Below are 52,543 nucleotides of genomic sequence, written 5' to 3' on the forward strand. Positions count from 1 at the left end.
TCCGTGTAGGGGACCCACTACCCTGGGGGGAGTAGGGAGGAGGCTCCCGTTCTTGACTAAAGCCTCTTTAACCCCAGGGTATGTTGCGGGGGGTCTTGCAATGCCTCTCCCTTCGTCCTCACCCCACCTCCTACTAACACCAGGATTTGTGGCTTGAGGTCCTTCTTCCGTGGGAGGCTTCTGACAGGCCCAGGGGGGCCCCTCACCAGGAGGGGTACCTCATCTGTCTACCCCTGCAGGGCAGGGGCTGTGGGTAACAGGCGGATAGGGGAGGCGGGATGGGGCAGAAGGAGGGGAGCAAGTGTGCCTGTCTGTGGTGGGTCACAGATGCTGAGGGTCACCTGCCACTCTTCCCAGTTGGGAAACGGAATCTGTTTAGTCTGGGCAGGCCCTGTGGTCAGCTTGGGCCCAACAGACAGAAGTGACCCGTGTCAGCGCCCCCAGCTGTGTCTTGACACAAAATTGGCTACCTCTTGCACTCCTGGAGTGTTCTCTCTTCAAGCCAACCCTGCACGGTGAGCAGCCCAAGCAACCCAGGGAATTCTGCGGAGGAAGACCCCAGTGGGCAGGGTGGCCCTCAGCATGCACCCCTGCCAGCCCCCGTGAACTGCCTGGCCCAGGCCCGCCCGCTGGTCTCACATCAGCTAATCCCAGCAGCCCAGTCTCAGCACACAGACGGTGGCTGATTTAAGACAATAAGTTTTGTGGGGCGGGGGGATGGATCCACTATGAAGGATTTCTTTCCACCTGCAGGGCATCCCATCTTTTGGGGGAGCCCACTGCCCCACTCCAGGTGGCCACAGCACCCCTACTCCCCACCTGTTCCTCTTCCCTTCCCGGCACCAGCACCGGCTGGCTCCTGCTCCATCTTCCAAGCATTGGCTTCTGGGATGGAAGGTGTTTGCTGCTGAGTCATCTTGGGAACCTGGAGTCCAAAGTTGCCCGGATTCTCTTTGTTTTCCAGGCTGGTTGCTCAGCTTTCTTCCGCCAATGATTACTTGCTGATAATCATTACTTGCTGATAATTCCCCATCCGGCTCCCTTCAGCCCCCCCACCCCGCTCCTGCCCTCCCCCCTCCTCCCCCCTTTCTTGCTCTTCTGGCATGAATCTCAAGGGAGTTTCTACTGTTTCCACCAAAGAACTGTGATTGGCACCGAACTAGGCATGAGGCAGGAAATTGAGGGTCATGGGGTCCGAAGGGGAAGGTCACTTCCAAGAAGTGAGAGGCTCCCCAAGTCATGGGGCTTCATAGTCGTGCTCCCCCGGGGCTGAACTGCGTGGTGTGTGTTGTCGGAGGCCAAAGGGGATGTGGGGACAGGAACCCCCCACCTCCGCCACCGCTGCTCTCTGCTCATATTATCGCCGGGCAGCTTGGAGAGGGGGGCTGACACCCCCACCCCCGAGCTTTTACGTCCCTGAAGGAGGGTGCCAGGGCCTCTGAGATGCTGCTCGACTCCACTTTGGTTGCCTCGGCTAGAGTCCTAGAACACCAGGCGCGGAGGCTGGGTCTGCAGCCTGCCAGACCACGCTCTGGAAATCTTGTCAACCTCGGTCATCCAGGAGCATTTGGAAGATTCTAGATCCTGAAACGCCCCACCTGGAGAAGGCAGTTCCCACTGCGCCCCTGTGCCTGAGGCAGCACCCATATGGCCCCTGGGTCCTAGTCCCTGTTCCTAACACCCTAGGCCTGGACCCCAGACACACTGGGGCCTGAAAGCAGTGTGGGAAAGAAGAGCTTTATCCAGAGGGAAATGTAGGCATTATTGGCTTAAGTAAGAATCCTGGGAAACGTTCGTGGGAATGGTTGTGGGAATGGTTTTGAGGACCAAGTCACTTCACAGACGCAGGAGTATGGGAGAGGGCCTAGACTGGCAGGATACCCCGGTCTGGGGACAGCAGATGTCACCTAACAAAGACCTCCCCACCCCCACCCCTGAGGCCCAGGTGCCCAGGAATGAAGGAAAAGGTTTTGGTCACCTTTTCGAGAGTCAAAGCCAAACCAGCCCAGAAAGGAGAGAAGATCTGGAGAAGGCATCACAGGAGCCACATCATATTGTAGCCCCAAGCCACACAGCCCATGGCCCTGCCTTGTTTCGGTCACACGCTAATCACTGCAACATTAATAAAATGTCTCCTTGCTCTTCTTTGTCAGTGGCAGCTAGTTTTGCTGTGTCATGTGGGGGTTGTAGAAATTCGCACTAGGCGCTCGACAGAATGGGGGCAGGAAGAGCTATTGCCCAGGTCACTGGGGTGCACAGAATGGCCAAGCATTTGGGAGTCTGAGTGAAGCAAGGATCTGCGTGTGCGTGGGGAGGGGGGGAGCAGCGTGTGCTCCAAAACCTTGTTCGATTGCATCCTGACCCTTCTCTCTTCCCTCTCCTCCTCTCTCTGTCTGGCGTCCACAGGGGCTATGTCCTGGGGTCCTGCTGGCGGCTCCCTCCCTGCAAGTGTGGGTATGGGTGGGCGGTCTTCATTGCTCCATCTATGAAGCGGGAGTCATTGAGGGCACAGTCATGCCAGAGTATAAGATGCCCAGTGCCTTAGCCAGGCCATCCCACACTCACCCCCAGAACCAGCACACCCCCATAATGCCCCAAATCTCCTCCTGGGGCTTTGCAGCTGACCACCCTGGGACAGCAGACCCAAGCCTCCCACAAGCATCAGCCTGGGTGATCCCAGGTGCCCAGGGCTCCATGTCGTCCTCCCCTGGTGAGAGAGCCAGTGGGCTGGGCAACCGGACCACAGTGCCAGGAGACAGGACCCGTTCCATAGGTTGCTGCAGGGGCCCCTCCTCCTGTCCCTTACTCATTAGCCAGGCCACAAGGTAACATGGGCTTGGCTGGACAAGGCTGGCTGAGGAGAGTGCCCAGGCATGCAGGACGGACAGCAGCCTGGTCTCGGAATGGACAGAGTTCAAGACACAGCCCCCCAAGACCGAGGGGGCTGTTGCCCTGCCCTCCGCAGGATGGTCCCCATTGGCTTTGGGGCTGAGGTGTGGACGCTCTTCGTCCTTTCCGGACCCCTGGTAAGAGGGTGAAGTTGGGGGCGGGTAGGTGGTAAGGCTAGGGGGCGGCTGCTGTCCAGATGTGATGCGGCCTATGCCAGAAGCTGCTCACACCCCTCCCCAGAAACTGCCCACGCTGACCAAGTGCAGGCTGTAGCAGGGGCCACCACCCAGAGCAGGTGACAGACAGCAGGACAGCTGTCCTCAGACAGTGCCTGGGGTGGTCGTGGGGCCTGACCTCGCTCAGCAGCCAGCAGCCCCGACTCCGAAGGGGCAGGCATGTCCTCCTCCAGAAACAAATGGGAAGGCCGGGTCAAATCCCTGGGATGACCAGTGAGACCCATTCATGCAAGAGTCTGCAGGCCCCGCCTTGCCGTTTGCAGGGGGAAGCAGGGGTCACCTACCCATTCTATTTCCAATGGGAAAATTGTTTTAGATACTTTTTTTTCTTCTCACCATAAAGACTAATCAGTACACTCTCCCTACGAAAGTTCCAGACGAAATGGAAAGTTATAAGGACACTTCTCTCTAATCCCACCACCTGGACACAGCCATTACTCAGCCCAGTATGAGGACTGACCAATGATTATGAACAACACCATGGGATTATGAGATGTTTGGGTTCAGCTCTCTGCACTCCGGGCCGGCAGCCGTGTTTTTCGGTGGGTCTCCGGTACGAGCCCCCTTCAGTGTGGGGCTGGGCAGTGCAGGGCCCTTGACCCCGGCCGTTGTCCCCCAGTTTTTGTTCCAGGTGCTGACCTTCATGATCCATGTTGTGAGTTCAGTGTTTTGTGGGCACCTGGGCAAGCTGGAGCTGGCGTCAGTGACCCTCTCGGTGGCCGTGAGTATAGCCAGGCCATGTGGGGATGCCCTATCCTCCCCCCACCCGAGACATAGCAGGAGGGCTGATGGCTGCATTCACAGCTGGGCCTGGGGAGGAGGGGGGCTGGGCCTGTGTCACACAGCAGGTGCAGGCAGGGCCTGGGCAGGAAGGGGATCTCTGGCTCAGCCCCCAGACACCGGGTAGCCCCTGGGTTCCCCTCCTTCGGCCCCCAGCCCCTGACCAGCCCTGTGTTCTCTCCCATGCATGGTTCCAGTTTGTCAATGTCTGTGGAGTTTCCATAGGATTGGGCTTGTCCTCAGCATGTGACACCTTGATGTCCCAGGTAGGTGGGCCTCCGGGAGCCGGGCAGGAGGGCGCCCACTGAAGGCCCTTCAGTGATGCCTGGCTCTGGGAGTCCATCAAACAGGCCCCGGGGACAGCTGCTCCCGGCCTGCCTGCAAGGACCCCAATGCTATCAGGGACTCCACCCATCAGAAAGAGCCTAAGAGCCATGGAGGGAACGGGGTGGAGGCCGTTCCCTGACCTCAGGTGTCAAATACCAGGGTGCACCTGTGGGAACCCTCCCGCCCTTGGGGGCCCACAACCCGGGGGGGCTCAGCTGTCCTGGGGAGGGGGGTCTGGACTCACAGTGGACCTGGCAACCTGGGCTTGGTCCTGGCTGCCACTTAGCAGCATGGAGACTTGACAGATGTTCTCGGAGCTTCCCTTGCTCCAGCTGTAGTTGGGAGAATGAGGCCCTCCTTGGTAGGGGCTTTTGAAGACCTGGGGACAAGGGTAGACAGAGGCTGGCCACAGGGCCTGGCATGGAGCTAGTGCTCGGTAAGTACCGCTGTTGTAATTCTGCGAGCAGGCTGAGCCCAGAGGGGCCCTCTCCAGGCTGTAATCAGGGGATGCCAGAGGCCCGCTCCCCAGGCCTGGCTGGCTGCCAACGATGTCCCAGGTCCATCCCCACAGCACTAGCGCCACTAGGAGGTTGACGCCCTAGCTGGGCTGCCCCATCAGAAAGAGCCTAAGAGCCATGGAGGGAACGGGGTGGAGGCCAGAGGGCAGGTACAGAAGGTGTGGGCAGCCTGACCCAGGACTGAGCTGTTTTGCAGAGCTTCGGCAGCCCCAACAAGAAGCATGTGGGGGTCATTCTGCAAAGGGGGACCCTGGTTCTCCTTCTGTGCTGCTTCCCCTGCTGGGCCCTCTTCCTCAACACCCAGCAGATCCTGCTGCTCTTCCGGCAGGACCCGGCCGTGTCCAGGTACGGCTTGGCATCTGCCAGGACTCCCTAAAAAGGACCACTCCCTAGCACACCCCCACCCCCACCCTGTGCTTCTCTGGGTCTCCAGCAGTCACAGGTGCCCCTTGTAGGGGGAGGTTCCAGGATCCCCAAGTTCCCATCTCTCCCTTCCTGGCATGCTGTTCCAGCTGCGGCCAGCAGGGAGCAGACACGAGGCCAGTTTTAATTTGGGAGGAAAGGAGAAAAGAGAAGGGATTTGCATTTGTGCCCCCACCTGGGAATACCTTGTTTGTTTTGTAGGACGTGCATTTCATTTGCTTCTAGATGGATGAGCTCTCTGCTTCTCCCCACCCCCTCTTATACACCGCATGTGACTTCCAATTGAAGTTCCCCAAGCTTTAGGACCTTGGGCCCTCCCACCCACTCCTGGAACCTTCCTAGAACATAGTAGTGGCACCCTGTGAAGTAGAGGCAAAGGTTCTCCTCAAACCTGGGGTGCCCAGAGTGCTTCTCAGGCAGCCTCCCAGTCCCCGCCCCTGTTGTGGAGGGTACAGCCTGGACAGCTCTGGACCTCCTGGCTCTCTTGCAGACTAACCCAGGAGTACGTGCTGATCTTCATTCCAGCACTTCCGGTAAGTGCCTCTGGCTGGTGAGCCTGGAGGAGGGTGGACTTCCACTCCCTTAGATTCTGGCCATTTGCTCGATCATGCTTTTCCCTGCTCATCCATGCTTTTCCATGCTGTATGCTGGGAAGGCCCGTGAGCCCGCGGCCACTGAGGGCAGCAGAAGGCAAGAGGGGAATCTGGGTCTCCTGCCAGTCCATTTAAGATTGCTCATTTAAGAAGTAGCATGTTTTCTGATTAGAAGACCTTTCATTGGAGAAATCGTGGGAGGCGTGGAAATGAAACATTTTAAATCACCTCTGGTCCTGCCTCCCAGAGAGAATATAGGGTAATCTCTCTTTCCGGGGTTATTTCTGTTCGCTGGACACATGCCTGGTTGGAAAGAGGGTCCGTGTGTGTATCTTGTATTGTAACCTGCTTTTCCCCTTTCCAATACATTGTTAATCTCTGGATATGATTATAAATAGCCTTCCGCATCCATTTCGAAGGCCATGAAGCCCCCTCCAGTGCCACAATGTGTTGACCAGTCCCTTTCTGGTAGGCATTTTGGTTGTTTCCAGTACTCACTATCAAAAAGAAGAGTGTGATAAACACTCTTACAGAAAAATCTTCCTGGGGGTGCCTGGGTGACTCAGTGGGTTAAGCCTCTGCCTTCGGCTCAGGTCATGATCCCAGAGTCCTGGGATCGAGCCCTGGCATCGGGCTCTCTGCTCAGCAGGAAGCCTGCTTCTCCCTCTCTCTCTCTGTCTGCCTCTCTCCCTACTTGTGATCTCCGTCTGTCAAATAAATAAATAAAACCTTAAAAAAAAAAAAAAAAAGAAAGAAAAGAAAAATCTTCCTGAACACCTGTAACGATTTCCTTCAGGTGCTTTATGGAAACTGGAGTTGCTTTGGCAATGGCTAGTCAGTACCCATTCTCCCCGACTAGCAACACTTCACGAGTGCAGAGTATTGTTACTAACATTTTTTTTTCTGATCCGAAATAGTTGTCACAGGCGTTTAATTGCTAATGAACCTTTTTTTTTATGTCTTTATTGATCATTTTGTTCTTCTGTGAACGGTCCGCTCCCTTTGCTTATTTTAGTGGATTCATCTTTTTATTTTTTAAGATTTATTTATTTATTTATTTTAGAGAGGGAAAGGGAGGGAGGAAGGGGCAGAGGGAGAGAGGGAATCTCAAGCAGACCATCCCCCACCCCTGCAGAGCACAGAGCCCGACACAGGCTTTGATCTCACGACCCTGAGATCATGATCTGAGCAGAAACAGGAGTGCAATGCTTAATGGACCGAGCTACCCAGGAGCCCCTGGGTCAAACTTTTTCTACTTATTATAACTCTTGTTAACTAATAACCCTTTGTCCTATATGGCACACACTTTTTTCATTTTTTAAGCTTGTCACTCGCCTTTTAATTTTTTAGTATTTTTGGACTAAAGAATTTCTAATGTATACATAACAGATCCATAACCTTCTTTTTTATGGGGTCTTTGATGAGTTTAAAAACACTTACTCCCCTGTCATTGCAAGATTATATAAACATTTGCCTCTGTGTGGTCTTTGAGCCTTCCTATGATTTTTATTCTTATCCTTAAGGCTCTACTCTAGCTAATAAACTTTAACTAGAACTCATGATTGCTTATTCTCTCCTTTCTCTATTAATTTATTAAATACCAGCTAAGCAGGGCATCTAGTCAAGTCAGTTTCTGAGATTTCTGGCCGGCCCCAGTGGTCGGTATGTCTGCTCAGGAATCCACTGCTACCCTCTTTGATTTGTTGAGGCTTAGTGAGACACATGACTGGCAGGAGATGGTGGGTCAGGGATGGCGTCCTTGGAACCACAGCACTTCTTTGGCATCTTGCCAGACAGGGCCAGCAGGGCTGGGCTAGGGGAAAACAACCTATAACGTTATCACTGTAGCAACTCCTTTATCGAATAAAGCAAGTCCCTCCCATAAAATGTTACTGTAAAATTGACCAGTAAAGCAATAATAAAAGTGCCAAGTATCATTTACATAATGCTTACCTAACACTTGGCATGCTTAAACGTGCCATATACTGTTTTGTGAGCATCTGACGTTATTATTAACTTCACATATATATGTAGAGATGAATATGCAGTATTCACAGAGATGATTATGCCCATCGTAGATGAAGAAACTGAGGCCCAGAGAGGTTAAGCAACTTGCTTAAGATCACACAGCTCATGAGAAAGCAGAGCCAGCACTTGAACGCAGGCAATCTAGCTCTGGCTCCTTGCTCTTAAGCACTGGGCTATACTGAAGTGAACCAGAGGCCTAAGGGAAGGGGTAGGGCAGGAGGGCACAGGCCCAGGGCCAGGCTTTGACAGAGGACAGAAGAGGGGCAGGGACAGAGCCCCCAGCACACATGCCCTCTCTGTCCTCCTGCCACCCTGTGGGGACTTGAGCCTACTCAACCGGAACTACTGACGGCCACCCTGCTCAGCCCCCCTCTCACTCCCTACCAGCCCAAGACCACTCCCCCCAGATTATTGTTTTCAGCAGCCGGAGCCAGGCTCAAGGGTGGTCACAGTCTGTGTATCAGGGCTCTGCTGGGTGCCTACCTGGGTGGCCTACCTGAGCTGATGGATAGTCAGGGTCAGCAGCCAGGAGCTCTCTGCCAGGTGCTCAGCCTCTTAAACAAGCCTGCGGAGCTGTGCTCTCTGTTGGAGCCAACCCTCCCTCCCTATCTGTCCCTCCCTACAACCAAGCAGGAGCCCCGAGGGGGCCTCTATCCTCCTAAGCAGGGCCAGAGCACCCAAGATGGCTCAGCGGGCTTCAGCCCACCCCAGGGGGCCCCAGGCACACTTTGGTGAAGTAAGAGCACCATACTCAGGTATCAAAGAAATTCCTATTGGTGGTCATCTCGTGCTTTGATATAGTCATTGTTTATCTGTGTGTCTGGTTTTTTGTTTTGTTTTGTTTTTATTTTACACAGGCATTTTTCCTTTATGTCCTGCTGGCAAAATATTTGCAAAATCAGGTACAGTTCTCTAGCTAGAGGGGCGACCCCTGGTCCCAGCACACTGCCCCATTCCAGTGGGAAGGGGTGCCTGGGGCTTTTCTACACGATCTCTGAGACTGATCAAGGCCTAGCAAGGAGCTGCATGGTCCCGGCCTCTTTCCAACCCCGGGGATAAGCCTGGGCTGGGCCACACCCCTCGCCCCTGCCCCCCACCCCCTTCATTTATTTCAGGGAATCGTCTGGCCCCAAGTCTTCAGTGGCATTGTGGGCAACTGCATCAATGGCTTGGCCAACTACATCCTGGTTTCCATGCTGAGACTGGGGGTCAGGTGAGCTCCGGTACTGGGGGGCTTCAGGGGCCCCATCAGGGACCACTGTTCCCCAGGCACCCCACCCCTGAGTGGGGCGGATCGGTCACCATCCTCACCTCACCAGAACCATAGGGGCTGCCTCAGTCATCCAGAAGTGGGGTGTCCCCAAGTGAGGAATTGGGGGTCCTACTGGTCCCTCAGATTCTGGGGGACTCTCCACCAAGGAGAGGGGGAGAGGAGCCCTCTTCATCCATGCCCCAGCCCACCAGGAAAGGCCGAGAGTGGGGACTTGCCTCGGTGACTCCAGGGACTCTGTCATCATGGTGCCTACGGCACTAGAGGGTCCTGTGGCCGATCCCGGGATGGGGGTGCTAGCTGAGCCATGCCTGGGCCCCCTTCCCCTCCATGCTGTCTTCAGCAGGGGAGCCCCAACCCCTAGGACCAGAGTCGGACATTAGCCCTAGCCCTGCTCTCTCTCCTTTCCCAGGGGCTCTGCTTTCGCCAGCACTCTCTCCTTCTTCGTGCAGACCATCTTCCTCTTTCTCTACATTGTGCTGAAGAAGCTGCACCTGGAGACATGGGCAGGTGCAGGGGGCTGCCCTGCCTTTGGGGGGCTGAGCAGACAAGCAGCAGGCAGGACCCTGGCATGGGTCCAGGGTGTGCATTTGGCAGGGGGACAGAAGACCCGGTTAGAGCCCCGTTGGAGGGACCCTATCTTCGGGCTTGCCTCCATTTCCCCTCAGGGTCTCCTTCCCTTTTGCTCTACCCCTCAGGACCCCGCCCCATCAAATGTGACATGGTACAGAGCCCTGCTTGGGACAGCCCCAGGGTGCTTTCTGGCCTGCTCCCTGATGTCAGGGTGAGGACACAGGGGAAATTCTAGGTGTCAGCAGCAGGCCCAGCACCCGACATTTCTGACCCCATTTAAACTTCATGACACCTTATTATCCCCATTTTATTTACACAGAGGAAACAGAGTGAGTTTAAATGATTTGCCCAAAATGCCAGAGACAACACATGGTGGGGCCGGACTCGAACCTGTGGCTCTCTGAGCTTTCCTGCCTCCTGAAACCTAACTCTGCAGACCATAGGGTCCTCTTCCAGGCATTTCAAAACCAGCTCTGTGGCTGGGGCCTCAGTCACCGGGCAGGGAGTCTGGGATGCACCCCCCTCCCCACCTCACTGTCCATGTCTACACAGCCCTATCTGCCCTGAGAATCCTTTCAGCAACCTTGACCTCATGCCATCCTCCCAAAAACCCTTCCAGAGAGGCAGGGCAAAGACAACTCAGATTTTCAGATGAGGAAATGGAGCCCCGAAAGGGCAGGGTAGTTGCCCAAGATCCCGCCGTGGTGTAGCAGGCAGAGTGGGGACTGTCACCGTGACCGAGGCTCCCATCCCAAGCCTCCCCGTGGTGCCCCTTGTGTGAGCAGGTGCCCCGCCCTGCATCGTCCTCCCGCACCACAGGGTGACCGGCTGGCACACCCCATGCAGAATGCGAAGTGCCTACACCTGCTGAGCTAAGCCAGGAGTGGGTGAAGCCAGAGAGCCGGAGGCCTGCAGTGGCGGGGGGGGGGGGGGGCTGCAGTGAGCGGGCATGCGCCTTGGCTCCTGGCCCACCCCCTAATGGGGGCTTCTGTTCCTAGGCTGGTCCAGCCAGTGTCTGCAGGACTGGGGCCCCTTCTTCTCTCTGGCGATTCCCAGCATGCTCATGGTGTGCATCGAGTGGTGGGCCTACGAGATCGGGAGCTTCCTCATGGGTAAGTGGACGAGCATGGCTCAGAGAACCGTGTGCGCATCTCTGAAACCTCCTCCGCAAGCGGGCAGTTCAGCAGCCTGGCCCAGGCTGGGCCTGTGGCTCTCTCATCCCCCTATGAGGTCGTGAGCTCCCTCAAGGCAGGCCTTAGCCTTTCATGTCAGGACCCCAGCACCACCCAGCAAAGGCCTAGAACCCAGCAGGTGCCTGGGGCTAGGTGGTTGAGTCTCTGAGGAAGCAAGGGACTGAACCAGCTGGGGTGTGACGTGTGTGTTCTCATCAAAACACCCAGGGTGGCGTCCATACACCCTGAGAATCAGGCCCGTGCAAGAATGGCCCAGGGAAACCTTCTGGGCTAGTCCTTGCCCCCCATTTAGACAGGTAAACTGAGTTCCAAGAACAAGAAACTGTCCAGAGTCGCACAGAGCTGCACAGTGGCAGGGCTGGGACCCAAGCTCGGCTCTCCTGACCTTGGCCCAGGTCTCTTTCTCTTACTCGCCATGCTGAGGTACAACAAGGACTGGAAAGTCAAACCATACAGGCAACAGCCTCCAGAAAATTCCACTGGGATTTTCCTGGAAGGTTGAAGGCCAGGAAGGAACATCTTCCATTGCAAATCAGCCCTTGGAAATCATTTGGCCGTCAGCGTCCAAATCCTGATCTCTTAGAGGTCCCCAGGACTGGGTGCTGACTGTGTGCCCCCCACCCCTGTTCCCCCCCACTCCCCCCTGCAGGCCTGATCAGCGTGCTGGACCTCTCTGGCCAAGCCATACTCTACGAGTTGGCCACCGTAGTCTACATGGTGAGTCTCTTCTGGGGCCACACCCTCCATGCTGGCCTGGCCCCCTTGATGGCCTGGGGTGTCACAAAAGAGGGGCGGGCCGTCACCCTAAGGTCCATCTCTGTCCTGAGGGACCCTCCTGGACCCTCTGTGCCCATTCAGGTCTGGAACCTGCTGGGCCAGCTGCTCCACAGGTGGTAATACTGAACTAAAAGTGTGGTGTTAGAATTTTTTTAAATCATCACCATTTAACAATGGGGGAAATTTCACATGGTAAAATTTTTGCATTCTCTTGAAAAATGGAACATTCCATTTAGCGGTGGGCCCACACTCCCGGCATTCCCCAGTCAGCGAGAGCTGGGTGATGGCATTCCCTCATTGTGCTGGTGGCAGGGGCAGGGGACCTCCCTGTTCCCCACCACAGTCCCCATAGCTCTCCCACAGTGACGTGAGTTGTCCCTTGTCACTCAGGTGTGTATCTGCCAGCCTCCTGGGGACAGGCAGTCTGTGACCCTGGGCTTAAGGAAATGACTCACAAAAGTCTCTACACTTACAGCACTCATGTATAAGGGGCTTTATTTTACAAATGGTTTCCACAAAACTTGGTTTTTCTGGCATACCTAAGACCACAGCTGCCTCTGAAAAATGTGTTTACTCACGAGTCGCCTTGTGACATCTTCTGGAGAGGGTGGGGACGGCTGGCTGGCTCAGGGCATCCCCAGTCCCTCTCCCCCACCGCAGCCAGACAGCCCTCTCTACTCATGCCGCCTCCCAGGGACCCGTCCTGTCTTCTTTCTCTTCTCCCTCTTGGCCTGGATTGGAGGGTGGGAGGGGCGCTCCACCCCAGCCCTGGCCTCTCCCTGGCTCAGGACCCACCCACCCCATTCAGGTTGGCTCCACTGACCGCCCCTTGTTACCTGTGATCCCAGATTCCCCTGGGGCTCAGCAACGCGGTCTGTGTCCGGGTGGGGATGGCCCTGGGAGCCGCAGACACTGCCCAAGCTAAGCGGTCAGCCATCTCCGGCATGCTTTGCACAGGTGGGTAGAGTCCTCTGGTGGTAGCAGGGAAGGGTCTTGGAAAGTTGGAGCCCTGGAGCAAGGGAGAAACCAGCCCCACTGGGCCCCCAGAGAACCCCTCCGGGGCTGAGTTGACACAACCTTTCCAGCCCTTACCTTAGTGTGTGACCATGTGAAGTCCCTTCCTCCCCAGGCTTCTCCCTCCAGCTGTCCTGGGCCCTTTTGCAAATTTGCTCTCCCAGCACCCCCAGGAGCTTGGGGGCCTGCCCACCCCCCCACCCCCGCCCCGGGCTGAGCCAATCTGTCCTCCTTCTGGCTTTTGTGGAGAGTGGCGGTTCTCAGATTTTCGGCTGCATTAGAATCGGCCTGACGGCTGTGTCAGTCCACACACCACTGGGCTTTCCCCCACAGTTTCTGACCCAGGAAGGGGGGCCCAAGAACCCACATTGTGAACAAGTTACCAGGGGATGCGGAAGCCGCTGGTCCAGAAAGCCCACTTGGAGAACCAGAAGAGGAAGGACAGTCCCTCCCTTGTCCTGCCTTGAGGGGTCCTCAGCTGGGCTCCTACGGCGATTGGGGTTGGGGTGGGGTGGGGTGCTTGGGGTGGGGGTAGGGTGGGGTGCTCGGGGACAAATGTACTTCCTTTTGTCTCTTCCAGTTGGGACCTCGCTGGTTGTGGCCGTACTGCTGAGCCTCCTGAAAAACAAACTGGGGCATATTTTTACAAATGATGAGTAGGTAATCAGTTCTTTTCACTCACTTCTGGGAAATGCCAGAGTGACTGGCGGCTGGCCCTCAGGGTCGCATGGCCGACTGGGTCCAGAGGAAGCGGGACTAGACCAGACTTTGCTCTCACTGGGAGGAAGCTAGTTAGCAGCTGGCTCTGCTTCTGTCCCCAGACGGCGGCGTCTGTCACCTACTTGGACACGATGCTGACCGGAGGGCGGTAGGAAAGTGGGAGGGATCGCTCTTCTGGAGTTTAAGAACACAGACACACATGCAGAAACTCAGCACCAGGAATGTCAGGTTCATCTGGGGCCATTTCTTCTCTCCCGATCCTTTTCAGGAGGTGGTGGAACAGAGGGGAGATAAGAACATGGTCATGCCCTAGATCTCCTCACGAATGTTCTCCCCTGTGTCTTCTGCAGAGAAGTCATGGCACTGGTGAACAAGGTCCTGCCGGTCTATATCGTCTTTCAGCTGTTTGAGGCCGTCTGTGTAAGTACTGCCCTGGTGGGAAGCCGACCCCCCAGTCCAAGTCCAAGTTCATGGGCGCTCCCTGAGGCCTCCATGGGATGCCAGGATTAACTCACTGAAACAGGTAAAGGGCTAACTGTATATAGTAAATGCCCAAAACCTTGGCTTGGATTAATTCTATTGTTATTCAAAACAATGACGACTCTTCCCTTCAGTCTTCCATCAAGTCAAAACACAATGGAGATTAGCGAGAAAGATTGCACCAGCATTAACTCCTCCACCCTGTTCTGGAGCAAAGGGACCTGAGAGGGAGGGAGTCATCCCAGAGTACTGAGGGACCCGAGTTTTCTGCATCTCTGAGTGCTACAAGACGGGTCTCATTTAGTGCAGATCAGAATGACATGAATTTTTAAGAGCATCACATTTGAAAAAAAAAAAAAAAGAAAACACTAATGTCTCCTTTTAGAAGCAGAATTTGGAACCCTGTATCTTCTACCTCACATCTTGAGTTCTTTTAGCCTGTGGCTTTGTTACTCATTTGAGTAGTCTGTGTGTGTGGATTCCTTTAAGATACTTGTATAGAATCAGATCTTCTGGGAATCAAGAGTTTTTTCCCCCTTTCCACGTGGCTGGAACTTGACTCCAGTATGAGGGATACACACAGAGCTTCTCTATGCCTTGCTCCAAACGTTAGGGCAAAAGGGTTCAATCTTTCAGCTTGAAATGTTATCTGTAGGATTTTTATAAATGCCCTTCATCAGGCTGAGGAAGATCTAGTCTGATAAAACATTTTCTCATGAATGGTGTTGGGATTTTCTAGAATGCCCTTCCTGTGTCTATGGAGATAATCAAGTGACTTTTGTCCCTTGTCAATATGATAGAATCACATTAATTGATTTTTTTTAATTTTTTATTTTTTATAAACATATATTTTTATCACCAGGGGTACAGGTCTGTGAATCACCAGGTTTACACACTTCACAGCACTCACCAAAGCACATACCCTCCCCAATGTCCATAATCCCACCCCCTTCTCCCAAACCCCCTCCCCCAGCAACCCTCAGTTTGTTTTGTGAGATTAAGAGTCTCTTATGGTTTGTCTCCTCCCAATCCCAAATTGTTTCATTTATTCTTTTCCGACCCCCCAAGCCCCCCACGTTGCATCTCAACTTCCTCATATCAGGGAGATCATATGATAGTTGTCGTTCTCTGATTGACTTGTTTTGCTAAGCATAATACCATCTAGTTCCATCCACGTCATCTCAAATGGCAAGATTTCATTTCTTTTGATGGCTGCATAGTATTTCATTATATATGTATATATACACACACACACACACACACACACACATACATACCACATCTTCTTTATCCATTCATCTGTTGATGGACATCTAGGTTCTTTCCATAGTTTGGCTACTGTGGACATTGCTGCTGTAAACATTTGGGTGCACATGCCCCTTCGGATCACTACATTTGTATCTTTAGGGTAAATACCCAGTAGTGCCCTTGCTGGGTCATAGGGTAGCTCTATTTTCAACTTTTTGAGGAACCTCCATGCTGTTTTCCAGAGTGGCTGCACCAGCTTGCATTCCCACCAACAGTGTAGGAGGGTTCCCCTTTCTCCGCATCCTCACCAGCATCTGTAATTTCCTGACTTGTTAATTTTATAGGCTCTCAGTATGAGGCCTTCCTTCTTTTTGGATCTAGGCATTTAAAGTTACACATCTCTAAGCACTGCATTAGTGGCATCTAATTCATTGGCTATGTTGTTTTACTTTGCATTCCAGCTATCTTACAATTTCTCCTGTTCTTTACTCTTTGACCCACAGGTTTAGAAACGTATTAACTTCCAAGAAAAAAAAGAACCACAGAAGTGTGTGTTACCTTCCAGTATTGGGGGTCTTCCCAGATTTCTTTCTTTGTCGGTGTCTCTAATTTAATTGTCGTGTGCTCTGGCACAGACCCATCCCGGAGAATGTCGCATGTGTGACCTTTTCCCATGGCCTGTTGTTTTATTTGGGAATTTACTGGGGGGCTTCTGTGACTTCCATCTCCTCTACAACCTGCAGCTATCTCGCAACTCAGTTTGGTTTTCTGGGTTTGTTTTTTCTCCCTTCAATTTTAGGCTTAGCTTCCTTGGCGCTGGAGAGGAGGGGACAGGAGGTAGTGGCAGCGGGCCCTGGCCCGCCTTATGTGCTGGGCACTGGAGACTATCCATGTAATTCAAAATGCTCTAAAGGGCTTCGCAGGCTTGGCACTATAACATTTCAGATGGATAATTCCTTGTTGTAAACCTCCTTTAGCAGCATCCCTGGTCTCAACCCAGTAGGTTCCAGTCACACACCCCTCTCCACCATCCCACACCATCTCCAGACATTGCCAAATGTCCCCTAGAGCCCAACACTGAGAAATACTTGTGTAGACCACATCATTCATCATTTGGGAGGAGTCTTTTTCTAACCCCAAAATACCCTCTATGTCACAATAGATAAAACATGAGTAACCCAAAGGCCTCATTTCCAAGTTCAAGAGGTACTGTCTCGCCTCCTGCACACATTGCCTCTTTGCTCAAAGTGTACCAAACAAACCACAGAAACCGGCACATCCTTTATACTTACGGGAAAGAAAAAGAACCAAGTGTCTGTGCTTCAGACACATCAGACGGAACATGAACCGTGGCTGTAGTCCTTCGTGCACTAGGTCAGGGATCAGGCTGGGAGGAGGAGCCTAGAAAGATAAAGCTGAGCTAGTATTTCCCCAGAGGAGTTTCTATAACAGGGGACACATTTGCTCGCCCCGTGTGGTTTCCAGAATCAGGCCCCCCACCCCAAAGATACCTCTCCACATCCAAATCCCCAGGCCCGTGAAGGTCAGGTGGCAGGAGGGACTTTGCAGACGGGATCTCGTGAAGAAGGATCTAGAGCTGGGGCAGATGGTCTCGGATTATCCAGAGCGTAATCACGAGGGTTCTCATAAGTGAGAGAGGGAGGCCCAGAGGCAGAAGGAAGACGTTAGCCAGACACATGTGGTGGTGTCACCGCTGTCTGCGGGCCAAGAGTCAAGGAATGCAGGGAAGCCTCTCAAAGCTGCAAAGGGCAGGGACACGGATTCTCTCCTCCGGCCTCCAGGAGGAACCTGCCCTGCCTTTAGCGCAGCAAGACCCATTTCGGACTCATAATCTCCAGAGCCGGGAAACCGTGCCTGTGCCTTGTTCCACGTTGCTGATTTACTGGAATTTGCCACAGCAGCAGTGGGAAGGCCACCTGGCACAACTCCATGAGCACAACTCTATATGACATTGGTCCTGTTTCCTGGACCGGCTGGTGGTTGGTTACCGGCCCTACCTTGATTTTCTAGAGAGGTGGTCACGGTGTGCAGATGAAGATGGGTGGGGGTGACTGGCCCCGACTCGGTCTCCCCACAGGAGGGAACGAGAGCACTGTCCCAGGGCTGGCTGAAAGCAGGCCTTGCGACGGGAGTGGCTTAGAAGGGAGCCCATGGCAGGAGACCTGCCATCAGTCTCCCGCCCCTCTCTGCCTCCCCTCCCAGTGCGTGTACGGTGGAGTCCTGAGAGGGACCGGCAAGCAGGCCTTCGGAGCCATTGTGAATGCCATCATGTACTATGTCATCGGTCTGCCCGTGGGCATCGTGCTGACCTTTGTAGTCAGAATGAGAATCATGGGTATGTGCTGCCAGGGAAAGTCAGAACAGGGCTGGGGGGCCCTCGGACGCTCTGTCCCCATGGCTTCTTGTCTCCCGCAGGCCTCTGGCTGGGCATGCTGGTTTGTGGCCTCCTGGGCGCTGTTGCCTTTGCTGTCTACACCGCCCGGATGGACTGGAAGCTTGCAGCAGAGGAGGTGAGCGAGCAGTGGGCCCTGGCCTGGCCAAGTGTGCAGACTGACTGCTCCCCCAAAGTGCTCAGGGCACATGGGGGAGCAGCGATCTGGTGGGATGGGGGCACGGAGAGGCCGCCTCGGCCTCCACATCCGCTCCCGTCGCTGCGGGGGGACCCCAGACGGTGCCAGGGAGCTCTCCAACCACAAGGAGAAGTGCACACACCAAAACCCTTCCTTAGCCAGCCCAAGGTGCTGGAAACCCGAACAAAAACAAAGAGCTCAGTCAAACAAGGCTGAACCCAGACAAGTCCCTGAGCGTGTGGCCCCAGCCGAAGGCAGACGCGTAACCAACGGAGCCACCCAGGCACCCCAAGATTACCGTGTGTTAAGGAAGGGCGCTGGCAAGGCCAGTGGTGATCAGGAGGCCGACCCAGGCGAGCTCTTGCTTTCGTAGGCTCAGAAACATGCGGGGCTGCTGCCGCAGAGCCCTGACAGCACGGTGACCGTGGCGACCACGGCCCCCCAACCCGGGCCTGCGAAAGCCGTCACGTCTTCAGGTAATGCGCGGAACAGGTTGGCGGGGCACACACCTGCCGGGGGCACACCGTTCTGGGCAGCCTTGCATCTGGACCCCGGGCCAAGCGGGGACTGTGCAAGCCCAGCCCGCTGTTCCCTCTCTTGGTACGGATGTCCCCTCCTAAATACTGAGGAGACGCTACTATCGATGGATTAAGGGGCCCTGTGTGAGCTACTTCACATCCACAGCCCCGTGTGGTCATGACTATGGCCACGTTCTCAGATGAGGAAGAAGGGCTGAAAGCTTAGGCCTCTTCCCCATGTTCCCGCTACTGGAACAGGTGAGATCATCATTGCAGGGGCCAGTCAGACCCTAGAGCATGTTCTCCTCCCTGAAGGTCATATCCTGGCCCATAGCAGTTCGTCTCGGCAGGTTAGCCTGGCTGGACCACCTTGCGGACAGGGAGCGGGGGGCACCTTCCCCTGCCCATCTCTCTGTGCCCCATCGGATAGGCGGGCACCCCTGGTTTATATCCAGTGTCTCTGTGATGAAGAGGCGGCCTAGGTTCGAGGCCCAGGTGCCCTCCTAGCTCAGGCAGGCGTGGAGTGTGGGGCGTGTGTGTACACAGCCCAGAGGCCTCACTTATCTCCGTGATCTCTTGGCATCCTGGGCTCTGCGTTCAGCAGCACAGTAGGGGGGCAGTGGACCGAACTCGGGCAGCTTAGAGTGTGGCGAAGAGACCACGGTCAGGTCCAACCAGGCATTTGCGCTCTGAAGACATGTGAACGTCACGCTCAGCACGTGATCATGAGGCCGGGCTTGGATAGGAACCCCTTTAATGTGATTTTAGCAGTAGCTTTCCCTATGTGGCAAACTCACATGGCGAGAGGTTTTCCCACTTAACCACATCATTTCCTCCTCTGATCCTGCTCTGGAGTAGATGAGGCCCATTCCTCTATGTTCAGGCACCGAGGCTGATTTATTACACCCAGTGTAATGCTCACAGCCAGGCCTCCTGGTTCTAAGGCCGCTGCTCTCCCCCAGCCCCCCAGCTTCCCAGTCCCATTGAGTTGGCTCCTGTTGCCTCTGCAGTGGCTATGGGGAACTCCCCCGGCATCACTCTGGTGATGTATTCGAGGCCCGAGGGCCATGTGGACCTCTTCGGGACCGCGGAAGTAGCCCGAGCCCCGTCGGCCCCAGCCAGCCCCCTGTCGATGAAACAGCTGCTCGTCCGCCGTGGGGCTGCCCTGGGGGCAGTGTCAGCCATGCTGATGGTGGGCCTGGTCATCAGGTTCCTGACCACCAGACACTAGCCATGCGGCTTGGAGCCAAAAAGGGAGCCAAGAGCGGCTGCCCCCCACCCCCACCCCCTGCCGCCCACATCTGCCTGCAAAAGCAACCAATCTGGTGTGGGGGTTGGGGCAGCTTGGACCACAGCTCCGAAAACCAGCCGCGGCCAGCGGCTCGTGTGACAGTTTTCTCCAGTCTGCTCCTGATGAAGCCATCTACCCACCCGAGAGAGAGCTGGGGCTGCTGCTAGGGGTCGGTCATGTACAAGGCTTCCAACTGGGAGATTTCCAATCAAAACACAATCACGAAACACAGTCACCCAATTAAAAAGTACGTTATTTTCTAGGAGACTCTGGTGCCCGGGTCTGTTCACAAAGCCTTTGTGGCATGCCGAGACTGGGGCCAGTGGACCCCGTGCATCTCTGTCCCACACACCCTGGCAGATCTGGGCGCCAGAAAACCCAGACAAGGCAGGTGGCTGTCCACAGACCCTCCTTTGCCTTTCCGCTGACCCTCTGTTCTATCAGCATCGCGCTGATCACAGACCTTGAGAAGCACTTGCTCTTAGGGCAGGGACGGGGTACAGATGAGAGCAGCCGGACTCAGATGGCCAGGCCATGTGGCCTCGGGTGGAAGACAGTGCCGACCCCAATTCTAGGATGCTTCTCCTGGAGGCCTGGGACTGCCGAACGTTTTCAGGCTCCGTGTGCCTCCGAAGTGGAGGGTGGTCTGGCCTCCCCTGCCACACACAGACCCTTCCAATCAGGAGCTGTAAACACACTCACAAATAAAATGAATTTATTGATCAGAGCCAATAGAAAAACCAAAAAGGAAGCAGAGACCATAATCCCAGTTTGCAAGAGTCACTGTGAACTCGTGTTGTTGGACCCGGTGACACTCCAGGCCTCCCACTTCCCAGAAGGTGGAGATCCTCCTTGTCTGGGGGATACACATACCTTAGTGAGCTGCTGGCAAGCCAAGGAAGTGACTGGGAACCAACCGAACACAGAAAAGTAATGTCGCCGTTTCCTTAAATGTGTTCTAAGGTTATGAAGTGTTCAGAGCAAAGGGTTCCCTGCCCAAGTAAGTTTGGGAAACAACCCAGGCCAGCACCGCAGATGTTCTACAGGCCGAAGACCCTCTAATATGGCTGCTTCCCAAATTCTGGTAGACAGAATGGGAGGCGGGATCAACTTTTGTGTAAAACCTCATGGGATTAGTGTTCTGGGTGGAGGTTTAGGAAACGCTTGTTTTAGATTAGCAAATGGGGATACGAGGGTAGAGCTGGAAAAAACGTATTTACTACACAGGTATTTTAAAAAATAAAAAGCCATAGGGGTGCCTAGGTGGTGCATTCTGTTGAGCGTCCAGCTCTCGATTTCTGCCCGGGTCACGATCTCAGGGTGGTGAGATCCAGCCCCGTGTTGGCTCTGTGCTCTGCAAGGTGTCTGCTGGAGAATCTCTTTCTTAAGCTCCCTCAGCCCCTCCCCCACAGCCCTCCCTCCCTTAAAAAGTAAAGCCTGAGAAAATCTTGGCTAAGAATTTGAGGAAGCAGGACTTAAAGTTGATAATTACCACCTCTGATAGATAAAGGCAAAAAAAGGATTAGTTGGGTGGGGGGAACTTAGGGCCCAAGAATTGTCTCCAAGGCCCTAAGAGGTTCTATGCGAAGAATGTCATTAAACCTCATGCCAGTTTTAGTAAATATAATGTATTTATTTTGAAGCAAAATATACCAATAGACAAGCCAATAATTTAGTTGAACTAGAAATCAGAAAGTACAATTTAGTAGGCTAAATGAAAAATTCCACATGGATATTCTAAGATATTTTATGACCGATTATCCTGATGGACTAGCCTAGTGACGAGTTCTTGACACCTCATGCTGACGTGAAGGTCACACGCTATCTGAGCGTGTGCAGTCAAGCCGGTGACTCATGCTCTGGGGATGGTGGGGCCCCTGCAGCCAGGAGTCCCCAAGGCCTGGCAGGGAGGCTGAGGTCTTTCCTACTGGACTGAACTGCTTCAGGTCTCCGGTCCCAGCCATCTCAAGAGAGCTCCCCTTCCTGTGTCCTCCGTCCTCTTCAGCGTGGCCGACCGCCGTGGCTCACAGAGTCCTTCTCCAAACAATCCACCATCAGCCCCCTCCAAAGCTCTCCAACTCTGAAGTCCTGATTATCCAAGGCCTCTTGGTCATGGCAGGCAGTGGCTTTCTGTGTTAGGTCCTGAAGGCTGCACTTACTCAGGGATCTCTCTGAAGTTTAGCAAAATGGAATTTATGTGCATTGTGCTGTGCACCTAAGAAACTTACAGATTTGTCCTTGAAGATCCACTGACTTGAAACTTTAAGATCCTGAGAGAGAGTTAAGTATTAACTTAACTTGTTAGAAGTTAACTTGTTAGAAGTCTCCTTATTACAGCATTAAACATGCCAGTTAGAGTTTTAGAAGATGCAGAATCCTACAACTCCTTCACGGGAAAAATGACAGATGATACGTGCATGAAACTGGCAACTTGTCTTCCCAGAAGCCCTGGGGCGTACAAGGTGATGTTTTACATGGTATTAGTCACAGAAGGCATTTGTGGATGGCCCCAAGAGACTGTCCCAATATAAACAGGAGAGAGGATGGAGAATGGATGAGAAAGGAGGAAGACCACTGGTCAGGTGGCCCATCTGACAGAGGGCTGACTCCTGAAGGTTAAGTCCTCATGTCCCAGTGGATGAGAGACAGGGACCACCTGCCCCTGTGATATACAATTCTAGTGCCTCAAAACTCAAGCAGGGCTGGAAGGTCTAGCCTCACCTCTCTGGACGGGGAGGGCTGTGGATAACCCTGGGCAGGGTGTCTTGTGTCCCAAGAACTGGAGTGAAGAAGTTACTCAGCAGGTTCCAAGACTCCTTTACATGTCCCAAGGGTTTAGCCTAACACGTTCGCCTCCCCTAGACTCAAGCTCTAAGGTCTGGGTAACCCATGTAAAATGCATTCTCGGAGAGCGTCCCCCGCTCCACAGAGGGGAAGGCTGGGGTTTGGCTGGGATGGCAGGTTTTATCCACGGGGCACGCCAATGACTTTGACGGTTGATTCTGATGCATTTGCGTTACTTCCTTACTATTTTTGGTAGGATTTTAAAATGATTGGTTCATTAACTGTTTAACAGAGGAATAATTCGGTAGAGGCAACCAGGAGTTTGAATAGGATCTTTCTTCAGTAGTATCTGGCCTAGAGAGAGGAGAGAGGGATCCTGGTTACTCTGCTGGTCTAAGACCCCACCTGACCAGCCCTGGAACAGGAAATCCATATCGGGACTCTACCAAGTGCCTCTTATTTTCAAAGACACGAAATGCGCTGTATTTAAAAAAAAAAAAAAAAAAAAGGTCCCTGTCTCCCTAAGATGTTAAGGAAGGTCTGGGCTGAGGATAAAAGACTATACCTTCCCGTGCAAAGTAACAATAACAAGTCAGGCAGCGGTGAGGAGGCGGTATTCTGTCTCCTGTCGGTGAGACAACCCCAGGGTTGGGCCAGGAATGGAGAATGTTCACTTACTATGCTCCAGTCATGAGTGGGAGGCTGAAGCCTCTACACGAAATCTGGAAGCTTGGATGGCATACTTGATTCTCTCATCTTTCAATGGTAGCCCTTTCCATTTCTCAACTTTTTTTTAAAACCGGCACCCCCTACCACGCTTTCTGTGGTTTCTGTGACACTTTGCTAGAACTTGACTTGGTATAGATGTGTGTACACACACACACATACACACGCACACAATTTTTTTAAATGCATAGAGAAAACTCCTCTCTATTCAGCGAGTCTGACATGCTCCCTTTAAACCGATCATTACTGCTTTCAATCTCCCATTTAACAATGTCCCAGGCCTGTTCTCGTTCTAGTGAAATGAATTAATGAAGTCACAACCAAGCACGTGACAAAATAATTACGTGCAGAAAAGCCATTTCAGGAAAATGAGTGCAGGCCCAATAAAGACTCCTCAAATAAAGGCACAACGTGGGCTCAGAATTGCTTATTTAAAATAAAAGGTGATTTACTAGAGTCAGAAGAGAAGTCAGCAGAGAAGCAAAGAGGAAAAGAAAACCAAATCCTCACTGGTCCCACACAGAATCCAGAAGGTCCAAACCACTAAACACATCCGCTTACAGTACTGAGAAGCGGGTCTCCCTGGTGAGAGAGACCACGGCTGGTGGCCCTTGTTCCACAGATGAGCAGGCCGAGGCCGAAGGGTGGACTCAGAACAGGCCTTGCTCGGAGCTGGAATTTGGCTGATCTCAGAGCCAGGGATCAAAGCCGTATTTTCCTGGTTCCAAGCGACATGTCTTTATACGCTGTTGCTTCTGTGGGCGTTCACAGAGAAGGCTTGTCTGACAAACCCTCTGGGGAGCTTTGGGTGGTCTACCTGGCCTACCCCAGGCTGTCGGACCCAGCACGCTGCCCCTGTGGGGAACACCGGCAGCCTGGAGCCCTGAATGTCCCATGATGCGAAGAGGTCCCCCCAGCAAGATGGTGCCTCTCGGGCTGGCGACGGACAGGTGTCTGGGGACAAGAGAAGAGGGCAGAGGATGACTCCAGACCCATGCACGCCACAGAGCTCAGAGAGATGCAGAGGGAGGAGCCTCTCGAAGGCACACAGGGTTTCAATTCATGCCATCTGCCAGCACAAGTTCTGAAGTAACACTTCTTCTGAAACACCCAAACAACTCCAAAGAAAACAATGACTTAAGAGTATTTTTTAGAAGATTGGTCTCCCCTTAGAAAGCAACGGGTTCACCGTGTACGTGTGGTCTATAGATCGGAGGGGATCAGCTCAAGGGGAGCCGAGTGGATTGGGGTGGGGGGGCACCTGCGATGCTCCTTTTTCTACAAGTGATGTGGTTTTCATCTAGACCCAGCTGAGCCATTACCTCCACATTTTTTTTTAAAGACCCCAGCAAGCCACCCTGGCCCTTTTAAAAACTATGGCTAAGTCAAGTTTGAACACTGATACCCGGGGCCAAGCAACAGACTGCCAACTCGAACCACTTTACACAGAGATAGAAAACGAGCAGTTCCTACCTCACTCTTAAAGACAGAGCTGGGCCGTGGGATCTGTGGTCGTCACTGCTTACGGGACAATGCAGTCTGAGCTGCGAGAAAAATCAACAGGGCCTTTCTCCTCAGCATAGCCTTGTGTTTCTGAGAAAACCCAAATGATTTCCAATGCAACTGGTCTCTCCAGTTCCATCAGAGCGGTGACCCTGGAAGACGAGCCACTCCCCCACTTGCAAACTGGAACCAAAATGCAGATAAGAACACAGATATTTCCAGTGAATGCTAGAATCTGGCCTCCCTTCCAAGGCTATGGTGTCACAGGTGTTGTCACTATCTTTGGTGTGTCACCCCGACTGGGTAGCTGAGCGCTCAGAGAACACAGTGGCTTTGCCCCCATGTCTGTCTTCACTTCCGTCCCCTTGGACCTTCTCGGTCACCCCCAGGGACTCATGGACTGCCTTGGGGAGGCAGGTATCATGGGCCGCTCAGGGAGCCCACATCTACAGTAACACCCCCAGAGACAGAATTTACAGGGCAGTCAATGGGGGCTGCAAAGCATTCACCTTCCCCTGCCATAGTCACGCCAGCACACAAGTCATCCCCTCGTGACCTGTGGGCACGCCATGCGGATGCCCGGCACACTAGAGAACTGCACTGCCACCGAGACACTCAGGACCACAAGGATCAGAGCGCTGGATGGCTCAGAATCCCTCCAGCAAGTTCTACAGGGTTTTGCCCTTTGGGTTTTTGTTTCTGGGTTTGTTTTTTTTCTTAAGATTTATTGGTTTATCTGAGAAAGAGAAAGACAGTGCAAGCAGTGGGGTGGGGGAAGGAAGAGAGAGAATCCTCACGTGGACCTCCCATTGAGCGCAAAGCCCACAAGGGACTCGAACCCACGGATCCCAGGACCCTGAGATCATGACCCGAGCCGGTATCAAGAGCAAGACCCTGAACTGACTGAGCCATCCAAGAGCCCGGGGTCTTAAACTCTTACACCAGAGGTCGGCATAATTCCTCCATGATCATTTATGCCCTGCCAGCCGCATGGCCACTGCAGCACACACTGAGCTCTTGGGACGTGAAGTCAGCACCAAGTTGTGGCTGTTGCCCAAGTTGTGGCTGGGGGTTGCAGTTCACCGACCCTGTCCCAGACTCAGAAAGTGAATACGAGAGACAGAGTTTATCTCTAAAAGCTGAAGAGCTCCCATGACAGAAGAGGAGAGTGTCTGACAGCCGTTCGGGCGGGCCCGGAAAGGCAAGGACTCACCTTGAGCAGCACGGCCGCCACAATGCCCAGAAGAGCCAGCAACAGCAGACCGAGTTTTCCTCTGTTGAAGCGCTTCAGGATGAAGAATTTTGCCCAATCCACCTTTGACTGGCTGTTGGGAGGATACCTGAGCTTGTTAGCACCTTCCCTCTTTAAACTCTTCAGCAGACAGGGCCGCTGATGAGAGAAGGTATCAAAACTGTACTTCCCATGGTAAGCTCCCATTCCGCTAGAACCTGAAACAGAGGGACCAGACAAGACAGGCTCCATCGTAGGGGACACAAGCTGCATGAACCCCAACAGAGGAAACCCATGGCACTCCTTGCCGTCCTGGACACCCCCACCTAACTTCTCAGCGCAAATGATGCTTTGAGGAAGTTCTCCCCCCCCAACCCCGCCCCACCCCTCTCCCATTCACCAGCAAGTTGATCTCCCTGCCAAAAAGGGGCACTCTCCAAGGGTCCAGTGAGGCTTGCAGCTCTCAGGGCCAGTGGCTCTCACTGAGACCAAGGACCCTGCTCTAAATCTATTCTCGCCACAACCCCTTGGTATGAAGGCATCAGTGCCCCCGATTCCAGAGACTACGAGGGAGCCTGCCAGGGTCAGGCAACTTGCCCAAGGTGGAGAAGGCAAAGCCAGAATGTATATCCAGGTCGGCTGGACTCTTAACTACTGTGTGCTCTTTTCCTGCTATTCCATGTAGCTTTGTTTATCCATAGCCCTCTTCCCCCACTTGCTTCCTCTAAGCTCCTAGAGAGCAACAAAGACAGGATGACAGGGTTACCCCACTGGGTAACAGTAAGCAAGTTATAAATCCTTGTCCTCTTTTAAGCCATGCTCTGGGACAGTCTTCTTTATTATGGGTGCTGGGCAGATACACTGTATGGCATGGTGGCCATGAGGCACAGGAGAATGGGGCCAGGAAGGCACTTACTGGTGCTCTGGGGGCTGCTGACACATCATTTTGGGGACAACTGAAGCTATAGAGAAATTTGGTAATATGCATCAAAAGACACACATTGTTATGGAGAAACAGAAATTATATGTCAACACACTGACAGCATTTATGCCTGGGAGACTACTACGTTTCAGCCTTACAGCTGTCTGTAGTGTTTTGTGGTTGCCCTTTTCCCTAAAAAAACTCTTATCACTTTTAGAACAGGAAGAAAAAAGCATTTCACTTTGGAAAAAAAAAAAAAAAACAGCTCTTAGCCTTTTTAACACAGTATAATATGTTGAGACATTTTCCCCCAAGAATCAGAAATTGCACAAAACTGCATTAGAATCCTAACCTGGAAAAATGTGGACTCACAAAAACCTAATGCCAGGAATTAAACGCAAATATGGCCCATCTGTAGGACAGAGCACTGGTCGGTTACTGAAATCATGACACACGACCATGCCGACGTGGGAAGATAGCCCACTCTACTCTCACACACAGGTGAAAAACAGAGTACAAGTTTGAACAAAATATTCTTGCTTTTACATATACGAATGTGTGCAAACATGCACAAGGAAAGGAATTTTAAGGATGTACCCCAGAGCTTAATTAAAGAGTGGGGTAAGGGTAATCTAAGCTTTAATTCTTCTCTTTTCCTAGGAAGCCTGATTCCTTCTGTGTGTAGCAGGCAAAAGGTTTTGTTTATAAAGAGGAGGATATGGTCAATGATGCTAAACACAAAACAGGGACTGAACACAAGTCACTCGATGTACACTCAGGAGGCACCAGGGATGCCCGAGTCTTTGCTGGGAGCCAGCAAAGACTGGGGTCTCACAGAATCCTTTAAGAAGCTGGGCAGTGAGGAATAGCAGCCTCCATCCTGTAAGCTATCTTCCCTTTCATTCACCCTCCCTCCCTCCACAACACGCTCAATCCATCAGCAAATCCTGTTGCTTGACACCCCCCCCCAAAATATCCAGCCCCTTTTCACTAGGTCCCCTGCAACCAGGCCAGTCCAAGCCACCACTAGCTCCAGTCTGGGCCCCAGCCCAGGCCTCTCTCAACCGGTCCCTCATGTGCACCAGGCACGGTGCTGGGCACTGGCAATCCCCCCACACCCTAGAACCAGAAATGGGGCACACATGGGTGGCAGGCTGTGGTCTCTTGGGCTTCTAAGACAGTGGCTTTACTGTTTGCTTCTTACTGTGAGAATTCCTACACACTCGTTATTGGTGACACTTCAACAACATATTAGAGAGGCCGACCACCTAGCTACTGAAGGAGAAGTATGAGCAGGGCCGGTCATCTGGCATGTGGAAGAGGCAGGCGGGTCACCGCCCAAAGGAAAACAGCAGGGCCCGGGCTGTGTCCATGGAACTCCCCAAGAATGAGCACGTCCTCAAAACACCGGGAATCTCTTCCTCTGCACCCCACACAGAGGCCTGGGGGGCTGTGGGGGTGGACCCCGAGGACGACTTCGCCCCACTCTGAGCAGACAGCAAGGGGGGACTCAGAAACCCCGACTGCCGCCTGCTCTGGGTGTTCTGCACCCGGCATCCACTACCTCACCGTCAAAAAAGACAGAGGAGCCTTATCTGTGAATCTGAGACCTGGCTTTGGCCAAAAAATAAAAAATTTTAAAAATCCCCTCAACCTAAGAAAAGGACCGTAAGTAACCAAGTAATAACCAATATATAGGCAAACCAGTGAAAGGAACAAAACCAGTTACAGACTGCGCTGGGGGCTACTAAGGACGGAAGGGGCGACAGGACAGAGTCACCCGACAGCCAGATGACCTGCACCACCGTGGGACTCTGGCAGCTGGCGCCACGTGTGGCCGAGGGGGCTACTCACCTACCCCTCCAAAGGGCAGCGAGCTGAGGGTGAAGTGCATGATGACGTCGTTGGCCGTGACGCCACCGCTGGACGTGCTGTTGATCATCCGTCTGACAAGCTGAGGGAGGGAACACGGGCTCCGGGTCAGCAGTGCCCGTGGCGCCGGCCGCGGCTGGGAGGGGAACTCGCAGGCTCCACACCTGGGCCTACCCACCTGCCTCTGGCAAACAGTGCTGCCTGCATCAGCCTCCGAAGGCGCAGCTCGATTTGGCAAATGTGCAATCGCAGGTATGTGCTCAGATGCACGTCTGGCCCTCGGAGGCTGCCGCGGCCTCCCATGTGCTCCACTGCTGCCTCGGGCAAAGGCGCCCCCTCATGGCCACGAGGAACAGTCCAGACTGCATTCAGGGTCTCAACCATCACCCGTTTCTCTCCCTCTGCTCTGAATGACTGCGTGGGACTGGCAGTACCCTGGAGTGTTCGGGAACTGCCAATAATGTTTACGTGTTCAGACTTGGAATTTGATCTGTTTTGAAGAAATGGCTGGCCCAAGACCAGAATAGGCATGAGGACACCTGACGAAATGTCACTTCTCCTTGCTACCCACAAGGCCTCGGGAGTTCGAGTCACAAGGGTCACAGTGGGCTGTGGTAGGGCGACCCTGTCACTGGGCAGCGCACCCCACGGACGTGCGCCCTGCCCGGTAGACTTTGGGCTTCAGGGCTCTTGTGTGCATCACCTGTGGTCGTTCAACACGTCAGACCATGATTAATAACCCATTATTCACGGAGGCCCATGCATCCGGGGTCCCTTCACAAGGCCGTGTCCCCACAGCACGTCAGGCTCTGGAAGCAGTGTGTCACCATGCACAGAACCTCCGTGTGCGAACTCCTCGGACCTTGACCGGCCCCCCCCCTCAGGTTCTCCCACTTCTCCAGACGGCTCCTGAGCCCACCTGCCCAGCTCGAGGCCACTGTCCCTCAGCAACAGCCAGTCCCCTCGGGAGCCGTGCAACACGGCCAGGGGGCCACTCACCCTGGTGTAATAGGGCATCACAGGCTCATCTGACTGGTATGGCCCCTCGCTCTAACAGAGAAACTGAGGAAAGTGAAGTCGGCGATTTCACAACTGTACCCGTGACTGTTATAGACACCACAGCCCCACACAGCCCACTGAGGGCCACAAATGCCACTGGGGTAAGAGCGAAGGCTCTTACACAGGAATGCCCTGGGAGTGCAGGCCACAGAAGCTTCCAGGGCTGGTATGGAGGCCTTACAATTACAGGGGAGATGTTTGTCAGCGCAAGAGCTTGTGACACAGCCCTGAAGACTCAGGTCTGACCCCAGGGAGCGTGGGAAGGGTGACAGCTATAACCCCAGGGCCTCATTACTCCAGACAACTGTCTACAAGCAGTGCCTTGCTCGGTGAACTCTGTTACTGGAGGAAACAGACCATGTGGCCGGGAAGGAACCTGGTCTGTGACAGTGACTCGTGCCAGGGAGCCGTTCTCCACAGCGCCTACCTTATCATTGTGAGAAAAGATGTAGAAGGCCAGTGGCTTTTCACGGCTGTTGATGAACTTTATGGCCTCGTCGGCATCCTTCACAGGCACGATGGGAAGAATGGGCCCGAAAATTTCTTCTTGCATCACCCTGGCTTCAGGATCGACATCAGTAAGGATCGTTGGGGCTGGAAGAGAAAAGCAGCAAGTGGAAATGGTGAAGTCGAAGACAGGAACGCCAAGCTCTCCACTTTTTTTTTTGTTTGTTAAAGATTTTATTTATTTGACAGAGAGAGATCACAAGTAGGCAGAGAGGCAGGCAGAGAGAGAGAGGGGTGGGGAAGCAGGCTCCCCGTTGAGCAGAGAGCCCAAAGCGGGGCTGGATCCCAGGATCCCGGGATCATGACCTGAGCAGAAGGCAGAGGCTTTAACCCACTGAGCCACCCAGGCGCCCCGCCAAGCTCTCATCTTAACGTTTGTTTCTGGCTCACTGATCCATCCCTTCGTGATCCCGCCCAAGAATTAGCTACTGAAGAATATTTTAAAAAGTCCTGAAGAAATCAGTCCTGATGTGGAGGAACCGTGCGTGTCTGTCTCCAAGCTGGTGCATCCGGGGATCCCCCAGGCAAGCGAGGAGAAGATACAGATGCCTGAGTCTATTCACGTCTGACCCTGTTGGCAGCCACATCCGCACGGACCAGGGGGTTGGGGGTTGTTTCCATCTCGCTCTGTGCAGGTCCCTCTGGCAACGCACACAGCCCCTCCATGGATCAAATGGACACCATCTCTTGGTTCGCATGCTTCCACGCATAGGATGCCACTGACCTTTAACTCTATCAGGTTAAGGATGGACTTCAGGGGTCAAGAGACCCTGAGTTCAGGGTTCCAGCCACTATGGGGAAGGCGTGCAAGACAGGCAGGCAATGTGGGTGCCAACAAGGCTTTGCAGAGTCCTGGCATCCATGCCATGCCACACCAAACTGCAGGGGTCTCAAAGACCCCACAAACAAGCCGGGTCTTCAATGAAAAGAGAAGGCACCTGCCAGTAACAAGCTCTCTCTCTTCCTTTCCCCCTCATTTCCCACTAGGTCATCCGGGCAACGTGGCAGAAGATGGCTCTCGCCAGCACCCTGCACGGGGGTGTCTGCAGTCTCCCCAAAACCACCGCCCGCTGCTTCCCGGGCTCAGAGAACCGTTCCGGGGCGGGGGCGGGGGCGGTCTACTCCCTACACAGCTGTGTGTACAGGTAAGCTGACCTTGACTGCAGGTCAGGGGGACATTCGTAACTGGTTGATCTAATTGCAAAAGACCTTTTCTCTTGCTGTTGATGAGCCGAGGAGCGGCCAAGGTCAACAGCTGATGGGAAAACAGAAAGATGAAAAACTGGGGGTTTGAGAGCTGTTACTGATGTGAGAATATTTTCCTCCTCATTGTTTTAATCCTCTAGGGTTTTAGGTTCTTTCAAATTGGGTTTTTTGAGGATGTGCAGCATCCTGTCTGCTAAAAAGGCATAAGTAAAGCCATATAGGACAGCTTTTCAGCTGAGTAAGTGTGTCTCTCATTCCTCGGGTCACCTTATGTTATTTTACAATAATGTGTTTGGGGGCGCCTGGGTCACTCAGTTGGTAAGTGTCTGCCTCTGGCTCACGTCATTGCTCAGGGTCCTGGGATGGAGCCATGTTGGGTTACTGGCTCAGTGGGGAGTCTGCTTCTCCCTAGCCCTTCCCCCTGCTCCTGCTTTCTCTCTCTCTCAAATACAAAAATAGAATCTTTAAAAAAAAAAAGAAGAAGAAGAAGAACAGTGTGTTCAAAATGCAACAGGCATACATACTCCTGGTGAAGAATAAAAGAACACAAAAACAAAGTAAACAATGTCAAGCCTGAGAGAAGAAAAATATTTCTGGGGTGCCTGGGTGGTGCAGTCAGTTAAACTTCTGACACTTGGTATCAGCTCAGGTCATGACCTCAGGGTCATGAGATCAAGCTCCAGTAGAATCTATGCCCAGTACAGAGTCTGCTAAAGATTCTCTCTCCCTGGGGCGCCTGGGTGGCTCAGTAGGTTGGGCACCTGCCTTCGGCCTGGGTCATGATCCCAGGCTCCTGGGATCAGCCTCATATCAGGCTCCCTGCTCGGCGGGAAGCCTGCTTCCCCCTCTACCACCCTCCTGCTTGTGTTCCCTCTCTCACTGTGTGTCTCTCTGTATCAAGTTAGATAAATGGATAAAATCTTGAAAAAAAAAAATTCTCTTTCCCTCTCCCCCTTCTGCCCCCCTCCCACTCTATAAATAAATAAATCCAAAAAAATTTTTTAAATGAAACAAGGAAACATTACTTCTGGACCAGTACTGCCACTAACTACTTGTGGTGGAATGATTTCCTCCTTGGGCTGTGCCCCCTGCCAGAAACCAGAAGGAATTAAACAAGAGTTCTGTTTTGCTTCTCAGGGTTAAGTTACAGGGTGTAGGAAGGGAAAAAAAAAAAAGAAAAGAAAAGCTGCATGTAAGGCAAAAAGCCAGTGCAACACAGGTGGTATTATTTGTAAAGACCCAGAACCAGCTCTAAGTGGTTATACAAGAATGAGCACCAGAAAGCAGCGTGTCACTGCTCATTAAACATTACGTCTCCAAAAGCTTATTCAGTGTCAGTAAATAGCGTCAATGGAAACTGTCACACTGCCCGTGTCCCCAGAGCAAAAGGTCAATTTCTATTACCTACGTAGCGTGTGGCCTCATCGGTCTCCCCACCGAAAGCGATCTTCTGTCCTTCCAGCAAATTTAGTATCCTCTTAAAATGACGAAGGTTGATGATCCTCTCATAATCGGGAGATTCTTTTATATTTTCACCATAAAATTCCTATTTAAAATCATTGTATTTAACCACCACGGAAGACCGCTATTTCAGTTTAATAAGCGCAAAATCCACCCATGCCCGAAAAGCCATCTGGTTGTAGATCACCGCCCTCCTCCCTCAAGTGGTCTAACAGTGTTTACACTTCCTGGCAGGCTGGGCATGAGAACTAAGGCAGACGCACAGACTGAGGACCCTCCGTGATGTCCGGGGTTCGTAGGGTCATCCTGCAGACCAGCCGGGGGTCGTACCGGGGACGAATGCTCTCAATTTACTCTCAAGTCAGGGGGCACCTGGGTGGCTCAGTGGGTTAAAGCCTTTGTCTTCAGCTTAGGTCATGATCTCAGGGTCCTGGGATCGAGCCCTGCATTGGGCTCTCTGCTCAGCGGGGAGCCTGCTTCCTCCTCTCTCTCTGTCCGCCTCTCTGCCTACTTGTGATCTCCGTCAAATAAAAAAATAAAATCTTCAAAAAAAATTTACTCTCAAGTCAGGAGGAGTGTTGTTCACCCTGCTCCAAGCAACCCTCCCCCAGGTCTAGGTGCTAAGAATCTCCCCGGAAGCATGCTGATGAGCCCCAGCTCCAGAGCTCCAGAGCCACGCACAGTGGTTTTCAAGGCTGCCTGCCCCTTAGAATCACTGGAGACCCAGACCAGCTGAACTGCAGTCTTCAGAAGGTGAGGACTGGAAACTTTCATACATGGGAGAACCTCAGGTGAGAACTGCTATCTTAAGGATGTGAATGCCTCAGAGGAAGGCAGAGGGGATCCTACTCCTTTGAAACCAACTGCATCCCCATAACTCAGCTAAGCACGTCTTCTCCCATCTCCAAGGGCTTTCAGTCTCACAGGATGTCATGAAACCCTGACGTCCCATATTCCCCGAGTCTGGCCAAGACCCCTTTCATGTTCCCCTTTTCTGGCCCCATCTTCAGTCCCATCCCACAGAGCCAAGTCCCCTATCCAGACGTTCAGTCCTCTGTGCCCAGAGTGAACCCGCTTGGATCTTCTCTCAAGTTCCCGGGGCACACTTTTCATTCTCTGATCATAATGTTACTCTTCGGTGTCCCCAATCCTTCCTTTCAGTGCTCAGTAAGCATCTGTTGAGTGAACTATGACTGTTCCAGAAATTTCTTCCACCCAGGGGGCTTTAAATGGCCCCCTCCCACCAGTAAGCTCAGTCACATTGGTTCACCCCCTTCCTCTCTTCCAACCCAAACCCTACATTTCTGCGAGGCTGAGCTCAGACCACTTCCACAGCATTTCTCCATTCCTTCTAGAGAGATCTTTACTTTGGACACCCTGAAAGACTGAGAGAACCAGGCTGAGTACAGTATCAATACATATTTGATTAATTCACTCCTCCAAACTACTGGCCTTCCTAAGCCCTCTGTACACGCAAGAACTGAGAACCTTAATCAGCAATGGCCAACAGGCCAAGGGCCTCTTCCTGCATTTCAGAGGACTGCCAATATCCTCTAAAAAAACCACAAAACATAGCTATTGATTTTTTTTTTCAAAGCGTATGCCACAACTAACCAGTTGTTCCAACACATCAGCTAGATAGCTGAAGAGGGTTAAACACCAACCTAACCTTGCTCCTAGCAGACACCTTTCTCAGAAAGGTTCCCAGAGCGTTTTGAATAAAACCATAAATTAACTCCACCACATATGCTACTGGAATTCTCCAGGAGGTGGCGGGGGTTGAGGGGTGGGGTGGGGACCAGGGATGCCGCCTGCACAGAGCTGATTAGATGCGTTTCTTAATGAAATCAATGGACTCAGATGTGTTAAGCACAAACCTTCACGGTTTCCTTAATCTTCTGCACAATTTGATGCTGGAGGGACGGTTCACAGAGGACATAGTCAGGAGCAATGCAGGTTTGGCCACAATTCATGTATTTCCCCCAAGTTATGCGCCTGAGGTGGGGGAGAAAATGGAAAAGCCACAGAATTCAATCTACTATTCATCTGCTACACGCTTTTCTGTAATTTGAGTATTCTGCAACTAGCATGTACTCATAAATCTACTTAGTAGGCTTTGTAGAAAAAGAACAAAAATGCTTTCTTTATAAGATTATCTCTACATCAGTCAGTTGGAACTTAGAATGCATTTTCCCATCGACACAGTACACTCTGAGGAGCCAGGACATTCTCATGCCAGCTCACAGGAAATGGTACTTTATAAGCAGGGAAGCCCTTGCCTGTTTTGAGATAAGCAGCAGCCTCCCCACACCCTCTTCTCCTCTGACTCTAGCCAGGGGACATCAAGACGCCGGGAGCCCCTTACAGACATCAGTTCTCCTGGCTGTAGCTGTAGGTCCTGCTGACAGGAGGTTCGGGTATAAAGAGAGCAGTCAGCCCCCAAGCCCACCCTCTTCTGTGTGGAGCCCCGCCCCGCTCTGGAAAGCCATGCCCGCGTGCGGATCAAAGCCTGCCATCGGCCCCTTTCCCCAAGGCCTCAGGTTCTGGCAGCTAGACAACCTGGACACGGCCTGCCTGCCTCCAAGCCCTCTTTGCCCGTCTTGGAAGGGGAGAGAAAAGCCAGACTGATTTAGCGGAGCACCTGCAACCTGGCGTTTTCTGGTGCCCAGGTGCATGATGTTACTGAGCAGAAACATGAGTAGTCGCTGATTCTGTCAACAAAGGAACTCATTAAGGTGCGAGCATAACACTTTCCTGCTGGGAATCTAAAGATTTTACTATGTACATGCGATCCTTTACTCCCTCCCTGGATCACCTGGCAGGTCTGTAACCTCAAGAAAAGAAAGCACTTCTCTGTAACTCCTAAGGACAGCCACGCGGTGTCGAGACCCACCGCTCATTTCTTCAGGCAGCGGAGGCAGGAGGTGGTTTGGGAAAGAGTTCCGCCGCCCCTGGGGACATCAGCCACCCGAATGCCACAATGTCTCTTGGAGCCAGGAGGCCCAGGATCTGGGGCACAGAGGACACACCAAGCTATCGGTGTCAGGAAGCCCTCGGGTACAAGAAGGCTCACCGGCAGGCAACGTCCAGGTCACAATCTGTGTCGATGTAACACGGGCTCTTGCCTCCCAGCTCAAGTGTCACGGGGGTCAAGTGCTTGGCAGCGGCTTCCATGACAATCCTCCCAACAGCCGTGTTCCCCGTATAGAGGATGTGGTCAAACCGCTGTTTCAGGAGCTCCGTGGTTTCAGGGATGCCACCATTAATCACGGCATACAATTCCTTTGGGAAGGAGAAACAGAGGCACTGACATCACCAATAAATCGCCCTAACGAGCAACTTCTTCGACATAAACCTGCAGCGTTCCAGTACACCAGGAAAAGAAGGGGACCAGCGCCGGGGAGGAGGCAGGAGGGAGCTGACAGAGGACACATGGAGCACAAAGTCTGATAGCATCTGAGACCCACCCCCTGCGGTGGAAGGGACCGGCACGGGTCCGCAGGTTTCCATAATGAGCTCAGCTGTGAAGGCGGCCAAGAGGGGAGAGCAAGTGGCTGGATTCCACCGGGGAGGTGCATGAGACAGGGCCATGCAAGCTGGAGATTTTGATGAAGAGTCTGCGGTTGGGGACCACGGGACAGGTCCCAGTTGAGTGTCTCGAGCTGAACATTCCAGCACTACTCAACCCTGCGGAGCTCAACCTGGGCCAAGAGGCAGGGGAATGGAGCGAGCGCAACTCAATGCAATGCAGGGGAGAGGCAACACGGGAGAGAAGCTCCGCTCTAGAAGTCAGATCCAGACCAAGTCTGGGGTCTGTCACTCGCTAGCTAGGGGCCCTCAGCAACCTTACTGCACACACCTGTGAGCCTGTTTCCTTAACCGGGACTGGGGAGAGGTCCCAAAGCTTTGGGCTGAGCCCTCGGTGCCCTATGCTTTTCTCACTATTGGAATGGAAGAACGTCTCATGCAGCAGCATGACTCGAAGAAGCAATGACAGGGAACAGATGGCAAGGAAGGGACACAGAGCCAGGTGTTCAAAAGATTCGGAGCGCATGAGATAAAAGCGGGCTTGGGGGCCTCATGCTTCCACCTGATCTCCTACTAATTAGGAGGGCTCGTTAGCTCTCGCTCACTCCACAGTTCAAGTGCTCAGCAAATGCTTCAAGTTGTAACTTGCATGAATTCATCTATAGGACACCTGTGATTAGTCCCCTAACAAACTCAGAGAGAGTGAAGCAGGGATAGGCCTCGCTATCCCCACTGAGTGGGACAGTCAAGAAATAACCCCCAGTGAGTGGCGAAGTAGGATTTTCAACCTCGATCTTCTGGTTCCGAATCCTACTCCACCCCTGACATCATCCTGTCTTCATCGCCCTCTTGGGCCAGATAACCACAGCTACTGGGACATCGTAGTTTCGCCCGCTGCTGCGGCAGTGACAAGACGGCAAGGAGAACCCACGGTGAGCCTCCAGATTGCTCGAGGAATGTGTCCAACTCCAGCTACGACACTGTACAGAGGCCTTGCAATGAAGGGTAAATTAGGACTCCTCCCTACAGCAACTCCATGCAGACAGCAGTCAACGGCACACAATAGGAGGAAGAGCAGATGTATAGCTCCCCACCCCCCCACAGCCACCGAGAAACAGACACGCTGAGGATGGAGCAAGACATTATTACCTGGTCCAAATACTGCGGGAGGAGTTTGGCCAAGAGCTGAGCTGTTTTTTCACTTAGTTCAGAAGGCTTGATAATGACAGCATTTCCTAATCAAAGCAAAAAAAAGCAGGAGGGCATCTTTTAACACTTGAGTAACCTTAAAACCTACCACAACAGCGCTCACGGTGGGAATACAGGCTAGGTACTCCCATTACTTCGGCAGCTTTGAATTCTGCACTTTCTCAATGAGCATAAGAGATTCTTCGTTCTTTGTTTTTTTTTAATTTTATTTGAGAGCGAGAGTGCGCGCGCATGCACACACACATGAGTGGGGAAGGAAGGGAGAGAGAGAAGCAGGTTCCCCACTGAGCAGGGAGCCCAACTTGGGGCTCGATCCCAGGACCTTGAGATCATGACCTCAGCCAAAGGCAAATGCTTAACCAACTAAGCCACCAGGCACCCCAAAATCTTGTCTTACTTCCTCAAACTCCTTGGTTCTCATTAACTTCACATCATGGACAGTAGGCTCCATTATCCTCTCCTCCTCCTCCAGCTTTACTCCCACTCTCCTGGCTAGACTTTCCTGTTTGCCTTGGAATTACTGGGCAAACAAGCCTTGTTGTCAACAAACATTGTTGACTGGGATCTAGCAGAAGAGAGAAATTAACCTCCTGGCGTTTGCCACATACCCAAGCTAGCATGACTCCCACAGCCCCTAGCCAGATGAAGAAACGGATCAGATACAGTCAAATGATTCGCCCAACACCAGAGCTGGCAACTACAACCACCCGAGAGCATGGACGGCTGATTCCAAACTCCGGAACCTGTCACTGCATGACTTAAGACCTTCATGGGTTCACGGTCCAAGTATTTCAAAATACAAGGCACCATGCAAATCGCTGGAGCCCGCTTTAAAAAAAAAAAAAAAGATAATAAAGGAGTGCTTGGCTGGCTCCGTCCAGAGCGTGCGGCTCTTGATCTCAGGATTGTGAGTTGGAACCCCACGCTGGGTACAGAGATCATTTTAAAAGAAAAAAAAAAGTAAAAAAAAAAATCCTTTGTGTGTCACGGCTCCTCCCAGGCCAGACGATTTAATATCCCATCCCAAAACCACCTTTGGCCGGTTCCACCCCGCAGGACCTGCCCGCCCACCCACCTTGAGAGTGTACTTTCGTTTTAACAAACTGCTTTGCCCTTGCTAAATATACATTTATGATAATAATATCTTTGCATCCTCGGTAGTTGCTGGTGTAAAGCAAGGCAAACCACCATAGCAAATGTGTTTCATCAGTCACTATCCTTAATTTACAACCCATGGAAGAGAAGCAGCCCCTCCGAAGAATCAGGGAGACGGAAGCTGACCCCGGACCTGCAGCAATGGCTCCAATCAGAGGCTGAATGGTGAGAACAAAGGGGTAGTTCCAAGCTCCGATAATGAGTACGACTCCCAGGGGCTCTGGCTGGACATAGGCCTCGTCCAGCATGGTCAGCAAGTTCTTCTTGGCTGGCGTGGCAGTAACCCATTCAGAAAGATTCTCCAGCACAAGATCCAGTTCGCCAAGAATGGTAATGACTTCCTGACTGTATGCGTTGAATTCACTCTGTTACAAAGAGAGTCCCAGTTAACCTTGCACAAGTCTGACACTCAGTCCTGAGTGCCGAAAACCAGGTTACGTACACCTGCAGTGACATTTATGAGACTAAGCTGGTTTACTGTGCACACTCACACCCTTCACGCCCTCAGCAAGGGCTTGCTAATACAGTCAGCCCCTCTAAATCCTTCTTTACTGATTCAAGCCTTTTAATTTTTTTTTTGTAAAGATTTTTATTTATTGGTGAGAGAGCGAGCAACTGTGTGCACAAGCTGAAGGAGAGGCAGGCAGAGAGAGAAGCAGGCTCCCCACCCAGCAAGGAGCCTAACACAGGACTCGATCCCAGGACCCTGGGCTTGAGCTGAAGGCAGATGCTTAACTGACTGAGCCACCCAGGCATCCCTGATGCAGGCCTTTTCAAGTCAGGATTCAATATTACCTCTTTCAGGAAGATTTCCCTGATGAATATTAGCCTGTCTTGATCACACTTTATAATATAATCACAGGAATTCTGCCTCTGGCGTGTATCCTAACATTTCATCATCACACACTGATTTATAACTATGTTTGTTTCCCAAATTTAAATCCCTCAAGGGCAAGGACCTTACTGTTCTTTAGTAATTGTATATACCTATGTACTCACTTAAATATCTGATGTTTATAGAATGACTAATCATCCTTTCTGAAATCTTAATTATGCCATCTTATTTGATATCTCATTGTTACTAATACTACTGTTACTACCCCTCAAGATGATCTTTGCAGGAAATAAGGGGGTCTCACAGAGCCAGAGCAGGGCCTTGTTACCCCTGGAATAAAGATAAAACATAAAAACAAAGTGATAACAATAGTACTAGAAAGCAGTAATATACTAATGCCCTAAATACCACCCGACACCTTGTTACTCAAAAAGTGGTTCCAGGTTTTTTGGGGAGGTCGGTAGAATAGGATAATTCTGAGCTCACCTCCTCTCATGGCCTCTCCAAGGCTCCAAATGCCTAGAGAATAACTCTCTGAGGATGACCTAGAGACCCACAGAACACCTCTTCTTCAGCTATGTCTTCAGCTAAAGACATAAAGAAAAAGCTACATGGAATGGGGTGGGAGGAGCAGAGAAACAGTCTAGTTCAAACGCACACCATGGGCATGGGGACCCACATCACAGTAGCATCAGCAGTGGCATCACAGGAGTAGCCATCCCCCCTGAAGATGGAGGAGTTCAAGCCCCACATCAGGTGTCCCCGCCCTGGGGACCCGCACCGAGGAGCCTCTGTAACTCAGCCTTTGAAAATCAGCAGGGCTTAACTGGGATGGGGATGGTTAGTGAAGAACTAGAGAGCTACAAGAAACCAAGACTCTGGTCTCCAGGAGTCGCCACACAAACTCACTCACTCTGAGCCCCAGCACGGTTTGAAAAGTGCCTGGACCATATGTGAAGGAGATTTATTAACTAATTTTAGGGGGCGTGCAACATTAAAAACAGAAATACACCACTCCACAATTCCACTTCCCAGTATTTACCCAAAGAAAATGAAAATACTAATTAAGGGGTTCCTGGCAGGCTCAGTCGGTGGAGCAGGCAATTCTTGATCTTGGGGGGGTGTAAGCTCAAGCCCCACAATGGGTGTAGAGAGGATTCTAAAAAATAAAATCTAAAGAAAAAGGCAAAAACCAAAAAAAAACCCTACTAATTCAAAAAGATTGACGCATCCATATGTTCACAGAAGCATTATTGAATATAACCAGGATACGGAAGCAATCTGAGTGTCTGACAGATGAACAGATGAAGAAAACGTGGTACACATGCGCGTGCATCGGTAGGTCTTGAATGGAATACTACTTAGCCCTAAAAAAGCAAGTAATCTTGCCATTTGTGACAATATGGATGGACTCAGAGAAGGTGAAATAGTAAAAAAAAACCCATACTGCACAGCTAAGTTGTACACCTGAAACTAGTATCATAGCGTATGTCAACTACACCTCAATTTTAAAAAATGAAATAATGATTTTTAAAAAGTAAGGTTTCAAAATAGGCAACATGGTATCCACCTGGGAGCTTGTTACACACTTCAAATCTCAGATGCCCTCCAAGACCTACTTAACTGTAACTTGCATTTTAACAAGATCCCCAGGTGACTCACCATGGGACTCAAGTTTGAGGAGCAGTGGCCTAAAACAGAGTCAGGGAGGAAAACTTCAGCGCAACAACTGACAACCCAAAAACCTCTGTCTATAAAAGAAACCATAAACCAAAAGGCAAGAAACAGACCCAGAGAAAAACGTTTTGCGGGATATTAAGCTGACAAATGACCAAAATCCACAATGCAACAGACAACAGGCAAGGATCTAAAAGGCAATCACAGCAGAGGAAGAGGCCAGAAGACACTATCTATTTGTTGTCTCCAATCAGAGGCGCTGACTAAGCAAGGTAAGAGTTTCGGGAAACTTGCTTTATCAGTACAGCTGGAGATAACACTCCCTCGGTGCTTGCGTAATCAAAAATAAATTTTAAAAAAATGCAAAAGCTCGGGCGGAATGCGGTCCCCAAGTGGGACGGCGGGAGGCGGGTGTCCCGGCGCCCCCAGCCGCGCGCGTACCTTGCACAGATCGGCGCCGATGGCCTGCAGGATGTCCTTCTCGCGCTCCTGCACCATCCTGCGCAGGGCCTCGAGCTGCTGCAGCCGGAACCTCAGCGGGCGCGACCGGCCGGACGCGAACGCGTCGCGAACTCGCTGGATTCGGCTCTCCATGGCCTGGTCCTACAAAAAGACTGGAGGTCGCGGCGCGCCGCAGCGGCGGGGACGTGGCAGGCCGGAGGGATGGCCCCGCGGGCGGGCGCCGCCTCCCTCCCCGCCACTCCCCTCCCGACCGGCGCCCCCCACCCTACCTCCCGCGGACGCTGAGCCTCACCCCGTTCACCCAACCGCTCGCTGGCTCGGCGGCGGTCTGCGCACCCGCCCGGGTCAGACAGTCCGACCGCGGCCGGGCGGGGCTGGGCTCGACCAGCAGCCGCGCTCCGATTGGCCGGCGCGGGCCACGTGACCTCGGCGGCCGGACGCCGCCCCGGGATCTGGTCCGGGGGTGGGAGCTGCGGCCGCGCGCGCGGCGGGGGAGGGGTGCGGCGGGTGGTCTCCCGAGCGGACGCTGAGGCTTTATGGGGGGGAGGCGGGGCTCCCGGGAAGCGGCCGGAGCTCCGGGGAGCCCTGGCCCGGGACAGGAAACGCGGCCAACTCCCAGAGACGCCCTCGAGAGAGGGGGTTCCCGTCCCTCCTCCATTTTGTGGCTCCGATGGGGCCCGGCGCCGCCCAGTGTCGTTGGCGCAGCCTCAACGCGTCGGTGGGCAGTGAGCGCTCAGCCGCCCGCCCTCGTCGCTGCGCTGAGTGCTTGCAGCGTGCAGGGTTTTCCAGAAAGTTCTTTGAGGTTCGTCTCCTGAGGGCAGGGAGCCAGGACCTTATGGACAGCTGTGATGGCCAAGTTCGAAGGGCGTTAAAAAACGCCATCCCTAGGAGCACCTGCGTGGCTCAGCTGGTTAAGTGACTGCTTTCACCTAAGGTCGTGATCCTGGAGTTCTGGGATCGAGTCCCACATCAGGCTCCATGCTCGGCAGGGAGTCTGCTGCTCACTCTCTTTCTCCCCTAAATAAATAAAATCTTAAAACAAAACAAACAAACAAACAAACAAAAACCACTCTCCCTGGGCTGCCTATCACCCGCTAGCTGCCTTCCCGTTTTTCTCTTCCCCTTTGCAGCACGACTCCTCCCGAGAGGGAACCCACCCTGCCCAGATTTGCCTCCCCGCTTGCTGCCTGCCAAATCCGACCAGGTCCTTGTCAGATCCCGCGGCAGCTGACCCCACCGACCAGAGGCCGACTTCTAGAGACCCTGTCTTGGCTTGTTATCCATCCACCATCCAACCCCATGCCCGCTTCTAGTTTTTATCTCCCTGGGTGAGCCCTCGGGGTTTTCCTCTGCTGAGCCAGCCCTTGGACCTCTTCTCTTTTCACAGCTCACAAGCTACTCACCTAACCCTGTGGGTGGTGGTCTGACGTGGCTTTACACTCCATCTCTATTCCCATTTTCTCCTGACTCCCGTGGCCATGTTTAACTGCCTCCTGTTCATCTGTTTGAATGTATTAATGGGTGTCTTAAGTTCACTTGAGGTCATCCACCAAATACAAGGCACACCTCCTCCAGCATTCCCCAATTCAATAAATGCTATGTCCTTTATCCCGTTTACTCAGGTCAAAGTTCTTGAAATCATCCTTGACTCTTCTCTTTGACCTTATCTTCAAAAATATGTTGAATTCCAACCACTTGTACCCTAGTCCCAACCAAATCATTTCACTTGCACAGTCTGTTGTGCTAGGATCCTACTGATTTCCTGGCTTCTACTATTGATTCGGGAGGTTTTATATGTGTGTGTGTGTGTGTGTGTGTGTGTGTATTATATATATGCCGTTTCTGATTACTACACTTGCCCTGTATACTACTGAGTGGCAGGGGCCCAGAGTGTATAAACTGCTTTCCCCAGGTTCTCATGCTGGAGCTTCTAAGAAACTTCTACCATGGGAAGGCATAAGCAGGAAATAAAGGAGGAGGAGGAGAGTAACCTGCTTGCTTCTGGATTCAATAGTGTAATCGTTGCTTGTACAGTAAAAGGGGCCCATTCCTGACTCTTAGCAGTTACTTCCTCAGTCCAAGCGACACTTTCGTAGTAAACAGAGGATGACAGTGACAGGCACCAGAGCTGGTGTAGCTCCCATGGGTTTCACCAAGAGTATTTTTAGCAGCCTCTAATCTTTGCTATCGCTCCATTCTTCCATTTGATATGTATGACTCCTAAAATTCCCTCTGCCTGAAATGACTAGAGTGGTTTTTTTTCCATGGCTGGACCCTGATTAACACACCTTTCTACATGCTTTTCTCCAGCTGGCTGTCATGGGTCTTTGTTTATATCTGTCTTTTCCACTGGAATGTCTTATAAAGTCAAGGACTTTATCTTTCATGTTCTCTGTAATATTAGCATCTAGTGTAGAATATGGCCATTGGTTGGTATTCAGTAAAGATTTATTGAATGAATGAATGATAGATACACTGATGATTAGTCTCAACGTCTTGGCACTGTCCACATTTGTGGCTTTCTCAATAGGATGTAAAAACTGAGGGTTATTCCAATGAACACATGAAAAAGAGCTCCACATCACTTGGCATCAGGGAAATACAAATCAAAACCACAAAGAGATACCACCACACACGAGTGAGGATGGCTAAAATTAACAAGTCAGGAAATGACAGATGCTGTCGAGGATGCGGAGAAAGGGGAACCCTCCTACACTGTTGGTGGGAATGCAAGCTGGTGCAGCCACTCTGGAAAACAGCATGGAGGTTCCTCAAAAAGTGAAAATAGAGCTACCCTACGACCCAGCAATTGCACTTCTGGGTATTTACCCTAAAGATACAAATGTAGTGATCTGAAGGGCCATGTGCACCCTGATGTTTATAGCAGCAATGTCCACAATAGCCAAACTATGGAAAGAACCTAGATGTCCATCAACAGATGAATGGATAAAGAAGATGTGAGATAGATAGATATATAGATATAGATATAGATGATATAGATAAATACTATGCAGCCATCAAAAGAAATGAAATCTTGCCATTTGCAATGATGTGGATGGAACTAGAGGGTATTATGCTTAGCAAAATAAGTCAGTCAGAGAAAGACAACTATCATATGATCTCCCTGATATGAGGAAGTGGAGAAGCAATGTGGGTGGCTTGGGGGGTAGGAAAAGAATAAATGAAACAAGATGGGATCGGGAGGGAGACAAACCATAAGAGACTCTTAATCTCACAAAACAAACTGAGGAGGTGGGGGTAGGGAGAGGGTGGTTGGGTTATGGACATTGGGGAAGTTATGTGCTATGTTATGTGCTATGGTGAGTGCTGTGAAGTGTGTAAACCTGGTGATTCACAGACCTGTACCCCTGGGGCTAATAATACATTATATGTTAATAAAAAAAAATTGAGGGTTATTTAAAGAGAATCTTAGGAAAGGAAGAAGTTGTCATGACCATCAAACTCTTCTCCTCTACTTCTCCTTTGCCTTCTTATGGCCAAAAGAAATGGGGGGGGGGGGGCCAGTTCACATGGACATACCATATTAAAGGGAGAGTGTGGGCTTCTTACATTCAGGAAGAGCTCTAGTCTCTAACACATACCAAGTCTTTAAACCAACTCTGACTAGCAAAGCGGCCTGTGACTAGCAGCCCAGCCACCGAATGTCAATATTGAGGATTGTAGAACAATGTTTGAATTAGCTCAGTATACCCAATTATCTTTTTAACCTGATCTGAGTGGCCACTTTTTTAAAACTCTTAGCTAACAGTCATTGTGTAATGGACCAGGTAAATCAAAATGCAAATTCTGCCCCAATTTTTTAAAAAATGTAAATGATGAACATAATTCCAAAGTGAAAATAGAAGGGGAATCAGTATCCTCTAAGTAAGGTAATCTCTAAGGGGCAAAGGCGGTTTTTGCTAAGGATGACTTGTGAGGATTTCTTTAAAAAAAAAACTATTATGACTCTAATGGCACAGTCACCTAGAGTTTGGATTCTTAGAGATTCTTAAACATTTTCTTTATTATTCCGAGAAGTCGATGGCATTCTGTTGGGCGCCATTTTAAAAAATCGCATCAAAATACATTCAACAGAACAAGGTGATATGTGTACGGACCCAATGAGAGACTCATTCTTTGACCACACTCCCAAGTTGAAATATTCTCCCTTTCAGCCTTTGAATATGATAAACTCATTGATTCAAGTAGCTGTGAGCCAGTGAAATCACCCCTCCAAGATCCAGGACTAGGGAGTGAGGGCGTACAAGCTATTTCTTCCAGGAAATGTGATAGACTGGTGATTTGAGTCTGCCTTCCCACCATACTTTTCCTCCCTCCCTTCTTTTTTGTTGTAAAAGACAATTTCTTTATCGTGGGTAACCCACTCTGTGTCCCCTCTTCATCACCTCAGGGTTTCCATGTGACCCATGCCTATCTAGTCAGAGTATCAAATCTTCCTAGCCCACAGTGATTGATTTAGGAATTTCCAGGTGGCCCAGGAACTTTTGTTAGAACTATCACCAAAGATGCTTTTCTTTTTAAATTTTATTTATTTAGGGCGCCTGGGTGGCTCAGTGGGTTAAGCCGCTGCCTTCGGCTCAGGTCATGATCTCAGGGTCCTGGGATCGAGTCCCACATCGGGCTCTCTGCTCGGCAGGGAGCCTGCTTCCTTCTCTCTCTCTCTGCCTGCCTCTCAGTGTACTTGTAATTTCTCTCTGTCAAATAAATAAATAAAATCTTTAAAAAAAAAAATTTTATTTATTTAAGTACTTTCTGCACCCAATGTGAGGTTTGAACTCACAACCTTGAGATCAAGAGTCATGTGCATTACTGACTGAGCCAGCCAGCCACCCCCAGTCCCATCACCACCAACCAACCCGGGGACATGGTTTCCCTATGGGATCACTAGCTAATTTGTTGATACTCTAAGAGAAATGACTTGCTAAGAAGAAAGCTAATACAGAGGAAGGCAGAGCTCGGAGACAGTGTCTTCATAAGACTACTTCTATCTAGTAAGGCTTAAAGCTAAAGGCACATCTGTGAAGTACATCTCCAGTTTCTTAAGCCAATAAATTTCCAAATATTAGGGACCTGAAATTTGAACTGAATCTTTGCCACTTGCTACCAAAAGAAACTTTATTATAGAGAGACTTGCTACATTCAATTAATTCTGTTGTTCATGTCCTTTGATTAATTCCACTATGGGGTAAAAGGAGTTAAAAGATCTTAAATGTGTGAAAATATACATAAGCAGTCAATGTATTCGTTGCAGGGAGCACAAGGTATGAGCAAACCTTCCAGCTTCGTAGGAATCCAAATTAGGGCCAGAAGGAAGAGAGGAGTCCTGGACATGCACTCACAACGTTAGTCTCTCTGAGATCCAGAGAATGGAGGGTGACTATTTCAGCTTTACCTTTGAGAAAACTCTCCCTGCTGACAACTGAGGAGATCAAATATATAAACTTTGCGTATAAACTACAGTTGTTTCAAATAATAAACACTGCATTTTTATTTGCTGTGACATAAATATAAAATAACGTGTGAATTAGAACTGTATACAACGGAGAGGCACCTGGGTGGCTCAGTCAGTTGAGCATCTGCCTTCTGCTCAGGACATGATCCCAGGGTCCCGGGACTGAGCCCCACATCAGGCTCCCTGCTCATCGGAGAATCTGATTCTCCCTCTGCCTGCTTTCGTGCTCTCTCTCACTCTCAAATAAATAAAATCTTAAAAAAAAAAAAAAGAAATGTATACAATGAATTATTACAGAGTCATCCCACCTTTGTGTCTACCACTAGAACATTACCAACATCCCTGTTATGCCCCTACCTAATCTGCTACAGAATTTCTGGGTGATAGCAAACAGGTGCTAACATGTTTAACTTTCAAATCATTCTCCAACATGCTTACACCCATTTTATTCCCCTCTGATAACATATGAGAGTGACTCATGTCAGTTTTGAGAAATGAACTCTTCTGGTGGTTCTGTAGTGGTATCTCTTGGTGATATTACCTTGCATTTTCCTGCTGGCTAATGATGGTGGACACCTTCTCCTATGTTTATTGAATATTCACCTGTCTTTCCACGGCAGGGATAACAGATTTTATGAGAGGTGTTTAAGACAACAAATTTGAACTGAAGCCTCACTGTCCTACCTGTCCTAACAATATACGCTTCTTCAGTGAATGTTTGCCTGATAATGATCTAAAAAAATCTGAAAAAGAATTTTTTTCAATGATATTTTTAAGTAAGATTAGTGTATAGTTCTGTGTGTGTGTGCGCAACCTTTCTTGGGTTTTGTTATTGATGTATTAATATTATCAGTCAAAGGAAAGAATGAACATAGAACCCAAGCACAGACATTACACACATGCATGCACAACCCACATACCTCTAAGGAAGGGGAGACAAAAACCTTATACAAAAGTTTATCCAGATATATAGTTCTTATGTTCTCTTGAGAAATAGAAACAATATTTGAAAAAAAAAAGCTGGAAGTAATAGTTTAATAAATAGATTAAATAGAATGAAGAAATAGACAAGAAAAAAAGAGGACAGACAAGTAATTAAAACTCAGGAATGACATGGAAGAGAAAAAGAATCCCTTAACAGAGGTAGAAGCCAGCTCCAAAGATCAGAAGGTAAAATAAGCAAGAAATAAAAAGGAAAGTTTGGCCAAATGCCAGAAAATGAAATGAAGATAAATAGTGCATGGTTCCACGTACACCAGTTGTGGAAGGTAATCAGAATCACAGAGGCAGAAATAGCATGGTGTCACCGAGGGCTGGAGGCTGCTGATGGTGATGGGGAGTTACTGTTTAATACACAGTTTCCACTTGGAATGATGAAAAAAGTTCTAGAGATGGATGCCAGTGAACACACTTGATGCCACTGAATTACACACTTCAAAATGGTTAAAATGGCAAATCTATGTTATATACAATTTATTTATTTTTAAAGATTTTATTTATTTATGGAAGACAGAGCATGTGCACGTGCACACACAAGACAGGGGAAAGGGCAGAAGCAGGGGGAGAAGCAGGCTTCCTGCTAAGCAGGGAGCCTGATTTGGGACTGGATCTCAGGACCTCTGGGATCATGACCTGAGCCAAAGACAGACACTTAACTGACTGAGCCACTCAGGCACCCTATGTTATATACAGTTTAAAAAATGAAATGAGAAAAAGTTGTAAAGCTTATTGCAACAAGATGAAAGGTTCTTCAACACAATGGAGGTCATTTATGAAAAGCCGATCAGGGGTGCCTGGGTGGCTCACTTGGCTGAGCATCTGACTCTTGCTTTTGGCTCAGGTTGTGACCTTGGGGTCCTGGGATCCAGCCCTGCGTAGGGCTCCACGCCTGGCAGGGAGTCTGCTTAGGATTCTCTCCCCCTCTCCCTACCCCTTTTCCCCTCTCCCTGCTTGCTCTCCCCATCTCTTTAAAATAAAGAAATAAGGAAGGAAGGAAGGAAGGAAGGAAGGAAGGAAGGAAGGAAGGAAGGAAGGAAGGAAGGAAGGAAGGAAGGAAAGGAAGGAAGGAATGGAGGGAGGGAAAGCTTGACAGCTAACATCATACTCAATGGTAAAAGACAAAGCTTTCCCCCAAGATCAGGAACAAGACAGAATATCTAGTTTTGCCTGGGTGGCTCAGTGGGTTAAGCCTCTGCCTTCAGCTTGGTCATGATCCCAGGGTCCTGGGTTCGAGCCCCACATCAGGCTCTCTGCTCGGTGGGGAGCCTTCTTCTCCCTCTCTCTCTGCCTGCCTCTCTGCCTACTTGTGACCTCTGTCTGTCAAATAAATAAAATCTTAAAAAAAAAAAAAAAAGAATAGCTAGTTTTGCTACTTCTGTTTAACATGGTATTGAGGTTAGAGGCAGAACAATTAGCAATTCTTTGTTATCTCAATCCCAGACTTGGGGCCCTCCATGTTTTCATAAAATGCATACTTCTCTGACACTCTCAGCTTTTAGGTTCACTTAGCTGAGGAACATTTTGGAAATGCTAGCTTCTGCTCAGGCATGCTTTTATCGTTTTCCTTAAGAAGATTTTATTCTTTTCTTGTTAAATGTATTGCTGAATATTTAATCTTTTTCTTGCCATTGTAGGTAAGGCCTTTCTTCTCATTATATAATCCAGGTGGCAGTTGCTGGGTATGTGGGAGGACTGTTAATTCCTGTATGTAAATTTTGTGTCTTGTTAAAATTTTCAAATTCTCTTATCCTTTGTAGTAGTTTTCAGCTGATTCTCCTGGGTTTTCCCAGGATACAATTGTATCATCTACTAAACAAGGTGAATTTTATATTCTCCATTCCAGATTTAGACCACTGGTTTCTTTCCCTGCTCAATGGCTTTACTAGTGTAATAACTCGATGGGATAGTGGAAATGCTGGTTGTGTTTAGGACTTCAGAATAACATTTCCAAAGTTTCTCTACTAATAGTATGCTGGCTTTAGGCAAGAAACACGCACATGCGTGCAGGTGCGTGCACACACACACACACACACACGAGTAGGTTTATGTGTCCACGTTCTGTAAAGTCATGTTCAGGAAGTATCCAGGGATGCTTTTTTGAATGTGTACAACGAGAATGATTGAGCATTTTGTCCAACAACTTCACAGTGCTTATAGAGATGATCCTATAGTTTTTCTCCTTAGATCTACTTTGACGATTAAAGATATTAATTGGTTTCCTCATGTTGAAAAATTCTGGTTATTGTTATTAAGTTGCTAGATTTGATTAATATTTTATTTTAGAATTTTTCAGGTGTGCCTGGGTTGCTCAGTTAAGTGTTGGGCTCTTTAAAAAGATTTATTTCTGGGGTGCCTGGGTGGCTCAGTGGGTTGGGCCACTGCCTTCGGCTCGGGTCGTGATCTCAGGGTCCTGGGATTGAGTCCCGTGTTGGGTTCTCTGCTCAGCAGGGAGCCTGCTTCCCTCTCTCTCTCTCTGCCTGCCTCTCTGCCTCCTTATGATCTCTGCCTGTCAAATAAATAAATAAATAAATAAATAAAATCTTTTAAAAAATAAATAAATAAAATAAAAAGATTTATTTCTAATTTTATTTTATTTTTTTTGTTTATTTTTCAGAGAGAAGTAGAGTGTGCACAAGCAGGCAGAGTGATAGGTAGAGGCAGAGGGAGAAGCAGGCTCCCTGCCGAGCCAGGAGCCTGATGCAGGACTCGACCCCAGGACCCTGGGATCGTGACCTGAGCCACGCAGGTGTCCCAATTTTTAATTTTATTTTATTAAAGATTTTATTTATTTGACAGAGAGAGACAGTAAGAGAGGGGACACAAGCAGGGGGAGTGGGAGAGGGAGAAGCAGGCTTCCCACTGAGCAGGGAACCCAATGCGGGACTTGATCCCAGGACTCTGTGATCATGACCTGAGCAGAAGGCAGATTCTTAATGACTGCACCACCTAGGTCCCCCCCCTCCCCCTTTTTATAGAGGGAGAGAGAGCACAGGGGCAGGACAGAGGGAGACAGAGAGAATCTCAAGCAGACTGCCCACTGAGTGTGGAGCCTGACCCAAGGCTCAGTCCCACAACCCTGAGATCATGACCTGAGTTGGAAATCAGGTCTGAGCCAGACATTTAATTGACTGAGCCACCAAGATGCCCCTAAGCATCTGACTGTAGATCTCAGCTCAGGTCTGGTCTAAGGGTTGTGGGTTCAAGTCCCAAATTGGGGTCCACCCAGGGTGTGGAGATTATTTAAGAAAAAAATTTTTTTTCAACAATATTTTTAAGTAAGATTAGCTTATCATTCTCTCTCTGTGTGTGTCTCTCAAGTTTTTATATTGATGATATTAATATTATTCTTAACTTCATAAAGAGAATTTTTTTCCTTTTTGTATGCCTTGGAAAAATTTAGAATAGGAGTGATCTGTTATTTAAAGGTTTGGTGAAGTTTTTTTTTTTTTAATTAAACTATCATGACCTGGTGTTTTGAAGGAATTTATTCTTGCAATTTTCGTGATTTTGTCTCTGAAAATCAGTTTGTTTAGACTTTCTATCTTTCATTGGGCCAACACTGGAAAATTATATGTTTTTTAAATAAAGTTATCCACTTAATCAAGATTCCAAATGTATGGAATTGTGCAAAATAATTTGTCATGGGCTTTTGGGGTAAATTGTTGTATACGTGTACTGGATTTTTTTTTTTAAGATTTTATTTATCTATTTGACAGACAAAGACCACAAGTAGGCAGAGAGGCAGGCAGAGACAGAGAAAGAGGGAAGCAAGCTCCCTGCAGAACAGAGAGCCCAATGCGGGGCTCAATCCCAGGACCCTGGGATCATGACCTGAGCCGAAGGCAGAGGCTTACCCCACTGAGCCACCCCGGCGCCCCTGTGTTCTGCCATTCTATCCATATATGCTTTCTCTATAGATTTCCTTCAATAACAATGATTGTATTTTTTTTTCTTTAGAAAAAAAATATAGTCTAGAGGACTGACTGAATGCTGTAGTATGTATTCACATAGCTCATTTTTTTCTGTATCCAACCAGTGCACTTTACCATGTAAAAATTTGGAATCTGCCCCCATTTCTCTGTGAAATTTTTAATCTTGCGGCTGCTCTGAGAGCCTCCCTGTGTCCACACAAACAGGTGTTTCATTTCTTATTTTAACTTTTTGGAAATGTTATTTGGTGGCTTAATGAATAACCATCTTCAGTGTCATCTCTCTTTTTCATGACAGGTACAGCCTGGGAGCCTCTGGGGCATTTGGTTAATATCTGGCAGGACTTTGTCATTCTGCATCTGGGACTCACAATTACCAAATGCTTATTACCATCTCATCTCTACCACGGGGGCCTAAACCCCGGGAGGTACTATTTAACCAAACTGCAAAAGCGTCTGCCCTAAGGAGGCTGCTGAGGCTTTATGATTCAACTTTACTTCCGAAAAGCAAAAACATAAAATCTCTTCCCTATTAA

The 52,543-nt window shown here is 50.6% G+C and overlaps 2 protein-coding genes across 15 annotated transcripts; one reads left to right on the forward strand and one right to left on the reverse strand.

Moving 5' to 3' along the window:
• Positions 1–2,838: 2,838 nt before the first annotated feature.
• Positions 2,839–33,061, forward strand: SLC47A2 (solute carrier family 47 member 2). Of its 7 annotated transcripts, none has more exons than XM_059147763.1 (18): positions 2,839–3,026; positions 3,745–3,846; positions 4,103–4,171; positions 4,947–5,095; positions 5,664–5,706; positions 8,652–8,696; positions 8,910–9,007; positions 9,477–9,574; positions 10,636–10,749; positions 11,480–11,547; positions 12,456–12,564; positions 13,202–13,277; positions 13,692–13,761; positions 17,293–17,425; positions 17,506–17,600; positions 18,034–18,136; positions 31,061–31,218; positions 32,975–33,061. In XM_059147763.1, exons 1-18 carry the CDS (start codon positions 2,874–2,876, stop codon positions 32,990–32,992), a joined length of 1,701 nt encoding a protein of 566 aa, XP_059003746.1. In that variant the 5' UTR covers positions 2,839–2,873; the 3' UTR covers positions 32,993–33,061. The 7 variants fall into 7 exon arrangements, with proteins under 7 accessions (XP_059003746.1, XP_059003745.1, XP_059003749.1 ...); XM_059147762.1 differs by lacking the exon at positions 32,975–33,061 and adding an exon at positions 31,420–31,493; XM_059147766.1 differs by lacking the exon at positions 18,034–18,136.
• ALDH3A2 (aldehyde dehydrogenase 3 family member A2) lies at positions 21,082–42,012 on the reverse strand. Of its 8 annotated transcripts, none has more exons than XM_059147753.1 (12): positions 41,899–42,009; positions 41,586–41,747; positions 38,766–38,997; positions 37,418–37,503; positions 35,814–36,022; positions 34,618–34,735; positions 32,684–32,825; positions 29,994–30,160; positions 28,490–28,589; positions 25,696–25,931; positions 24,453–24,523; positions 21,082–22,607 (listed from the first exon to the last, which is right to left on the reverse strand). In XM_059147753.1, the coding sequence occupies exons 2-12, from the start codon at positions 41,736–41,738 to the stop codon at positions 22,514–22,516; spliced, it is 1,608 nt and encodes a 535-aa protein (XP_059003736.1). In that variant the 5' UTR covers positions 41,739–41,747; positions 41,899–42,009; the 3' UTR covers positions 21,082–22,513. The 8 variants fall into 8 exon arrangements, with proteins under 8 accessions (XP_059003736.1, XP_059003739.1, XP_059003741.1 ...); XM_059147756.1 differs by having other exon boundaries at positions 24,453–24,572; XM_059147759.1 differs by lacking the exon at positions 21,082–22,607 and adding an exon at positions 22,622–23,933 and having other exon boundaries at positions 41,876–42,012.
• Positions 42,013–52,543: the final 10,531 nt, after the last annotated feature.

Source organism: Mustela lutreola, chromosome 15 (genome assembly GCF_030435805.1).
Source record: "Mustela lutreola isolate mMusLut2 chromosome 15, mMusLut2.pri, whole genome shotgun sequence".
Classification (NCBI taxonomy): domain Eukaryota; kingdom Metazoa; phylum Chordata; class Mammalia; order Carnivora; family Mustelidae; genus Mustela; species Mustela lutreola.

Coding starts and splice junctions, on each gene's coding strand:
- SLC47A2 (XM_059147761.1), top strand. CDS start 2,874: ATGCAGGACGGACAGCAGCCTGGTCTCGGAATGGACAGAGTTCAAGAC. Junction 4,172..4,946: donor GTGACACCTTGATGTCCCAG/GTAGGTGGGCCT, acceptor GCTGTTTTGCAG/AGCTTCGGCAGCCCCAACAA. Junction 5,096..5,663: donor CAGGACCCGGCCGTGTCCAG/GTACGGCTTGGC, acceptor GCTCTCTTGCAG/ACTAACCCAGGAGTACGTGC.
- ALDH3A2 (XM_059147759.1), bottom strand. CDS start 41,738: ATGGAGAGCCGAATCCAGCGAGTTCGCGACGCGTTCGCGTCCGGCCGG. Junction 37,504..38,765: donor GATTGGAGCCATTGCTGCAG/GTCCGGGGTCAG, acceptor TGCTTTGATTAG/GAAATGCTGTCATTATCAAG. Junction 36,023..37,417: donor TCCCGCAGTATTTGGACCAG/GTAATAATGTCT, acceptor TCCTTCCCAAAG/GAATTGTATGCCGTGATTAA.